The sequence below is a fragment of the Pleurodeles waltl genome, chromosome 4_2 (assembly GCF_031143425.1).
Source record: "Pleurodeles waltl isolate 20211129_DDA chromosome 4_2, aPleWal1.hap1.20221129, whole genome shotgun sequence".
NCBI lineage: Eukaryota > Metazoa > Chordata > Amphibia > Caudata > Salamandridae > Pleurodeles > Pleurodeles waltl.
This window is the reverse complement of record NC_090443.1, coordinates 8,535,768-8,607,856: the sequence shown is the minus strand read 5'-3', so window position 1 is coordinate 8,607,856 and position 72,089 is coordinate 8,535,768. Positions and strand designations below refer to the sequence as shown.

Here is a 72,089-nt window from a genome sequence, read left to right as displayed (position 1 = left end):
TCTAGTTTAAATAAATGCACAGGTTTGGTAGGTTTCCCTAGGTGCCGGCTGAGCTAGAGGCCAAAATCTACAGATAGGCACTTTGCAAAAAACACCTCTGTTTTCTTTCAAAAAATGTGATGTGTCCACGTAGCGTTTTGGGGCATTTCCTGTTGCGGGCGCTAGGCCTACCCACACAAGTGAGGTATCATTTTTATCGGGAGACTTGGGGGAACGCTGGGTGGAAGGAAATTAGTGGCTCCTCTCTGATTCCAGAACTTTCTGTCACCAAAATGTGAGGAAAATGTGTTTTTGTAGCCAAATTTTGAGGTTTGCAAAGGATTCTGGGTAACAGAACCTGGTCAGAGCCCCACAAGTCACCCCGTCTTGGATTCCACTACGTCTCTAGTTTTCAAAAATGCACAGGTCTGGTAGGTTTCCCTAGGTGCCGGCTGAGGTAGAGGCCAAAATCTACAGGTAGGCACTTTGCAAAAAACACCTCTGTTTTCTTTACTAAAATGTGATGTGTCCACGTTGCGTTTTGGGGCATTTCCTGTCGCGGGCGCTAGGCCTACCCACACAAGTGAGGTATCATTTTTATCGGGAGACTTGGTAGAACGCTGGGTGGAAGGAAATTTGTGGCTCCTCTCTGATTCCAGAACTTTCTGTCAACAAAATGTGAGGAAAACGTGTTTTTTTAGCCAAATTTTGAGGTTTGCAAAGGATTCTGGGTAACAGAACCTGGTCAGAGCCCCACAAGTCACCCCATCTTGGATTCCACTACTTCTCTAGTTTAAATAAATGCACAGGTTTGGTAGGTTTCCCTAGGTGCCGGCTGAGCTAGAGGCCAAAATCTACAGGTAGGCACTTTGCAAAAAACACCTCTGTTTTCTTTCAAAAAATGTGATGTGTCCACGTTGCGTTTTGGGGCATTTCCTGTTGCGGGCGCTAGGCCTACCCACACAAGTGAGATATCATTTCTATCGGGAGACTTGTGGAAACGCTGGGTGGAAGGAAATTTGTGGCCCCTCTCTGATTCCAGAACTTTCTGTCACCAAAATGTGAGGAAAATGTGTTTTTTTAGACAAAGTTTGAGGTTTGCAAAGGATTCTGGGTAACAGAACCTGGTCAGAGCCCCACAAGTCACCCCATCTTGGATTCCCCTAGGTCTCTAGTTTAAAAAAATGCACAGGTTTGGTAGGTTTCCCTAGGTGCCGGCTGAGCTAGAGGCCAAAATCTACAGGTAGGCACTTTGCAAAAAACACCTCTGTTTTCTTTAAAAAAATGTGATGTGTCCACGTTGCGTTTTGGGGCGTTTCCTGTCGCGGGCGCTAGGCCTACCCACACAAGTGAAGTATCATTTTTATCGGGAGACTTGGTAGAACGCTGGGTGGAAGGAAATTTGTGGCTCCTCTCTGATTCCAGAACTTTCTGTCAACAAAATGTGAGGAAAACATGTTTCTTTAGCCAAATTTTGAGGTTTGCAAAGGATTCTGGGTAATAGAACCTGGTCAGAGCCCCACAAGTCACCCCATCTTGGATTCCACTACGTCTCTAGTTTTCAAAAATGCACAGGTCTGGTAGGTTTCCCTAGGTGCCGGCTGAGCTAGAGGCCAAAATCTACAGGTAGGCACTTTGCAAAAAACACCTCTGTTTTCTTTCAAAAAATGTGTTGTGTCCATGTTGCGTTTTGGGGCATTTCCTGTCGCGGGCGCTAGGCCTACCCACACAAGTGAGGTATCATTTTTATCGGGAGACTTGGGGGAACGCTGGGTGGAAGGAAATTTGTGGCCCCTCTCTGATTCCAGAACTTTCTGTCACCAAAATGTGAGGAAAATGTGTTTTTTTAGCCAAAGTTTGAGGTTTGCAAAGGATTCTGGGGAACAGAACCTGGTCAGAGCCCCACAAGTCACCCCATCTTGGATTCCCCTAGGTCTCTAGTTTAAAAAAATGCACAGGTTTGGTAGGTTTCCCTAGGTGCCGGCTGAGCTAGAGGCCAAAATCTACAGGTAGGCACTTTGCTAAAAACACCTCTGTTTTCGTTAAAAAAATGTGATGTGTCCACGTTGCGTTTTGGGGCGTTTCTGTCGCGGGCGCTAGGCCTACCCACACAAGTGAGGTATCATTTTTATCGGGAAACTTGGTAGAACGCTGGGTGGAAGGAAATTTGTGGCTTCTCTCTGATTCCAGAACTTTCTGTCAACAAAATGTGAGGAAAACGTGTTTTTTTAGCCAAATTTTGAGGTTTGCAAAGGATTCTGGGTAACAGAACCTGGTCAGAGCCCCACAAGTCACCCCATCTTGGATTCCACTACGTCTCTAGTTTTAAAAAATGCACAGGTCTGGTAGGTTTCCCTAGGTGCCGGCTGAGCTAGAGGCCAAAATCTACAGGTAGGCACTTTGCAAAAAACACCTCTGTTTTCTTTCAAAAAATGTGTTGTGTCCATGTTGCGTTTTGGGGCATTTCCTGTCGCGGGCGCTAGGCCTACCCACACAAGTGAGGTATCATTTTTATCGGGAGACTTGGGGGAACGCTGGGTGGAAGGAAATTAGTGGCTCCTCTCTGATTGCAGAACTTTCTGTCACCAAAATGTGAGGAAAATGTGTTTTTGTAGCCAAATTTTGAGGTTTGCAAAGGATTCTGGGTAACAGAACCTGGTCAGAGCCGCACAAGTCACTCCATCTTGGATTCCCCTAGGTCTCTACTTTTCAAAAATGCATAGGTTTGGTAGGTTTCCCTAGGTGCCGGCTGAGCTAGAGGCCAAATTCTACAGGTAGGCACTTTGCAAAAAACACCTCTGTTTTCTTTAAAAAAATGTGATGTGTCCACGTTGCGTTTTGGGGCATTTCCTGTTGCGGGCGCTAGGCCTACCCACACAAGTGAGGTATCATTTCTATCGGGAGACTTGGGGAAACGCTGGGTGGAAGGAAATTTGTGGCCCCTCTCTGATTCCAGAACTTTCTGTCACCAAAATGTGAGGAAAATGTGTTTTTTAGCCAAGTTTTGAGGTTTGCAAAGGATTCTGGGTAACAGAACCTGGTCAGAGCCCCACAAGTCACCCCATCTTGGATTCCCCTAGGTCTCTAGTTTTCAAAAATGCACAGGTTTGGTAGGTTTCCCTAGTTGCCGGCTGAGCTAGAGTTCAAAATCTACAGGTAGGCACTTTGCAAAAAACACCTCTGTTTTCTTTCAAAAAATGTGTTGTGTCCATGTTGCGTTTTGGGGCATTTCCTGTCGCGGGCGCTAGGCCTGCCCACACGAGTGAGGTATCATTTGTATCAGGAGACTTAGAGGAACGCTGGGTGGTAGGAAATTGGTGGCTCCTCTATGATTCCAGAACTTTCTGTCACCAAAATGTGAGGAAAATTTGTTTTTTTAGCCAAATTTTGAGGTTTGTAAAAGATTCTGGGTAACAGAACCTGGTCAGAGCCCCACAAGTCACCGCATCTTGGATTCCCCAAGGTCTCTAGTTTTAAAAAATGCACAGGTTTGGTAGGTTTCCCTAGGTGCTGGCTGAGCTAGAGGCCAAAATCTACAGATAGGCACTTTGCAAAAAACACCTCTGTTTTCTTTCAAAAAATGTGATGTTGCGTTTTGGGGCATTTCCTGTCACGGGCGCTAGGCCTACCCACACAAGTGAGGTATCATTTTTATCGGGAGACTTGGGGGAACGCTGGGTGGAAGGAAATTTGTGGCTCCTTTCTGACTCCAGAACTTTCTGTCACCAAAATTTGAGGAAAATGTGGTTTATTTAGCCAAATTTTGAGGTTTGCAAAGGATTCTGGGTAACAGAACCTGGTCAGAGCCCAACAAGTCACCCCATCATGGATTCCCCTAGGTCTCTAGTTTGCAAAAATGCACAGGTTTGGTAGGTTTCCCTAGGTGCCGGCTGAGCTAGAGGCCAAAATCTACAGGTAGGCACTTTGCTAAAAACACATCTGTTTTCTTTACAAAAATGTGTTGTGTCCATGTTGCGTTTTGGGGCATTTCCTGTCGCGGGCGCTAGGCCTACCCACACAAGTGAGGTATCATTTTTATCAGGAGACTTGGGGGAACGCTGGGTGGAAGGAAATTAGTGGCTCCTCTCTGATTGCAGAACTTTCTGTCACCAAAATGTGAGGAAAATGTGTTTTTGTAGCCAAATTTTGAGGTTTGCAAAGGATTCTGGGTAACAGAACCTGGTCAGAGCCCCACAAGTCACTCCATCTTGGATTCCCCTAGGTCTCTACTTTTCAAAAATGCATAGGTTTGGTAGGTTTCCCTAGGTGCCGGCTGAGCTAGAGGCCAAATTCTACAGGTAGGCACTTTGCAAAAAACACCTCTGTTTTCTTTAAAAAAATGTGATGTGTCCACGTTGCGTTTTGGGGCATTTCCTGTTGCGGGCGCTAGGCCTACCCACACAAGTGAGGTATCATTTCTATCGGGAGACTTGGGGAAACGCTGGGTGGAAGGAAATTTGTGGCCCCTCTCTGATTCCAGAACTTTCTGTCACCAAAATGTGAGGAAAATGTGTTTTTTAGCCAAGTTTTGAGGTTTGCAAAGGATTCTGGGTAACAGAACCTGGTCAGAGCCCCACAAGTCACCCCATCTTGGATTCCCCTAGGTCTCTAGTTTTCAAAAATGCACAGGTTTGGTAGGTTTCCATAGGTGCTGGCTGAGCTAGAGGCCAAAATCTACAGGTAGGCACTTTGCAAAAAACACCTCTGTTTTCTTTCAAAAAATGTGATGTTGCGTTTTGGGGCATTTCCTGTCACGGGCGCTAGGCCTACCCACACAAGTGAGGTATCATTTTTATCGGGAGACTTGGGGGAACGCTGGGTGGAAGGAAATTTGTGGCTCCTTTCTGACTCCAGAACTTTCTGTCACCAAAATTTGAGGAAAATGTGGTTTATTTAGCCAAATTTTGAGGTTTGCAAAGGATTCTGGGTAACAGAACCTGGTCAGAGCCCAACAAGTCACCCCATCATGGATTCCCCTAGGTCTCTAGTTTGCAAAAATGCACAGGTTTGGTAGGTTTCCCTAGGTGCCGGCTGAGCTAGAGGCCAAAATCTACAGGTAGGCACTTTGCTAAAAACACATCTGTTTTCTTTACAAAAATGTGTTGTGTCCATGTTGCGTTTTGGGGCATTTCCTGTCGCGGGCGCTAGGCCTACCCACACAAGTGAGGTATCATTTTTATCAGGAGACTTGGGGGAACGCTGGGTGGAAGGAAATTAGTGGCTCCTCTCTGATTCCAGAACTTTCTGTCACCAAAATGTGAGGAAAATGTGTTTTTGTAGCCAAATTTTGAGGTTTGCAAAGGATTCTGGGTAACAGAACCTGGTCAGAGCCCCACAAGTCACTCCATCTTGGATTTCCCTAGGTCTCTAGTTTTCAAAAATGCACAGGTATGGTAGGTTTCCCTAGGTGCCGGCTGAGCTAGAGGCCAAAATCTACAGGTAGGCACTTTGCAAAAAACACCTCTGTTTTCTTTCAAAAAATGTGTTGTGTCCATGTTGCGTTTTGGGGCATTTCCTGTCGCGGGCGCTAGGCCTACCCACACAAGTGAGGTATCATTTTTATCGGGAGACTTGGGGGAACGCTGGGTGGAAGGAAATTTGTGGCCCCTCTCTGATTCCAGAACTTTCTGTCACCAAAATGTGAGGAAAATGTGTTTTTTTAGCCAAAGTTTGAGGTTTGCAAAGGATTCTGGGGAACAGAACCTGGTCAGAGCCCCACAAGTCACCCCATCTTGGATTCCCCTAGGTCTCTAGTTTAAAAAAATGCACAGGTTTGGTAGGTTTCCCTAGGTGCCGGCTGAGCTAGAGGCCAAAATCTACAGGTAGGCACTTTGCTAAAAACACCTCTGTTTTCTTTAAAAAAATGTGATGTGTCCACGTTGCGTTTTGGGGCGTTTCTGTCGCGGGCGCTAGGCCTACCCACACAAGTGAGGTATCATTTTTATCGGGAAACTTGGTAGAACGCTGGGTGGAAGGAAATTTGTGGCTTCTCTCTGATTCCAGAACTTTCTGTCAACAAAATGTGAGGAAAACGTGTTTTTTTAGCCAAATTTTGAGGTTTGCAAAGGATTCTGGGTAACAGAACCTGGTCAGAGCCCCACAAGTCACCCCATCTTGGATTCCACTATGTCTCTAGTTTTAAAAAATGCACAGGTCTGGTAGGTTTCCCTAGGTGCCGGCTGAGCTAGAGGCCAAAATCTACAGGTAGGCACTTTGCAAAAAACACCTCTGTTTTCTTTCAAAAAATGTGTTGTGTCCATGTTGCGTTTTGGGGCATTTCCTGTCGCGGGCGCTAGGCCTACCCACACAAGTGAGGTATCATTTTTATCGGGAGACTTGGGGGAACGCTGGGTGGAAGGAAATTAGTGGCTCCTCTCTGATTGCAGAACTTTCTGTCACCAAAATGTGAGGAAAATGTGTTTTTGTAGCCAAATTTTGAGGTTTGCAAAGGATTCTGGGTAACAGAACCTGGTCAGAGCCCCACAAGTCACTCCATCTTGGATTCCCCTAGGTCTCTACTTTTCAAAAATGCATAGGTTTGGTAGGTTTCCCTAGGTGCCGGCTGAGCTAGAGGCCAAATTCTACAGGTAGGCACTTTGCAAAAAACACCTCTGTTTTCTTTAAAAAAATGTGATGTGTCCACGTTGCGTTTTGGGGCATTTCCTGTTGCGGGCGCTAGGCCTACCCACACGAGTGAGGTATCATTTGTATCAGGAGACTTAGAGGAACGCTGGGTGGTAGGAAATTGGTGGCTCCTCTATGATTCCAGAACTTTCTGTCACCAAAATGTGAGGAAAATGTGTTTTTTTAGCCAAGTTTTGAGGTTTGTAAAGGATTCTGGGTAACAGAACCTGGTCAGAGCCCCACAAGTCACCGCATCTTGGATTCCCCTAGGTCTCTAGTTTTAAAAAATGCACAGGTTTGGTAGGTTTCCCTAGGTGCTGGCTGAGCTAGAGGCCAAAATCTACAGGTAGGCACTTTGCAAAAAACACCTCTGTTTTCTTTAAAAAAATGTGATGTTGCGTTTTGGGGCATTTCCTGTCACGGGCGCTAGGCCTACCCACACAAGTGAGGTATCATTTTTATCGGGAGACTTGGGGGAACGCTGGGTGGAAGGAAATTTGTGGCTCCTTTCTGACTCCAGAACTTTCTGTCACCAAAATTTGAGGAAAATGTGGTTTATTTAGCCAAATTTTGAGGTTTGCAAAGGATTCTGGGTAACAGAACCTGGTCAGAGCCCAACAAGTCACCCCATCATGGATTGCCCTAGGTCTCTAGTTTGCAAAAATGCACAGGTTTGGTAGGTTTCCCTAGGTGCCGGCTGAGCTAGAGGCCAAAATCTACAGGTAGGCACTTTGCTAAAAACACATCTGTTTTCTTTACAAAAATGTGATGTGTCCACGTTGCGTTTTGGGGCATTTCCTGTCACGGGCGCTAGGCCTACCCACACAAGTGAGGTATCATTTTTATCGGGAGACTTGGTAGAACGCTGGGTGGAAGGAAATTTGTGGCTCCTCTCTGATTCCAGAACTTTCTGTCAACAAAATGTGAGGAAAACGTGTTTTGTTAGCTAAATTTTGAGGTTTGCAAAGGATTCTGGGTAACAGAACCTGGTCAGAGCCCCACAAGTCACCCCATCTTGGATTCCACTACGTCTCTAGTTTTCAAAAATGCACAGGTCTGGTAGGTTTCCCAAGGTGCCGGCTGAGCTAGAGGCCAAAATCTACAGGTAGGCACTTTGCAAAAAACACCTCTGTTTTCTTTCAAAAAATGTGTCGTGTCCATGTTGCGTTTTGGGGCATTTCCTGTCGCGGGCGCTAGGCCTACCCACACAAGTGAGGTATCATTTTTATCAGGAGACTTAGGGGAACGCTGGGTGGTAGGAAATTGGTGGCTCCTCTCTGATTCCAGAACTTTCTGTCACCAAAATTTGAGGAAAATGTGATTTTTTAGCCAAATTTTGAGGTTTGTAAAGGATTCTGGGTAACAGAACCTGGTCAGAGCCCCACAAGTCACCCCATCTTGGATTCCCCTAGGTCTCTAGTTTTAATAAATGCACAGGTTTGGTAGGTTTCCCTAGGTGCTGGCTGAGCTAGAGGCCAAAATCTACAGGTAGGCACTTTGCAAAAAACACCTCTGTTTTCTTTCAAAAAATGTGATGTTGCGTTTTGGGGCATTTCCTGTCACGGGCACTAGGCCTACCCACACAAGTGAGGTATCATTTTTATCGGGAGACTTGGTAGAACGCTGGGTGGAAGGAATTTTGTGGCTCCTCTCTGATTCCAGAACTTTCTGTCAACAAAATGTGAGGAAAACAGGTTTTTTTAGCCAAATTTTGAGGTTTGCAAAGGATTCTGGGTAACAGAACCTGGTCAGAGCCCCACAAGTCACCCCATCTTGGATTCCACTACGTCTCTAGTTTAAATAAATGCACAGGTTTGGTAGGTTTCCCTAGGTGCCGGCTGAGCTAGAGGCCAAAATCTACAGGTAGGCACTTTGCAAAAAACACCTCTGTTTTCTTTCAAAAAATGTGATGTGTCCACGTAGCGTTTTGGGGCATTTCCTGTTGCGGGCGCTAGGCCTACCCACACAAGTGAGGTATCATTTTTATCGGGAGACTTGGGGGAACGCTGGGTGGAAGGAAATTAGTGGCTCCTCTCTGATTCCAGAACTTTCTGTCACCAAAATGTGAGGAAAATGTGTTTTTGTAGCCAAATTTTGAGGTTTGCAAAGGATTCTGGGTAACAGAACCTGGTCAGAGCCCCACAAGTCACCCCATCTTGGATTCCACTACGTCTCTAGTTTTCAAAAATGCACAGGTCTGGTAGGTTTCCCTAGGTGCCGGCTGAGCTAGAGGCTAAAATCTACAGGTAGGCACTTTGCAAAAAACACCTCTGTTTTCTTTACAAAAATGTGATGTGTCCACGTTGCGTTTTGGGGCATTTCCTGTCGCGGGCGCTAGGTCTACCCACACAAGTGAGGTATCATTTTTATCGGGAGACTTGGTAGAACGCTGGGTGGAAGGAAATTTGTGGCTCCTCTCTGATTCCAGAACTTTCTGTCAACAAAATGTGAGGAAAACGTGTTTTTTTAGACACATTTTGAGGTTTGCAAAGGATTCTGGGTAACAGAACCTGGTCAGAGCCCCACAAGTCACACCATCTTGGATTCCACTACGTCTCTAGTTTAAATAAATGCACAGGTTTGGTAGGTTTCCCTAGGTGCCGGCTGAGCTAGAGGCCAAAATCTACAGGTAGGCACTTTGCAAAAAACACCTCTGTTTTCTTTAAAAAAATGTGATGTGTCCACGTTGCGTTTTGGGGCATTTCCTGTTGCGGGTGCTAGGCCTACCCACACAAGTGAGATATCATTTCTATCGGGAGACTTGGGGAAACGCTGGGTGGAAGGAAATTTGTGGCCCCTCTCTGATTCCAGAACTTTCTGTCACCAAAATGTGAGGAAAATGTGTTTTTTTAGCCAAAGTTTGAGGTTTGCAAAGGATTCTGGGTAACAGAACCTGGTCAGAGCCCCACAAGTCACCCCATCTTGGATTCCCCTAGGTCTCTAGTTTAAAAAAATGCACAGGTTTGGTAGGTTTCCCTAGGTGCCGGCTGAGCTAGAGGCCAAAATCTACAGGTAGGCACTTTGCAAAAAACACCTCTGTTTTCTTTACAAAAATGTGATGTGTCCATGTTGCATTTTGGGGCATTTCCTGTCCCGGGCGCTAGGCCTACCCACACAAGTGAGGTATCATTTTTATCGGGAGACTTGGTAGAACGCTGGGTGGAAGGAATTTTGTGGCTCCTCTCTGATTCCAGAACTTTCTGTCAACAAAATGTGAGGAAAACGTGTTTTTTTTGCCAAATTTTGAGGTTTGCAAAGGATTCTGGGTAACAGAACCTGGTCAGAGCCCCACAAGTCACCCTATCTTGGATTCCACTACGTCTCTAGTTTAAATAAATGCACAGGTTTGGTAGGTTTCCCTAGGTGCCGGCTGAGCTAGAGGCCAAAATCTACAGGTAGGCACTTTGCAAAAAACACCTCTGTTTTCTTTCAAAAAATGTGATGTGTCCACGTAGCGTTTTGGGGCATTTCCTGTCGCGGGCGCTAGGCCTACCCACACAAGTGAGGTATCATTTTTATCGGGAGACTTGGTAGAACGCTGGGTGGAAGGAATTTTGTGGCTCCTCTCTGATTCCAGAACTTTCTGTCAACAAAATGTGAGGAAAACGTGTTTTTTTAGACAGATTTTGAGGTTTGCAAAGGATTCTGGGTAACAGAACCTGGTCAGAGCCCCACAAGTCACACCATCTTGGATTCCACTACGTCTCTAGTTTAAATAAATGCACAGGTTTGGTAGGTTTCCCTAGGTGCCGGCTGAGCTAGAGGCCAAAATCTACAGGTAGGCACTTTGCAAAAAACACCTCTGTTTTCTTTAAAAAAAATGTGATGTGTCCACGTTGCGTTTTGGGGCATTTCCTGTTGCGGGCGCTAGGCCTACCCACACAAGTGAGATATCATTTCTATCGGGAGACTTGGGGAAACGCTGGGTGGAAGGATATTTGTGGCCCCTCTCTGATTCCAGAACTTTCTGTCACCAAAATGTGACGAAAATGTGTTTTTTTAGCCAAAGTTTGAGGTTTGCAAAGGATTCTGGGTAACAGAACCTGGTCAGAGCCCCACAAGTCACCCCATCTTGGATTCCCCTAGGTCTCTAGTTTAAAAAAATGCACAGGTTTGGTAGGTTTCCCTAGGTGCCGGCTGAGCTAGAGGCCAAAATCTACAGGTAGGCACTTTGCAAAAAACACCTCTGTTTTCTTTACAAAAATGTGATGTGTCCACGTTGCATTTTGGGGCATTTCCTGTCACGGGCGCTAGGCCTACCCACACAAGTGAGGTATCATTTTTATCGGGAGACTTGGTAGAACGCTGGGTGGAAGGAATTTTGTGGCTCCTCTCTGATTCCAGAACTTTCTGTCAACAAAATGTGAGGAAAACAGGTTTTTTTAGCCAAATTTTGAGGTTTGCAAAGGATTCTGGGTAACAGAACCTGGTCAGAGCCCCACAAGTCACCCCATCTTGGATTCCACTACGTCTCTAGTTTAAATAAATGCACAGGTTTGGTAGGTTTCCCTAGGTGCCGGCTGAGCTAGAGGCCAAAATCTACAGGTAGGCACTTTGCAAAAAACACCTCTGTTTTCTTTCAAAAAATGTGATGTGTCCACGTAGCGTTTTGGGGCATTTCCTGTCGCGGGCGCTAGGCCTACCCACACAAGTGAGGTATCATTTTTATCGGGAGACTTGGGGGAACGCTGGGTGGAAGGAAATTAGTGGCTCCTCTCTGATTCCAGAACTTTCTGTCACCAAAATGTGAGGAAAACGTGTTTTTTTAGACAAATTTTGAGGTTTGCAAAGGATTCTGGGTCACAGAACCTGGTCAGAGCCCCACAAGTCACACCATCTTGGATTCCACTACGTCTCTAGTTTAAATAAATGCACAGGTTTGGTAGGTTTCCCTAGGTGCCGGCTGAGCTAGAGGCCAAAATCTACAGGTAGGCACTTTGCAAAAAACACCTCTGTTTTTAAAAAAAAATGTGATGTGTCCACGTTGCGTTTTGGGGCATTTCCTGTTGCGGGCGCTAGGCCTACCCACACAAGTGAGATATAATTTCTATCGGGAGACTTGGGGAAACGCTGGGTGGAAGGAAATTTGTGGCCCCTCTCTGATTCCAGAACTTTCTGTCACCAAAATGTGAGGAAAATGTGTTTTTTTAGCCAAAGTTTGAGGTTTGCAAAGGATTCTGGGTAACAGAACCTGGTCAGAGCCCCACAAGTCACCCCATCTTGGATTCCCCTAGGTCTCTAGTTTAAAAAAATGCACAGGTTTGGTAGGTTTCCCTAGGTGCCGGCTGAGCTAGAGGCCAAAATCTACAGGTAGGCACTTTGCAAAAAACACCTCTGTTTTCTTTACAAAAATGTGATGTGTCCACGTTGCATTTTGGGGCATTTCCTGTCACGGGCGCTAGGCCTACCCACACAAGTGAGGTATCATTTTTATCGGGAGACTTGGTAGAACGCTGGGTGGAAGGAATTTTGTGGCTCCTCTCTGATTCCAGAACTTTCTGTCAACAAAATGTGAGGAAAACAGGTTTTTTTAGCCAAATTTTGAGGTTTGCAAAGGATTCTGGGTAACAGAACCTGGTCAGAGCCCCACAAGTCACCCCATCTTGGATTCCACTACGTCTCTAGTTTAAATAAATGCACAGGTTTGGTAGGTTTCCCTAGGTGCCGGCTGAGCTAGAGGCCAAAATCTACAGGTAGGCACTTTGCAAAAAACACCTCTGTTTTCTTTAAAAAAATGTGTTGTGTCCATGTTGCGTTTTGGGGCATTTCCTGTCGCGGGCGCTAGGCCTACCCACACAAGTGAGGTATCATTTTTATCGGGAGACTTGGGGGAACGCTGGGTGGAAGAAAATTAGTGGCTCCTCTCTGATTCCAGAACTTTCTGTCACCAAAATGTGAGGAAAATGTGTTTTTGTAGCCAAATTTTGAGGTTTGCAAAGGATTCTGGGTAACAGAACCTGGTCAGAGCCCCACAAGTCACTCCATCTTGGATTCCCCTAGGTCTCTACTTTTCAAAAATGCATAGGTTTGGTAAGTTTCCCTAGGTGCCGGCTGAGCTAGAGGCCAAATTCTACAGGTAGGCACTTTGCAAAAAACACCTCTGTTTTCTTTAAAAAAAATGTGATGTGTCCACGTTGCGTTTTGGGGCATTTCCTGTTGCGGGCGCTAGGCCTACCCACACAAGTGAGGTATCATTTCTATCGGGAGACTTGGGGAAACGCTGGGTGGAAGGAAATTTGTGGCCCCTCTCTGATTCCAGAACTTTCTGTCACCAAAATGTGAGGAAAATGTGTTTTTTAGCCAAGTTTTGAGGTTTGCAAAGGATTCTGGGTAACAGAACCTGGTCAGAGCCCCACAAGTCACCCCATCTTGGATTCCCCTAGGTCTCTAGTTTTCAAAAATGCACAGGTTTGGTAGGTTTCCCTAGGTGCCGGCTGAGCTAGAGGTCAAAATCTACAGGTAGGCACTTTGCAAAAAACACCTCTGTTTTCTTTCAAAAAATGTGTTGTGTCCATGTTGCGTTTTAGGGCATTTCCTGTCGCGGGCGCTAGGCCTACCCACACAAGTGAGGTATCATTTGTATCAGGAGACTTAGAGGAACGCTGGGTGGTAGGAAATTGGTGGCTCCTCTATGATTCCAGAACTTTCTGTCACCAAAATGTGAGGAAAATGTGTTTTTTTAGCCAAATTTTGAGGTTTGTAAAGGATTCTGGGTAACAGAACCTGGTCAGAGCCCCACAAGTCACCCCATCTTGGATTCCCCTAGGTCTCTAGTTTTAAAAAATGCACAGGTTTGGTAGGTTTCCCTAGGTGCTGGCTGAGCTAGAGGCCAAAATCTACAGGTAGGCACTTTGCAAAAAACACCTCTGTTTTCTTTCAAAAAATGTGATGTTGCGTTTTGGGGCATTTCCTGTCACGGGCGCTAGGCCTACCCACACAAGTGAGGTATCATTTTTATCGGGAGACTTGGGGGAATGCTGGGTGGAAGGAAATTTGTGGCTCCTTTCTGACTCCAGAATTTTCTGTCACCAAAATGTGAGGAAAATGTGGTTTATTTAGCCAAATTTTGAGGTTTGCAAAGGATTCTGGGTAACAGAACCTGGTCAGAGCCCAACAAGTCACCCCATCATGGATTCCCCTAGGTCTCTAGTTTGCAGAAATGCACAGGTTTGGTAGGTTTCCCTAGGTGCCGGCTGAGCTAGAGGCCAAAATCTACAGGTAGGCACTTTGCTAAAAACACATCTGTTTTCTTTACAAAAATGTGATGTGTCCACGTTGCGTTTTGGGGCATTTCCTGTCACGGGCGCTAGGCCTACCCACACAAGTGAGGTATCATTTTTATCGGGAGACTTGGTAGAACGCTGGGTGGAAGGAAATTTGTGGCTCCTCTCTGATTCCAGAACTTTCTGTCAACAAAATGTGAGGAAAACGTGTTTTGTTAGCTACATTTTGAGGTTTGCAAAGGATTCTGGGTAACAGAACCTGGTCAGAGCCCCACAAGTCACCCCATCTTGGATTCCACTACGTCTCTAGTTTTCAAAAATGCACAGGTCTGGTAGGTTTCCCAAGGTGCCGGCTGAGCTAGAGGCCAAAATCTACAGGTAGGCACTTTGCAAAAAAACCTCTGTTTTCTTTCAAAAAATGTGTCGTGTCCATGTTGCGTTTTGGGGCATTTCCTGTCGCGGGCGCTAGGCCTACCCACACAAGTGAGGTATCATTTTTATCGGGAGACTTGGGGGAACGCTGGGTGGAAGGAAATTGGTGGCTCCTCTCTGACTCCAGAACTTACTGTCACCAAAATGTGAGGAAAACGTGTTTTGTTAGCTAAATTTTGAGGTTTGCAAAGGATTCAGGGTAACAGAACCTGGTCAGAGCCCCACAAGTCACCCCATCTTGGATTCCACTACGTCTCTAGTTTAAATAAATGCACAGGTTTGGTAGGTTTCCCTAGGTGCTGGCTGAGCTAGAGGCCAAAATCTACAGGTAGGCACTTTGCAAAAAACACCTCTGTTTTATTTACAAAAATGTGATGTGTCCACGTTGCGTTTTGGGGCATTTCCTGTCACGGGCGCTAGGCCTACCCACACAAGTGAGGTATCATTTTTATCGGGAGACTTGGTAGAACGCTGGGTGGAAGGAAATTTGTGGCTCCTCTCTGATTCCAGAACTTTCTGTCAACAAAATGTGAGGAAAACGTGTTTTTTTAGCCAAATTTTGAGGTTTGCAAAGGATTCTGGGTAACAGAACCTGGTCAGAGCCCCACAAGTCACCCCATCTTGGATTCCACTACGTCTCTAGTTTTAAAAAATGCACAGGTCTGGTAGGTTTCCCTAGGTGCCGGCTGAGCTAGAGGACAAAATTCACAGGTAGGCACTTTGCAAAAAAAACCTCTGTTTTCTTTACAAAAATGTGATGTGTCCACGTTGCGTTTTGGGGCATTTCCTGTCGCGGGCGCTAGGCCTACCCACACAAGTGAGGTATCATTTTTATCGGGAGACTTGGTAGAACGCTGAGTGGAAGGAAATTTGTGGCTCCTCTCTGATTCCAGAACTTTCTGTCAACAAAATGTGAGGAAAACGTGTTTTTTTAGCTAAATTTTGAGGTTTGCAAAGGATTCTGGGTAACAGAACCTGGTCAGAGCCCCACAAGTCACCCCATCTTGGATTCCACTACGTCTCTAGTTTAAATAAATGCACAGGTTTGGTAGGTTTCCCTAGGTGCCGGCTGAGCTAGAGGCCAAAATCCACAGGTAGGCACTTTGCAAAAAACACCTCTGCTTTCTTTCAAAAAATGTGATGTGTCCACGTTGCGTTTTGGGGCATTTCCTGTTGCGGGCGCTAGGCCTACCCACACAAGTGAGATATAATTTCTATTGGGAGACTTGGGGAAACGCTGGGTGGAAGGAAATTTGTGGCCCCTCTCTGATTCCAGAACTTTCTGTCACCAAAATGTGAGGAAAATGTGTTTTTTTAGCCAAAGTTTGAGGTTTGCAAAGGATTCTGGGTAACAGAACCTGGTCAGAGCCCCACAAGTCACCCCATCTTGGATTCCCCTAGGTCTCCAGTTTAAAAAAATGCACAGGTTTGGTAGGTTTCCCTAGGTGCCGGCTGAGCTAGAGGCCAAAATCTACAGGTAGGCACTTTGCTAAAAACACCTCTGTTTTCTTTAAAAAAATGTGATGTGTCCACGTTGCGTTTTGGGACGTTTCCTGTCGCGGGCGCTAGGCCTACCCACACAAGTGAGGTATCATTTTTATCGGGAGACTTGGTAGAACGCTGGGTGGAAGGAAATTTGTGGCTCCTCTCTGATTCCAGAACTTTCTGTCAACAAAATGTGAGGAAAACGTGTTTTTTTTTGCCAAATTTTGAGGTTTGCAAAGGATTCTGGGTAACAGAACCTGGTCAGAGCCCCACAAGTCACCCCATCTTGGATTCCACTACGTCTCTAGTTTTAAAAAATGCACAGGTCTGGTAGGTTTCCCTAGGTGCCGGCTGAGCTAGAGGCCAAAATCTACAGGTAGGCACTTTGCAAAAAACACCTCTGTTTTCTTTCAAAAAATGTGTTGTGTCCATGTTGCGTTTTGGGGCATTTCCTGTCGCGGGCGCTAGGCCTACCCACACAAGTGAGGTATCATTTTTATCGGGAGACTTGGGGGAACGCTGGGTGGAAGGAAATTTGTGGCTCCTCTCTGATTCCAGAACTTTCTGTCACCAAAATGTGAGGAAAATGTGCTTTTGTAGCCAAATTTTGAGGTTTGCAAAGGATTCTGGGTAACAGAACCTGGTCAGAGCCCCACAAGTCACTCCATCTTGGATTCCCCTAGGTCTCTACTTTTCAAAAATGCATAGGTTTGGTAGGTTTCCCTAGGTGCCGGCTGAGCTAGAGGCCAAATTCTACAGGTAGGCACTTTGCAAAAAACACCTCTGTTTTCTTTAAAAAAATGTGATGTGTCTACGTTGCGTTTTGGGGCATTTCCTGTTGCGGGCGCTAGGCCTACCCACACAAGTGAGGTATCATTTCTATCGGGAGACTTGGGGAAACGCTGGGTGGAAGGAAATTTGTGGCCCCTCTCTGATTCCAGAACTTTCTGTCACCAAAATGTGAGGAAAATGTGTTTTTTTAGCCAAGTTTTGAGGTTTGCAAAGGATTCTGGGTAACAGAACCTGGTCAGAGCCCCACAAGTCACCCCATCTTGGATTCCCCTAGGTCTCTAGTTTTAAAAAATGCACAGGTTTGGTAGGTTTCCCTAGGTGCCGGCTGAGCTAGAGGCCAAAATCTACAGGTAGGCACTTTGCAAAAAACACCTCTGTTTTCTTTCAAAAAATGTGTTGTGTCCATGTTGCGTTTTGGCGCATTTCCTGTCGCGGGCGCTAGGCCTACCCACACAAGTGAGGTATCATTTGTATCAGGAGACTTAGAGGAACGCTGGGTGGTAGGAAATTGGTGGCTCCTCTATGATTCCAGATCTTTCTGTCACCAAAATTTGAGGAAAATGTGTTTTTGTAGCCAAATTTTGAGGTTTGCAAAGGATTCTGGGTAACAGAACCTGGTCAGAGCCCCACAAGTCACCCCATCTTGGATTCCCCTAGGTCTCCAGTTTAAAAAAATGCACAGGTTTGGTAGGTTTCCCTAGGTGCCGGCTGAGCTAGAGGCCAAAATCTACAGGTAGGCACTTTGCTAAAAACACCTCTGTTTTCTTTAAAAAAATGTGATGTGTCCACGTTGCGTTTTGGGGCGTTTCCTGTCGCGGGCGCTAGGCCTACCCACACAAGTGAGGTATCATTTTTATCGGGAGACTTGGTAGAACGCTGGGTGGAAGGAAATTTGTGGCTCCTCTCTGATTCCAGAACTTTCTGTCAACAAAATGTGAGGAAAACGTGTTTTTTTTGCCAAATTTTGAGGTTTGCAAAGGATTCTGGGTAACAGAACCTGGTCAGAGCCCCACAAGTCACCCCATCTTGGATTCCACTACGTCTCTAGTTTTAAAAAATGCACAGGTCTGGTAGGTTTCCCTAGGTGCCGGCTGAGCTAGAGGCCAAAATCTACAGGTAGGCACTTTGCAAAAAACACCTCTGTTTTCTTTCAAAAAATGTGTTGTGTCCATGTTGCGTTTTGGGGCATTTCCTGTCGCGGGCGCTAGGCCTACCCACACAAGTGAGGTATCATTTTTATCGGGAGACTTGGGGGAACGCTGGGTGGAAGGAAATTTGTGGCTCCTCTCTGATTCCAGAACTTTCTGTCACCAAAATGTGAGGAAAATGTGCTTTTGTAGCCAAATTTTGAGGTTTGCAAAGGATTCTGGGTAACAGAACCTGGTCAGAGCCCCACAAGTCACTCCATCTTGGATTCCCCTAGGTCTCTACTTTTCAAAAATGCATAGGTTTGGTAGGTTTCCCTAGGTGCCGGCTGAGCTAGAGGCCAAATTCTACAGGTAGGCACTTTGCAAAAAACACCTCTGTTTTCTTTAAAAAAATGTGATGTGTCTACGTTGCGTTTTGGGGCATTTCCTGTTGCGGGCGCTAGGCCTACCCACACAAGTGAGGTATCATTTCTATCGGGAGACTTGGGGAAACGCTGGGTGGAAGGAAATTTGTGGCCCCTCTCTGATTCCAGAACTTTCTGTCACCAAAATGTGAGGAAAATGTGTTTTTTTAGCCAAGTTTTGAGGTTTGCAAAGGATTCTGGGTAACAGAACCTGGTCAGAGCCCCACAAGTCACCCCATCTTGGATTCCCCTAGGTCTCTAGTTTTAAAAAATGCACAGGTTTGGTAGGTTTCCCTAGGTGCCGGCTGAGCTAGAGGCCAAAATCTACAGGTAGGCACTTTGCAAAAAACACCTCTGTTTTCTTTCAAAAAATGTGTTGTGTCCATGTTGCGTTTTGGCGCATTTCCTGTCGCGGGCGCTAGGCCTACCCACACAAGTGAGGTATCATTTGTATCAGGAGACTTAGAGGAACGCTGGGTGGTAGGAAATTGGTGGCTCCTCTATGATTCCAGATCTTTCTGTCACCAAAATTTGAGGAAAATGTGTTTTTGTAGCCAAATTTTGAGGTTTGCAAAGGATTCTGGGTAACAGAACCTGGTCAGAGCCCCACAAGTCACCCCATCTTGGATTCCACTACGTCTCTAGTTTTCAAAAATGCACAGGTCTGGTAGGTTTCCCTAGGTGCCGGCTGAGCTAGAGGACAAAATCTACAGGTAGGCACTTTGCAAAAAACACCTCTGTTTTCTTTACAAAAATGTGATGTGTCCACGTTGCGTTTTGGGGCATTTCCTGTCGCGGGCGCTAGGCCTACCCACACAAGTGAGGTATCATTTTTATCGGGAGACTTGGTAGAACGCTGAGTGGAAGGAAATTTGTGGCTCCTCTCTGATTCCAGAACTTTCTGTCAACAAAATGTGAGGAAAACGTGTTTTTTTAGCCAAATTTTGAGGTTTGCAAAGGATTCTGGGTAACAGAACCTGGTCAGAGCCCCACAAGTCACCCCATCTTGGATTCCACTACGTCTCTAGTTTAAATAAATGCACAGGTTTGGTAGGTTTCCCTAGGTGCCGGCTGAGCTAGAGGCCAAAATCCACAGGTAGGCACTTTGCAAAAAACACCTCTGTTTTCTTTCAAAAAATGTGATGTGTCCACGTTGCGTTTTGGGGCATTTCCTGTTGCGGGCGCTAGGCCTACCCACACAAGTGAGATATAATTTCTATTGGGAGACTTGGGGAAACGCTGGGTGGAAGGAAATTTGTGGCCCCTCTCTGATTCCAGAACTTTCTGTCACCAAAATGTGAGGAAAATGTGTTTTTTTAGCCAAAGTTTGAGGTTTGCAAAGGATTCTGGGTAACAGAACCTGGTCAGAGCCCCACAAGTCAACCCATCTTGGATTCCCCTAGGTCTCTAGTTTAAAAAAATGCACAGGTTTGGTAGGTTTCCCTAGGTGCCGGCTGAGCTAGAGGCCAAAATCTACAGGTAGGCACTTTGCTAAAAACACCTCTGTTTTCTTTAAAAAAATGTGATGTGTCCACGTTGCGTTTAGGGGCGTTTCCTGTCGCGGGCGCTAGGCCTACCCACACAAGTGAGGTATCATTTTTATCGGGAGACTTGGTAGAACGCTGGGTGGAAGGAAATTTGTGGCTCCTCTCTGATTCCAGAACTTTCTGTCAACAAAATGTGAGGAAAACATGTTTTTTTAGCCAAATTTTGAGGTTTGCAAAGGATTCTGGGTAACAGAACCTGGTCAGAGCCCCACAAGTCACCCCATCTTGGATTCCACTACGTCTCTAGTTTTAAAAAATGCACAGGTCTGGTAGGTGTCCCTAGGTGCCGGCTGAGCTAGAGGCCAAAATCTACAGGTAGGCACTTTGCAAAAAACACCTCTGTTTTCTTTCAAAAAATGTGTTGTGTCCATGTTGCGTTTTGGGGCATTTCCTGTCGCGGGCGCTAGGCCTACCCACACAAGTGAGGTATCATTTTTATCGGGAGACTTGGGGGAACGCTGGGTGGAAGGAAATTTGTGGCTCCTCTCTGATTCCAGAACTTTCTGTCACCAAAATGTGAGGAAAATGTGTTTTTGTAGCCAAATATTGAGGTTTGCAAAGGATTCTGGGTAACAGAACCTGGTCAGAGCCCCACAAGTCACTCCATCTTGGATTCCCCTAGGTCTCTACTTTTCAAAAATGCATAGGTTTGGTAGGTTTCCCTAGGTGCCGGCTGAGCTAGAGGCCAAATTCTACAGGTAGGCACTTTGCAAAAAACACCTCTGTTTTCTTTAAAAAAATGTGATGTGTCCACGTTGCGTTTTGGGGCATTTCCTGTTGCGGGCGCTAGGCCTACCCACACAAGTGAGGTATCATTTCTATCGGGAGACTTGGGGAAACGCTGGGTGGAAGGAAATTTGTGGCCCCTCTCTGATTCCAGAACTTTCTGTCACCAAAATGTGAGGAAAATGTGTTTTTTTAGCCAAGTTTTGAGGTTTGCAAAGGATTCTGGGTAACAGAACCTGGTCAGAGCCCCACAAGTCACCCCATCTTGGATTCCCCTAGGTCTCTAGTTTTAAAAAATGCACAGGTTTGGTAGGTTTCCCTAGGTGCCGGCTGAGCTAGAGGCCAAAATCTACAGGTAGGCACTTTGCAAAAAACACCTCTGTTTTCTTTCAAAAAATGTGTTGTGTCCATGTTGCGTTTTGGGGCATTTCCTGTCGCGGGCGCTAGGCCTACCCACACAAGTGAGGTATCATTTGTATCAGGAGACTTAGAGGAACGCTGGGTGGTAGGAAATTGGTGGCTCCTCTATGATTCCAGATCTTTCTGTCACCAAAATTTGAGGAAATTGTGTTTTTTAGCCAAAGTTTGAGGTTTGCAAAGGATTCTGGGTAACAGAACTTGGTCAGAGCCCCACAAGTCACCCCATCTTGGATTCCCCTAGGTCTCTATTTTTAAAAAATGCACAGGTTTGGTAGGTTTCCCTAGGTTCCGGCTGAGCTAGAGGCCAAAATCTACAGGTAGGCACTTTGCTAAAAACACATCTGTTTTCTTTAAAAAAATGTGATGTGTCCACGTTGCGTTTTGGGGCGTTTCCTGTGGCGGGCGCTAGGCCTACCCACACAAGTGAGGTATCATTTTTATCGGGAGACTTGGTAGAACGCTGGGTGGAAGGAAATTTGTGGCTCCTCTCTGATTCCAGAACTTTCTGTCAACAAAATGTGAGGAAAATGTGATTTTTTAGCCAAATTTTGAGGTTTGTAAAGGATTCTGGGTAACAGAACCTGGTCAGAGCCCCACAAGTCACCCCATCTTGGATTCCCCTAGGTCTCTAGTTTTAAAAAATGCACAGGTTTGGTAGGTTTCCCTAGGTGCTGGCTGAGCTAGAGGCCAAAATCTACAGGTAGGCACTTTGCAAAAAACACCTCTGTTTTCTTTCAAAAAATGTGATGTGTCCACGTTGCATTTTGGGGCATTTCCTGTCACGGGCGCTAGGCCTACCCACACAAGTGAGGTATCATTTTTATCGGGAGACTTGGTAGAACGCTGGGTGGAAGGAATTTTGTGGCTCCTCTCTGATTCCAGAACTTTCTGTCAACAAAATGTGAGGAAAACAGGTTTTTTTAGCCAAATTTTGAGGTTTGCAAAGGATTCTGGGTAACAGAACCTGGTCAGAGCCCCACAAGTCACCCCATCTTGGATTCCACTACGTCTCTAGTTTAAATAAATGCACAGGTTTGGTAGGTTTCCCTAGGTGCCGGCTGAGCTAGAGGCCAAAATCTACAGGTAGGCACTTTGCAAAAAACACCTCTGTTTTCTTTAAAAAAAATGTGATGTGTCCACGTAGCGTTTTGGGGCATTTCCTGTCGCGGGCGCTAGGCCTACCCACACAAGTGAGGTATCATTTTTATCGGGAGACTTGGGGGAACGCTGGGTGGAAGGAAATTAGTGGCTCCTCTCTGATTCCAGAACTTTCTGTCACCAAAATGTGAGGAAAATGTGTTTTTGTAGCCAAATTTTGAGGTTTGCAAAGGATTCTGGGTAACAGAACCTGGTCAGAGCCCCACAAGTCACCCCATCTTGGATTCCACTACGTCTCTAGTTTTCAAAAATGCACAGGTCTGGTAGGTTTCCCTAGGTGCCGGCTGAGCTAGAGGCCAAAATCTACAGGTAGGCACTTTGCAAAAAACACCTCTGTTTTCTTTACAAAAATGTGATGTGTCCACTTTGCGTTTTGGGGCATTTCCTGTCGCGGGCGCTAGGCCTACCCACACAAGTGAGGTATCATTTTTATCGGGAGACTTGGTAGAACGCTGGGTGGAAGGAAATTTGTGGCTCCTCTCTGATTCCAGAACTTTCTGTCAACAAAATGTGAGGAAAACGTGTTTTTTTAGACAAATTTTGAGGTTTGCAAAGGATTCTGGGTAACAGAACCTGGTCAGAGCCCCACAAGTCACCCCATCTTGGATTCCACTACGTCTCTAGTTTTAAAAAATGCACAGGTCTGGTAGGTTTCCCTAGGTGCCGGCTGAGCTAGAGGCCAAAATCTACAGGTAGGCACTTTGCAAAAAACACCTCTGTTTTCTTTCAAAAAATGTGTTGTGTCCATGTTGCGTTTTGGGGCATTTCCTGTCGCGGGCGCTAGGCCTACCCACACAAGTGAGGTATCATTTTTATCGGGAGACTTGGGGGAACGCTGGGTGGAAGGAAATTTGTGGCTCCTCTCTGATTCCAGAACTTTCTGTCACCAAAATGTGAGGAAAATGTGCTTTTGTAGCCAAATTTTGAGGTTTGCAAAGGATTCTGGGTAACAGAACCTGGTCAGAGCCCCACAAGTCACTCCATCTTGGATTCCCCTAGGTCTCTACTTTTCAAAAATGCATAGGTTTGGTAGGTTTCCCTAGGTGCCGGCTGAGCTAGAGGCCAAATTCTACAGGTAGGCACTTTGCAAAAAACACCTCTGTTTTCTTTAAAAAAATGTGATGTGTCTACGTTGCGTTTTGGGGCATTTCCTGTTGCGGGCGCTAGGCCTACCCACACAAGTGAGGTATCATTTCTATCGGGAGACTTGGGGAAACGCTGGGTGGAAGGAAATTTGTGGCCCCTCTCTGATTCCAGAACTTTCTGTCACCAAAATGTGAGGAAAATGTGTTTTTTTAGCCAAGTTTTGAGGTTTGCAAAGGATTCTGGGTAACAGAACCTGGTCAGAGCCCCACAAGTCACCCCATCTTGGATTCCCCTAGGTCTCTAGTTTTAAAAAATGCACAGGTTTGGTAGGTTTCCCTAGGTGCCGGCTGAGCTAGAGGCCAAAATCTACAGGTAGGCACTTTGCAAAAAACACCTCTGTTTTCTTTCAAAAAATGTGTTGTGTCCATGTTGCGTTTTGGCGCATTTCCTGTCGCGGGCGCTAGGCCTACCCACACAAGTGAGGTATCATTTGTATCAGGAGACTTAGAGGAACGCTGGGTGGTAGGAAATTGGTGGCTCCTCTATGATTCCAGATCTTTCTGTCACCAAAATTTGAGGAAAATGTGTTTTTGTAGCCAAATTTTGAGGTTTGCAAAGGATTCTGGGTAACAGAACCTGGTCAGAGCCCCACAAGTCACCCCATCTTGGATTCCACTACGTCTCTAGTTTTCAAAAATGCACAGGTCTGGTAGGTTTCCCTAGGTGCCGGCTGAGCTAGAGGACAAAATCTACAGGTAGGCACTTTGCAAAAAACACCTCTGTTTTCTTTACAAAAATGTGATGTGTCCACGTTGCGTTTTGGGGCATTTCCTGTCGCGGGCGCTAGGCCTACCCACACAAGTGAGGTATCATTTTTATCGGGAGACTTGGTAGAACGCTGAGTGGAAGGAAATTTGTGGCTCCTCTCTGATTCCAGAACTTTCTGTCAACAAAATGTGAGGAAAACGTGTTTTTTTAGCCAAATTTTGAGGTTTGCAAAGGATTCTGGGTAACAGAACCTGGTCAGAGCCCCACAAGTCACCCCATCTTGGATTCCACTACGTCTCTAGTTTAAATAAATGCACAGGTTTGGTAGGTTTCCCTAGGTGCCGGCTGAGCTAGAGGCCAAAATCCACAGGTAGGCACTTTGCAAAAAACACCTCTGTTTTCTTTCAAAAAATGTGATGTGTCCACGTTGCGTTTTGGGGCATTTCCTGTTGCGGGCGCTAGGCCTACCCACACAAGTGAGATATAATTTCTATTGGGAGACTTGGGGAAACGCTGGGTGGAAGGAAATTTGTGGCCCCTCTCTGATTCCAGAACTTTCTGTCACCAAAATGTGAGGAAAATGTGTTTTTTTAGCCAAAGTTTGAGGTTTGCAAAGGATTCTGGGTAACAGAACCTGGTCAGAGCCCCACAAGTCAACCCATCTTGGATTCCCCTAGGTCTCTAGTTTAAAAAAATGCACAGGTTTGGTAGGTTTCCCTAGGTGCCGGCTGAGCTAGAGGCCAAAATCTACAGGTAGGCACTTTGCTAAAAACACCTCTGTTTTCTTTAAAAAAATGTGATGTGTCCACGTTGCGTTTAGGGGCGTTTCCTGTCGCGGGCGCTAGGCCTACCCACACAAGTGAGGTATCATTTTTATCGGGAGACTTGGTAGAACGCTGGGTGGAAGGAAATTTGTGGCTCCTCTCTGATTCCAGAACTTTCTGTCAACAAAATGTGAGGAAAACATGTTTTTTTAGCCAAATTTTGAGGTTTGCAAAGGATTCTGGGTAACAGAACCTGGTCAGAGCCCCACAAGTCACCCCATCTTGGATTCCACTACGTCTCTAGTTTTAAAAAATGCACAGGTCTGGTAGGTGTCCCTAGGTGCCGGCTGAGCTAGAGGCCAAAATCTACAGGTAGGCACTTTGCAAAAAACACCTCTGTTTTCTTTCAAAAAATGTGTTGTGTCCATGTTGCGTTTTGGGGCATTTCCTGTCGCGGGCGCTAGGCCTACCCACACAAGTGAGGTATCATTTTTATCGGGAGACTTGGGGGAACGCTGGGTGGAAGGAAATTTGTGGCTCCTCTCTGATTCCAGAACTTTCTGTCACCAAAATGTGAGGAAAATGTGTTTTTGTAGCCAAATATTGAGGTTTGCAAAGGATTCTGGGTAACAGAACCTGGTCAGAGCCCCACAAGTCACTCCATCTTGGATTCCCCTAGGTCTCTACTTTTCAAAAATGCATAGGTTTGGTAGGTTTCCCTAGGTGCCGGCTGAGCTAGAGGCCAAATTCTACAGGTAGGCACTTTGCAAAAAACACCTCTGTTTTCTTTAAAAAAATGTGATGTGTCCACGTTGCGTTTTGGGGCATTTCCTGTTGCGGGCGCTAGGCCTACCCACACAAGTGAGGTATCATTTCTATCGGGAGACTTGGGGAAACGCTGGGTGGAAGGAAATTTGTGGCCCCTCTCTGATTCCAGAACTTTCTGTCACCAAAATGTGAGGAAAATGTGTTTTTTTAGCCAAGTTTTGAGGTTTGCAAAGGATTCTGGGTAACAGAACCTGGTCAGAGCCCCACAAGTCACCCCATCTTGGATTCCCCTAGGTCTCTAGTTTTAAAAAATGCACAGGTTTGGTAGGTTTCCCTAGGTGCCGGCTGAGCTAGAGGCCAAAATCTACAGGTAGGCACTTTGCAAAAAACACCTCTGTTTTCTTTCAAAAAATGTGTTGTGTCCATGTTGCGTTTTGGGGCATTTCCTGTCGCGGGCGCTAGGCCTACCCACACAAGTGAGGTATCATTTGTATCAGGAGACTTAGAGGAACGCTGGGTGGTAGGAAATTGGTGGCTCCTCTATGATTCCAGATCTTTCTGTCACCAAAATTTGAGGAAATTGTGTTTTTTAGCCAAAGTTTGAGGTTTGCAAAGGATTCTGGGTAACAGAACTTGGTCAGAGCCCCACAAGTCACCCCATCTTGGATTCCCCTAGGTCTCTATTTTTAAAAAATGCACAGGTTTGGTAGGTTTCCCTAGGTTCCGGCTGAGCTAGAGGCCAAAATCTACAGGTAGGCACTTTGCTAAAAACACATCTGTTTTCTTTAAAAAAATGTGATGTGTCCACGTTGCGTTTTGGGGCGTTTCCTGTGGCGGGCGCTAGGCCTACCCACACAAGTGAGGTATCATTTTTATCGGGAGACTTGGTAGAACGCTGGGTGGAAGGAAATTTGTGGCTCCTCTCTGATTCCAGAACTTTCTGTCAACAAAATGTGAGGAAAATGTGATTTTTTAGCCAAATTTTGAGGTTTGTAAAGGATTCTGGGTAACAGAACCTGGTCAGAGCCCCACAAGTCACCCCATCTTGGATTCCCCTAGGTCTCTAGTTTTAAAAAATGCACAGGTTTGGTAGGTTTCCCTAGGTGCTGGCTGAGCTAGAGGCCAAAATCTACAGGTAGGCACTTTGCAAAAAACACCTCTGTTTTCTTTCAAAAAATGTGATGTGTCCACGTTGCATTTTGGGGCATTTCCTGTCACGGGCGCTAGGCCTACCCACACAAGTGAGGTATCATTTTTATCGGGAGACTTGGTAGAACGCTGGGTGGAAGGAATTTTGTGGCTCCTCTCTGATTCCAGAACTTTCTGTCAACAAAATGTGAGGAAAACAGGTTTTTTTAGCCAAATTTTGAGGTTTGCAAAGGATTCTGGGTAACAGAACCTGGTCAGAGCCCCACAAGTCACCCCATCTTGGATTCCACTACGTCTCTAGTTTAAATAAATGCACAGGTTTGGTAGGTTTCCCTAGGTGCCGGCTGAGCTAGAGGCCAAAATCTACAGGTAGGCACTTTGCAAAAAACACCTCTGTTTTCTTTAAAAAAAATGTGATGTGTCCACGTAGCGTTTTGGGGCATTTCCTGTCGCGGGCGCTAGGCCTACCCACACAAGTGAGGTATCATTTTTATCGGGAGACTTGGGGGAACGCTGGGTGGAAGGAAATTAGTGGCTCCTCTCTGATTCCAGAACTTTCTGTCACCAAAATGTGAGGAAAATGTGTTTTTGTAGCCAAATTTTGAGGTTTGCAAAGGATTCTGGGTAACAGAACCTGGTCAGAGCCCCACAAGTCACCCCATCTTGGATTCCACTACGTCTCTAGTTTTCAAAAATGCACAGGTCTGGTAGGTTTCCCTAGGTGCCGGCTGAGCTAGAGGCCAAAATCTACAGGTAGGCACTTTGCAAAAAACACCTCTGTTTTCTTTACAAAAATGTGATGTGTCCACTTTGCGTTTTGGGGCATTTCCTGTCGCGGGCGCTAGGCCTACCCACACAAGTGAGGTATCATTTTTATCGGGAGACTTGGTAGAACGCTGGGTGGAAGGAAATTTGTGGCTCCTCTCTGATTCCAGAACTTTCTGTCAACAAAATGTGAGGAAAACGTGTTTTTTTAGACAAATTTTGAGGTTTGCAAAGGATTCTGGGTAACAGAACCTGGTCAGAGCCCCACAAGTCACACCATCTTGGATTCCACTACGTCTCTAGTTTAAATAAATGCACAGGTTTGGTAGGTTTCCCTAGGTGCCGGCTGAGCTAGAGGCCAAAATCCACAGGTAGGCACTTTGCAAAAAACACCTCTGTTTTCTTTAAAAAAATGTGATGTGTCCACGTTGCGTTTTGGGGCATTTCCTGTTGCGGGCGCTAGGCCTACCCACACAAGTGAGATATCATTTCTATCGGGAGACTTGGGGAAACGCTGGGTGGAAGGAAATTTGTGGCCCCTCTCTGATTCCAGAACTTTCTGTCACCAAAATGTGAGGAAAATGTGTTTTTTTAGCCAAAGTTTGAGGTTTGCAAAGGATTCTGGGTAACAGAACCTGGTCAGAGCCCCACAAGTCACCCCATCTTGGATTCCCCTAGGTCTCTAGTTTAAAAAAATGCACAGGTTTGGTAGGTTTCCCTAGGTGCCGGCTGAGCTAGAGGCCAAAATCTACAGGTAGGCACTTTGCAAAAAACACCTCTGTTTTCTTTCAAAAAATGTGATGTTGCGTTTTGGGGCATTTCCTGTCACGGGCGCTAGGCCTACCCACACAAGTGAGGTATCATTTTTATCGGGAGACTTGGGGGAACGCTGGGTGGAAGGAAATTTGTGGCTCCTCTCTGACTCCAGAACTTTCTGTCACCAAAATGTGAGGAAAATGTGGTTTTTTTAGCCAAATTTTGAGGTTTGCAAAGGATTCTGGGTAACAGAACCTGGTCAGAGCCCCACAAGTCACCCCATCATGGATTCCCCTAGGTCTCTAGTTTGCAAAAATGCACAGGTTTGGTAGGTTTCCCTAGGTGCCGGCTGAGCTAGAGGCCAAAATCTACAGGTAGGCACTTTGCTAAAAGCACATCTGTTTTCTTTACAAAAATGTGATGTGTCCACGTTGCGTTTTGGGGCATTTCCTGTCACGGGCGCTAGGCCTACCCACACAAGTGAGGTATCATTTTTATCGGGAGACTTGGTAGAACGCTGGGTGGAAGGAAATTTGTGGCTCCTCTCTGATTCCAGAACTTTCTGTCACCAAAATGTGAGGAAAATGTGTTTTTGTAGCCAAATTTTGAGGTTTGCAAAGGATTCTGGGTAACAGAACCTGGTCAGAGCCCCACAAGTCACCCCATCTTGGATTCCCCTACGTCTCTAGTTTTAAAAAATGCACAGGTTTGGTAGGTTTCCCTAGGTGCCGGCTGAGCTAGAGGCCAAATTCTACAGGTAGGCACTTTGCAAAAAACACCTCTGTTTTCTTTAAAAAAATGTGATGTGTCCACGTTGCGTTTTGGGGTATTTCCTGTTGCGGGCGCTAGGCCTACCCACACAAGTGAGGTATCATTTCTATCGGGAGACTTGGGGAAACGCTGGGTGGAAGGAAATTTGTAGCCGCTCTCTGATTCCAGAACTTTCTGTCACCAAAATGTGAGGAAAATGTGTTTTTTTAGCCAAGTTTTGAGGTTTGCTAAGGATTCTGGGTAACAGAACCTGGTCAGAGCCCCACAAGTCACCCCATCTTGGATTCCCCTAGGTCTCTAGTTTTAAAAAATACACAGGTTTGGTAGGTTTCCCCTAGGTGCCGGCTGAGCTAGAGGCCAAAATCTACAGGTAGGCACTTTGCTAAAAACACCTCTGTTTTCTTTAAAAAAATGTGATGTGTCCACGTTGCGTTTTGGGGCGTTTCCTGTCGCGAGCGCTAGGCCTACCCACACAAGTGAGGTATCATTTTTATCGGGAGACTTGGGGGAACATAGATTAGCAAAACAAGTGTTATTGCCCCTTGTCTTTCTCTACATTTTTTCCTTCCAAACATAAGAGAGTGTGTAAAAAAGACATCTATTTGAGAAATGCCCTGTAATTCACATGCTAGTATGGTCACCCCGGAATTCAGAGATGTGCAAATAACCACTGCTCCTCAACACCTTATCTTGTGCCCTTTTTGGAAATACAAAGGCTTTGTTGATAGCAATTTTTCACTCTTTATATTTCAGCAAATGAATTGCTGTATATCCGGTATAGAATGAAAACGCACTGCAGGGTGCAGCTCATTTATTGGCTCTGGGTACCTAGGATTCTTGATGAGCCTACAAGCCCTATATATCCCCGCAACCAGAGGAGTCCAGCAGACGTAACGGTATATTGCTTTCGAAAATCTGACATTGCAGGAAGAAGTTACAGCGTAAAACGTAGAGAAAAATTGATGTTTTTTTACCTCAATTTCAATATTTTTCTTTTTCAGTTGTTATTTTATGTAGGAAACCCTTGTAGGATCTACACAAATTACCCCTTGCTGAATTCAGAATTTTGTCTACTTTTCAGAAATGTTGCGGTTTCTGGGATCCAGCATTGGTTTTATGCCCATTTCTGTCACTGACTGGAAGGAGGATGAAAACACAAAAAATCATAAAAATGGGGTATGTCCCAGTAAAATGCCAAAATTGTGTTAAAAAATTAGGTTTTCTGATTCAAGTCTGCCTGTTCCTGAAAGCTGGGAAGCTGGTGATTTGAGCACCGGAAACCCTTTGTTGATGCCATGTTCAGGGAAAAAACCACAAGCCTTCTTCTGCACCCCCTTTTTCCCATTTTTTTGAAAAAAACGAAATTTTCACTGTATTTTGGCTAATTTCTTGGCCTCCGTCTGGGGAACCCACAAAGTCTGGGTACCTCTAGAATCCCTAGGATGTTGGAAAAAAGGACGCAAATTTGGGGTGGGTAGCTTATGTGAACAAAAAGTTATGAGGGCCTAAGCGCGAACTGCACCAAATAGCCAAAAAAAGGCTCTGCACAGGAGGGGGAAAAGGCATGGCAGCAAAGGGGTTAAAGCCTTGCAACGTTTCCCTACGGAATCTTTATTTATGGTAGAGCTTAAATAGCTCACATTAAAGGTGTAAATCTGGTATCAGTTTCATCAGCCAGAAGGACTGGAGAGTTAGGGACTTGAGGTTAGAGGGTTTTGTAAAGTGGAATATGTTGTAATATTTTCCATGTAGAACCATGGTACCTCAATGTTCTAATTTATGACTAGGTGTACCATGGTGATAGTAGAATGAAAAGAGAGGAGTGGGGCGGCTGACTTTTGAGAGGACTGGATGTTGAGCTGTATGGTGCACTTTATGCTGGTGGAAATAAAGAAGATTTTAATTCAAACTGTGTCCGAATATCATCTTAACAGAATAATTTTGAGAACTGTCTAGGTTTCCTAACAAAGTTTCCCTGTTTGGGCCACAGAGAGCAGGGATTTTGTATTCCTTATTTGTTTCCTAACCTAACCCCTCTTCTCACGATGAAATCCCTCTCAAATCTCTGGCTCAAATGATGTCAGTCTTGATACACTTAGATCATACTAAGAGCTTCAGGAAATCGGCTAAACATTTTTTTTCACCTTTGGAAGTTTCAACTGGGGATCTAAAGCTTCTAGCAGTACTATAAGGAGGTGGATTAGCAAAATTTTTTTAAAAGCTTATGAGACTTCCAATGTTACTACATAATTGAATATCGAGGGCAGATCTACAAGAGATGTAGCAGCCCCAGGGGCTGACTTTAAAGGAGTTTCTTCATCAGAGGTCTGTGGAGAAGGAACCTTGGCAACTCCTCACACCTTCTTGAAACAGTACAAAATTCAGGGAGCGGAATTGGTAGATTTTAATTTCGGTCACTATGTTTTCGGAATCAGTATTATCAGAGTAAGAGTCAGTTTTTCACTAGTTAAAGTTGATTTCATGACAGCAATAGTGACTGGTGTGGTTCTTCATGCAGTTCAGCTTTGGTATTCCTCGTAAGTAACTAGGTTGTAGGGCTAAAGCCCAGCTTATTTACCGGTAGTCTCCAATATCCTTAGTATGTAGTCCCCACCACAGTCATTACGACCCAACCGTCCTTCCTTGAGCTGCTGTCCTCGGAAGGCTTAGGGGTTCAATAACGTGTTGGCCTGGCCATCACTTATACCTTCAGTAAGGTGTGGGATTAGGTAATGTCTACTCCTACTTCCTGGTTTTAGTGCTGTGAATGAGGTGAAATATGGTGGGATCACCTCATAAGTAAATAACTGTGATGAGGACTACAGGCTAAAGATAATGAAGATTACCTGTAAGTAACCAGGGCAATAAAGGTTTAAGTTTCAAGTACTTTGAACATTTTTATCTTTGGAAGAGTCGTCATGAAGAAACAGATTTTAATCTGTTGCAGTAACCACAAGAAAGAGTTAGAGATAGAACAGACATTACATTGACATAGAATCTGCAGGGTGTTTATTTTTAGGAAGTGGCTATTTATCTAACTACTTGCCAATAACACATATTCTTTGGAGTTTACACAGCAACTTGCACAATAGCAGCTCTCTGATATTTAGCAGAAAAATGTCAGAAACCTCACTATTTATCCAGCTGCAGGGCAAATAGCAGAGATTATGTACTAATTGAACAGTGACCCGATAAATAGTGCGAAGGATATCTTTAGCTAGACATGAACAAAAAGAGGTGATTCAAGGTAATGGCAGAGTGGTGGCCATCCTGTAATGAGAGTGAACAAAAGTGTGTGAAGCATCTGAAAATAAGGGCATACACACATGTAGAAAAGTGTGTTCAAAATTAAGTGCTTGAATTAGGCTAAATTGTTGGCAGATAAAAACAGTGAAATCAATGTGGAGTACAGACATTTATTGTGGTGTAAAATTAAAGTATATATAGAAATCAAAGCTGCTTCAGGTGTTTCAGGTTATGGCAAAACGATATTCAGTGCTGTAGCTTGGGAGTGTTTGTAACAATATGAATGAGTATGCTTTTAATGCATGTTATTTCATGAGAATACATTGTTTTTTAATGTTCATGATCCTCCTAATTATTTTTAACATTTCCTGTTTCACGTGGAAGGCCTTGTGTTTGTTTCAGGATTACATGGTGTGGCACACCTAAAAAAATTTTTTTAGTCCGTAGAAAATTCTACAATTTCGAGTATCAACTTTTAATACAAGTTCAAAAAGTCCATTTAATGCTTTACATATTCGCTCCTCATAGGTATAAACATATCTCCAAAATGGTACAATTCAAGCCGGTACAATTCAAGCCAACACGTGTTTCGTCTTGGGAACACTTCAAATCGATCCCAAACGACTTCTTCAGGGCTAAAATTGTAAATGAAATTAATTAAGTTAGAAATCAAAATCCTACAACCTAGTCCTCAGAGTTAACAAAGAAAGTGTTAGTGGACATTCTAACTTGAGTCCCAAACAAATTGACCGAAGTGTTAAACCGTATAGTATCATTATCTCTAATCGTGTCCCTAAATCAAAAGGAAAAAGGAAAAAGAGAAAAGAAGAAAAAAAAAAAAAAAAAAAAGAAAAACGATGTGAAACAAGTGCCCAGATAATCCCCAATGGATTATCAATGTGTAAGAAGTTCGAGAGGCGATTATAAATAGTCTACAAAACAACATCTAACCTGTACTAGAACCAACTTCCAACAATCCATGAAGGAAAACACCACTGTGTAAATTATCGTGCAGTAGCCTACAAAAAATCATACCTCTTAATTTTTCCAAAAGGTTGACCCAACTTCAACCATCATCACGCACCATCCACGAAAAATCACACAAAAAGTAAGTGATAATTATCTGAAACAAGAATATTAATGCCAATTACACTTCCTAAATCAGAAATGCTCAAATAAAATTAAGTCAACAAGGTTCGCAATACAGTTACCTCTCATCACAGGATTTCTATAGTCCAATGTACGATTATGAACCATCCATGTTGATAATTAGTCCAAGAATCAATAAATATCCAATACAGTAACCTTTATTGCGCCTCCAGATCTAGCAAACAGATAAACAAAATCAATAGCAAGTGAATAACAATTTCATGAAAATAGTCTGTATACCATGTTACAGGGGAACGTAGTTCAATTGTTCAATCTAGTGCGATCTCAGGAAGTCCCAAAAACAATTTACTAATACCATTACGTTTAACTAGGGGCACCCTCAACCATCAAATATCAATCAAAATTGAACGCACGTGGACACTATTCAAATGCCGAAAAACACCCCCACATCAGGGTCTTTTAACAAACAACAAAAACATAATCCCGTTCAAGAATCCACAACCCGATACTCACCGTATTAACAATATGAGCAGGAATGAGCTCCAAAAGCTGCTACGTGAAAAACGGAGAGGCGAGTACGCTAGTCTTCGGCTGAGTGATATTGTAAGACCGACAGGAAACGCGAGTACGCGATTATTCCAGCTAGCGTCTGGAACCCGGAAGTCCAAATAAACACAAAATCAGTAACATAGAAAACGGACTACCCGGCAAAAACGAAGGCATCATCATAAAACTAAACAAAAGACTCACATTAATACTAAATGCAAAATATCTTCATAATGCCTCAGAAGAAAACCCCAATTTTAATGATCTAGACTGCTTATTTAAACTCACGACTTGAACAAGATTGATATAAACACTAGCATTCAAATTAGATGATAATCCAAGATGCCCCTACAAATACTGAAAGCAATCGAATCATCCTATTAAATGGATAACCTCACCAACTCTAATATATCAATTCAAGGGGCATAATTACCCAAATTGAATAATCGCAGGTTTAGAATAGAGATTTTTAGAGATAAAAAGATTTTTATATAAAATATGTGTGTTAATTTGGTGATGGAGCCCGATCGAATAGTCCCCGTTAAATAAACAGGAAATGAATTGAACCCCCGACGACTTCGTTGAAAGATTTTGATTAGTAACTGAAACAATGCAAATCTGTTAACAACAGAGAGAATAAAAAACAAAAAACACAAATGTATAACATACAGCACATTCAATTGACACATAGAATAACACATGACAACAATATTGATTAAATGATCAATAACATCAATGCCTAGGTAACCCATTTCTTTGATTATTCTACAAGGAAGAATTCCAACTCCCTATCAGTATTAAGACCAAACTCAACAGCCTTTAATCTCATAATCCAGAGTGCCTCTCTTTGTCGCAGGGCTAGTTCCCTATTTCCACCCCTCGGGTCTTTGGGGATGTGTTCCAACCCAAAGAATTCAAAACTCTTATGATTGGTCTGTGAGTCACAAATCATTATGTGTGTCACTAATGGATATCTCATATCCAAATTCTTTAGCGCTCTCATGTGTTCACCAATTCTAATTTTAAGTGCACGAATTGTGCTGCCTACATAAATTTTCTGGCATTTACAACGTATAATGTAAACAACAAAGGTGGTGTTACAGTTAATCATTGAGCAAATCTTAATTTGTGTTTTGCCATCCGAAAATTCTTTCACCTTGTGACAGGCCCAGCGGCATACTCCGCAACATCCACACCTGAAAAAACCGACCATTTTAGTGGAAAGCCATGTCGTCTTAGGAGAATTAGCAGTAAAACTGGGACTCAATATGCTTTTTAGATTACGACCCCTCCGAAATGTTACTGATAATCTTTCAGGCAAAATATCCTTCAGTGATTCATCCTGGGATAATGACGGCCAATGTTTATTCATACATTTTTGTAAAATTAATGAAACATCATTATAGTCAGTAATAAATCGGGTTATATTAGATTGATTAGTCCTCTTAATGTTGCTGATCTTTTTTAATATGTCATCTCTCTTTAAGCTTTTAGCTCTATGATGGGCCTTCTTAACCAATTTATGCGAGTAACCTCGTGCTAGAAATCTTTCACCCATGTTATCTAACTCATGGAAAAATTCTTCATCTAAGCTGCAATTACGTCTAGCCCTCACAAATTCTGAGTAAGGGATGGATGCTACTTGATGCCTAGGGTGCGCGCTGTCTGCATGAAGTATGGAATTGCAAGCTGTGGTTTTGCGAAATAGTCTGCTCTGAATTTTGCCATCAGCAATGAAAATTTCAATGTCTAGAAATTCAATGCTTGTAAAACTATATTGATGTGTGAATTTCACGTTCATGTTATTAGAATTTAAAAATTCACCAAATTCCAAAAAGTTCTCTTCACCACCCGTCCAGATCAAAAAACAATCATCAATATATCTTCCCCAGAATAATATATAGGTTTGCCATTGGCTTGCATCAGGGCCCCAAATCCATTTGTGCTCGAACCACCCCATAAACAAATTTGCATATGAGGGGGAGAATTTGGAACCCATGGCCACACCTTGCTTTTGTCGGAACCAATCGTTATTAAATAAGAAAAAATTATTGGTCAATATCAGGTTCATCATTTCAATTAACATATCAGTATGCTCCCAATAACTCGCTGATCTTTTGTGTAGAAAGAAACGGACAGCTTCTTGTCCAAGTTCATGATTGATACATGTGTATAATGAAACTACATCCAATGTTACCAACATCATATCATTGTCCCACTCCACATCATTCAGGATGCTCAGAATATGCGTGGTATCTTTAATAAAAGATGGTAGATTACATACTAGTGGTTGCAAAAAGCAATCTACATATTCCGAAAGCTTCTCCGTAGGACCTGAAATACCTGAGACAATAGGTCTGCCTTGTGTTTGTTTCAGGCTAATTTTTAAGGGGGAGTGTGCTTGGTTAGTATTTCATACCTTGCGTTAGAGCAGCATCCGATAAGTAGCAGCAAACGTGGAGTGCAGAGAGCCAGGTGTTATCTGGGGGCACAGAGGGAGTGCACTTACATAAGACAGTTACTTCTGGGGCCTACTTCTATCTTGCCTAGCCCTAGCCTAGGGCTCAGACAAACATATCCAGCTACTTGCCAATGATAGTGCTTCATTACAGGAGTACCGACGAGATGGTTAAAAATTGAGTCAAGGTGCGTTATTGCTCCAGAGCATGCAGGTCGACATGTTTCAACCATAAGAAGGCCCAGAATGGGTCCCGGGCTTTCATCAGGATTTGGACCCTTGACAATTGTGCCCATTCATCCATGCAGCATAGATCCATCATTCGTAGTTGTCATGCCATAAGAGCCGTAGTATTCTCACGTTTTGCGAATCTAAAAGATTTAGCCCAACAAACATAAAAGAACAATAAAAAACGCATGCAGCTAAAATGTTGTTGGTCATCTTTCTACATGTACATGTTCCAGTGCTACTACAAAGCATACGGGAAGGAGTACACAATACACTTGTGGCAAAACTGTATTGTGCGCAGTGTCAGAGGCAATCTCCTGACATTCATCTGAGTCTTACACTGTATTAAGGGAGGAAAATAAAGAGCAGCATTGTGTCGTCTGGAATCTATGCCATGTGCTATAAGAATGGTGCACCGCTGCCTGGTGTTCGGCTTCCACGCAAGAGGAGGCATTTTCACCATTGATGCAGAAGCCCTGATCCATCCAGGAAGGCCTCAACAGCTGAACACCCACTGGAAATCTGGCCAAGGGGCAGCAACAGCTGATATTTATCCCTCATTTGTGTCCAGTCTGGAAGTATGCAACTCCTGAAAAAGAGCTTCCACCAGGCAAGTCTGCCGCGCTAATTTCTGCCTAGCAGCCTGAGGTCTTGCATCATCAAAGTCGACAAAGCTGAGAAATTATTATACAAAGCTCAATTAAAGAGCTATCATAAACACAGTACGTTTACAAAAGTGGAGTACGGGGCAGAAGTGGATTCTCAACTGAATCAAAAACAAGGAGGGAGGTATTCCTGTTATATAGGAACATGACTTGTACTTTAGCTGAAGGCAATAAAAGTAAATATTCCCATGATTTATGTGAAAAATTGGCTTCTTTCACAACAAGATTGCTTACTTGGTCAACAAATTTCCCCAAACATCTGCCAGCATTTCCCCCTTACAAATCATACCTATTGAACATTTTTGTTCTCACTAGTTACAGAATCTCAGGTCCCTAATATATTTATTGCTACAACCTTTTGTCACTTCTGGATATTTGTTCTGTGCAGCAATCAATTGGGTCAGCCCGACTATCCTACCTAGTCTGACTGCTCTGTGCAATTCATTCCTTACGTCGGGGCCTGTACCTAAAAAAATGGAAGAATGCCATAGTCTCACCACTACTAAAGAAACCCTAACTCGACTGCAATATTATGGCTAACTTCATCCCATCTCACTTCTCCCCATTTGCCACGCTGACTGATACAGTGGTTAATAAACAACTAACCGAATATGTAAGGGAATATTGTACAAGGTCCTTGTATCGCTGGTGCATCACTTTTTTGACGCGCCGGTGGCACATAGTGCAGACCCATATCTAGGAAGGCACTCAAAGCCACTTCGCATAGCTTTTCATGACCTTGTAGATATGGTGCAAGGCAATGGAGTGCAAGTCTCTGCATTGCCTTATACTGCATCAGAGGGGCTTTCCATGGTTGTTGCAGTGGGTTTTCCCACACAACACCCATAGGTTTGGACGCATTCCCAGATTTACAAGGCAACGTAAACCTGGGAATATGACAGGGCAGGCACAATGAGGAGAAATACCTTTATTTATCCTTGTTATTTCCTCATTCTATGTGTGATGCATTTTGCAGCACACATAGACAGAGGGAAACACCTCCATGGATGGTTTTTGTGCAGAAAAACAATCTTGCATGCAACACAGGCACCCTTGCATCATGGTGAAAGGGTGCCTTTATTAGGACAAGTCATCAAATTTTGCACCAGCGCAAGCAGAAAGGACAGAAATGCACTGTATCTTGTAAATACGGTGCATGTCTGCCCTTTCAAATTGGCATAGAGCAGTACCACAGAAATACATGCGCCGCTGCCCGACGACAATTCGTTTTAACTAAGTCCCTAAGAGTCCTATCATCTTCAACACATGGCACCATAAGGCTTCCATAAGGTCTCTATTGAGACTGATCTGGGTAAAGTCAGCTGTGTCATAGATGTAGGCAAAGTGGCAGCCCTGTTTTTGTTAGATCTTTCCACAGCCTTTGACAGTACTCCATCCAATTCATGAGGCTGGCGGCAGCCGGGTTATCAGGAAAGACCATGAGTGGTTCTCCTCCCTTGTGCAGGGGACTCAAACGTTTGCCATATCTAACTACAGATTCTTCTCTAAGGCCAGTACTACTCTTTTCACTCTCTACATAATATGTCTGGGTGCCTGCCTGATTGAGTATTTTGGTATGCGTTTTCATACCTACACAGATGACACACACTTAATTGTAAGATTGGATGAAAACCCATTTGCTACAGCTTGAAATCTCAGGAACTGCCTTCATAAAGTGCCACATAGGATGAATGTGAACTCCTTATTCTTGAAGAGCAATAACACTGAAATAGTTGTTTTTTGGTCCAGGAGCCAGCTGAACACAGAACAGGCGGCCCAAGACGTCAGGAGCTTTGCACTCGCTTGCTCGAAATCTAGGAGTTATTGTTAATGCAGACCTGTCTTTTAAGGAGCATATGATTATTTGTTCCATAAGGGGCTGTCTGGTGAGTATTATTAGAAAAATAATCACTTTTCTTCCTTCCTCCTCAAGAAAGATCTGATGCAAGCTCACATTTTATCCAGTAAGAACTATTGCAGTTCTTTATTGGTGTGACTACCTACATACCTATTATAAGGAGCAGAGCTGCTTCAAAGCTCTGCAGCACACTTGATCCTGGACTAAAAAGGACATAATTCATCTCAAATTAACTTACTAAACTCCATTGACTCCTAGTAATAAAAGATGCCACTTCAAAGCAGTGTTTATGTGTCACAAAACAATATATAACTCTGGCTAGGACACCAACATGGCTTCCTTGTTTACATGGTATCGGCTTTCATGTCCAATAACATTTAAGCACACCTTCCTGATAAACATTCCCCAATTCAGAAAAGCAGGATTAGGCAGCCCTTTGTTGCCATGTTTACTGCCAAAACATGGAGTTCTCTGCTGTTTCCCCTATGTTCTCAATCCCGTTTGAGTATTTTTAGAAAACAGCACAAAACCCTTTTTTTTCCGAACACAATCTAGATTTTAGAGACATTATTTGACCAACGTTTTGTGCTATTCCCCCTTCTCCCTCCCTCCTTGTTCATTAGGACACTTTTTTTCTGAGGTAGCTGTTGGACTTTACAAAAAACACCACATGAGCCACATCATCACTGTGCTGGTAAAATGGGGCCTAAACATGAGAAGAATGAACATCCGAATGTGCTGAGGCAAATTTGCCCTGACTTTGCCTGTGAGAACTTAGGGCCAGATGTAGGTAGGTTCCGATTTGCGACTTGCAAATTGCGAGTCAGAGCGACTCGCAATTTGCGTAGGAAGGTGTCCCTGACACCATCTGCGACTCGCAAGTGGGTCGCAAAGGCCCACCTCATGTATATTCATGAGGTGGGACGCAATTTGCGACCCCCTTGAGACTCGCGGCACTCACAGGGATGGTGGCCTACTGGAGACAGCAGACCACCATGTCTGTGACTCCTTTTAATTAAAGCAGGTTTCTTTTTGTAATGCAGCCCGTTTTCCTTAAAGGAAAACGAGATGCATTACAAAACTAAAAAATGAAACATGTTCGTTTCATTTTTTCAGAGAAGGCAATGGTCCCTAGGACCACTGCCTGCCCTGGAAACATGTTTTTATTGCCATTCACAAAGGGGAAGGGGGGCCCATGGGGACCCCTTCCCTTTTGCAAATGGGTTAGCACCCATTTGAAATGGGTGCTAACTGCAATTGTTTTGCGACCACGTTTGCGGTCACAAAACAATACAACATCGAGCTGCGACTCGCAATTAGGAAGGGAACACCCCTTCCTAATTGTGACTCGCAATCCCGTTTTGCGATTCGGTAACCATGCCAAAGTTCTCCTCCAAATATTCAAGCTGAGTCTGCACATATATGGGGTCATTATGACCCCGGCAGTGAGTGTTAATGTGGCGGTATGACCGCCAACAGGCTAGCAGTACATTATGAGATTGGCGGGTTGGCTGCAGCCAACCCGCCACTTCTCCATTCATACTGCCATGGTGGTATGAGCCGCCGGGCTGGAGATATGTATCTCCGGCCCTATGAGCCTGCCTACAGCCATGGTTTTCATGGCATTATCAATGCCACAAAAACCATGGCGGTAAGCCCTACCAGTGACAGGGAATTCCTTCCCTGTCACTGGTAGGCGGCTCCCCCACTCCCCCAGCTCTCGCCTGATACCCCCCACCCCTTCATCTAAACACCCCCCTCCCCTCTGATCCTCACACACATCCCCACCCCCTCTGATCCTCACACACACACACCCTCCGATCCTCAGACACACCCCTCCCCCCCCGTACATGCACACACCCGCAGACACGCACCACACATACACCCTATCACTCACACTGGCATACACGCATTCATACACGCATACATACAGACATGCTCACACACATTCTTACAACGATCACACTGACATACAGACACGTGCTCACTTCACCATTCTTACAAGCATTCACTCACACGCATACAACCACGTAAACACAACACACACAGATGCATTCACACACTCACTCACATATTCATGCACACACTCAGCCACACACACACAACACTGCCCACCCTCCCACCCCCCTGCCCTGTCGGAAGGCCGACTTACCTTTGTCGAGGAGGTCTTCCGTCAGGGAATAGGAAGGGGTGCTGATATTGTCAGCAGCGCCCCGCCAGCAGAACACCTTCAGAGCGTATGAATTGTCATAATACGGCTATCAGCGTTCAACTGGTGTGGCGGTGCTGGTGGTAGCAGCGCCAGCTTACCACCGTCCACCACCATGAATGCAGCCGGATTTTCGCCCTTATTGTGGCGGAAGTCCGGCAGTGCTCATAATATGGCGGATGGATGACAGCCGTGGTGGCAGTATTTTGGCAGCCGTCACTGCGGCGGTAGGCGGTTTTTCCCGCCGATGTCAAAATGAGCACCGTAGTCTAAAACTTGCACAACAGTTATTTTAGTAACCAATACTGTTCATAAACCCCAGACTACAAACCCACAACTACCAAGAAGATGGTGCATGTATGAAAATAAAATTATTTCTCTTAAAACGTTCTGCTTCAATTCATGCTTAAGCTTTACCACAAGTTTGCAGTGAAATTATTGCAGCACATTTCTGACCCTCATGCATGACACCAAATGCTTCTTAGATAGGCCACACAATATTGAGCATACAGAACAAACAGGGCTGTTATTTATCTCACGACCCATAAGTGTTTGGGATCTTTTCAGAGGCAAGAAGCACTATACGAATCTTGGAATACAAAGAAGTACATTCCTGGAGAAGTGTTTCTTCCTTTTGTCATCTAAACTTTATTTGGGATCTGAAGCTAAGAATCACTGGTCTGACTAGTATGAACTGGTCACAGCTGCTTTGTTGATTTCAGGCTAGACATTCCTCTCCATCTGTGGTCACCTCCTTGAAGACCAATAGTGACATAGGATGCTGGGGATAAGTGAGTTTCACTAGAGCAGGAGAAAGTCTAATGTAGAAAAGGGAATATATTGCCAGCTTTCGCTTCATCCACCAACTAAAACTGATCTCTGGGAAGTGGGCTTAGGAAGCTGTATGTGCAGGCTAGCATGGCCACCATGGACGTAGAGAGGCTACTACAAGAAGGCTACCAACTTGTGAAGCACAAACCCGGGCTTAAATGTATCCTAGCATTGATCTAGTACAAGAAAAACACACATAATGAGCTTCTAGCATAACAAAGGCAAGGGACCACAGTATTAGGCCCTGGAAAGCCAATAGCCAATCTTCCCAAAGGGGTTAAAAACCTTCTGCCATGCAATGTTAATCAGCTGCTACGAAGACCTGTCACTGTATAGCCTGGGTTTAAGGGCATGTAGCCAATCTCCCTAAGAATTGTACAGTTTGGTGTCCTCTAGTCATCAGAACCCTGATAAACAGAAAAGCAAAAGGATGATTGCCATGCTGAGAACGTGCATACTTGTTCAGTTCATATGGAGGGGAAGAGAGAATTAGCCAAAATAACTGACACGGTAGGATGGTAAAGAATTTCCAAGCCATGCAGAGGACTTTCCTCCGATTAATTTAGTTAAATGTTTCTGATTTTGTGAGTGCAATGAAGTAATCAATGGTCTAATCACACTCCTTTACTCAGTTTGCCTTAACCTTTCATGATGATGATATACCTGAAAACATTTCAAATGTTTCTATAATATCCATTACATTCTTTGTTAATCTCACAAGTACAACAACACCCGGTGGAAGATTTTTTTTATTGTCGATCGATGGAAACAGAAAGTGACCGGTTGAAAAACTCCATGTCACTTTTTTACATGTAGAAAACATTGGGAGATCCTTAAACTCAATGACTGCCCATCTAAGTGGTTGTACTTATTGACAGTGGCCCAAGTACTGCCTGTTTTGAAATCAGTACTACACTGTTTGTTAAGACTTATAAAGTATTTAACAAGAGAATAATCAATATCCCCAAGTTTGGAACATCAACTGTGTCAACGGGTCTAGAAAGGCAATATATAGAGACTGCCTTTTAGGAATCAATATAAAAAATCAGATTATGTTGGATATATCCTTGATCCACTATCTCTGACACTTCTTTTTAAAGGAATTAGACTCCAATGACAAAATCATTGCTAACCCTCTAGTCAGTTATTTATATTTAAAATGTACTTGCTGAACATAGGTATGAAGGTATCTGAAAAAACACAGAGGGCCTGATTCAAAAAGGTAACTTACACGTTTGAGCAAGTTTACACTTTGGAGTAAGTTCACTTCTTTCACTATTCACAAACTCTGAATGTAAATTTACTACAACAATCTTAAGTTAGCTGTATCCACTTCCAGAGTAATGCAATTGGCTTACTCTTGTGTGAGTGGGTGAAGTTACTCCCTAAACCCCTCTTACAGATCACTGACACAAAATTGTGTTAAACAATATCGTTGACAAAAATATTGTGTCAAAAATATAATTTGCCACAATATCGTGATTCTATACTTATAATGGTGAGTTTAAAAATAACGGAAAAAATATAGTTGACACTAATATCGTCCAAAAATAGAGAAAAATATCATTTTTGTAGTATATATAGAGTTTAAAGTAGTAAACGTTAAATATTTTAATTTATAATTTTAATATAATGTGATCTGAATATATTCCACTAGTAGGTAATACTATTTATAAATATATACTTATCGAAACAAGGCCCTTTCAGGGTTAGAGTGACATATAAATTATGCAGAAAATAAGAGGGAACTCTGGGAGGTTCCCAAATTTAGGTGGAGAGCAGCTCCAGTAAGAAGCATCCTGCACACCAGCGACACTCTAGATTTGCTCATCTCAAATATCTGCTTATCTAGCAAACATTTTAAGCATAGGATCAGCACAGTGCTATCCACGCCGATCTAGATAGGGACAAAGGGCCTCATTATGACATTGGCGGCAAATGCCACCTACCACCACAGCGATGGCTGCCAACATACCGTTGCCGTGGCTTCCCACTGTCCATCGAATTATGACCGTAGCCGGAATTCCTCCAGAAGGCTGGCAGAATTCCAGCTACAGTCATGGGGGTGGACGGCAGTAAGGTGGCGCTGCTGCCAGCAGCAGCGCCACAACAGCAAAACACCGCCTACGGTATCATGTCCCATGATACGGCCTGACGGTGTTTTGCTGGCGGATGGTGCTGCTGGCAGCAATGCCACGTACCGTCTCCTGCCAGAGGATCCCCTGCAAACAGGTAAGCTGGGTTCTCCGACAGGAGAGGGGGTGGGGGTGTTGTGTGTGGGTGTGTGTGTGACTGTGTTTGAATGCGTGTGTAATGCTTGTGTGCATGAGTGTGTGTGTGTGTACGTGCATGTTGTGTCATGCGGTTGCGTGTGTGCCTCGATCTATGTTCGTGAGTGTTGTTGTGATTATGTATGAATGTATGCATGCGTGGGTGAATGTGTGTATGCGTGTGTTTATAGGTGTGCATGTATGCATGTGTATGTGTGTATATGTGGGGGGGTCAGGAGGGGGAGTGGAAGGGTGGGGGAGGTCTCTGGGGAGGGGATGGGGAGACCCCTATCAGTGCCAGGGAAGGAATTCCTTGGCACTGATAGTGCCTACCGCCATGGTTTCTGTGGCTGTACAGAAACCACGGCGGTGGGCGGGTTCAAAATGCCATGGGCGGCCTAGATGACAACAGCCGGCCCAGCCCGGCTGTCGTTACCGCTGTGGCGGTCGGTGTGTTAACTTGGCGGTTTGGCTTTTGCCCAACCACCAATGTCATAATAGTGGAGGTATGTAATGCCAGCCTGTTGGCGGTAATACCTCCACTAATGCACAGACCGCTGGGGTCCTAATGACCCCCAAAATCTTTTGCCATTTGTACAGCAAAATCTTTAAGCATAGGATTGACACAGTGTCATCCTCGCTGAGCTGTAAAATGACAAAAGCCATTTACCACTCCAGTCACAGTATTACAGCTCTGGACTGGTCAACTACCATCCAAGCTAACCTGGAACGAGTAAAGCAACCCCTGACACGTGTTTGCTCTCATTAAAGCTCTTCAGAGGGGTTTAGCTTTGTCCAGACACAATGGAGAACCTAGTATAAGTCAAAACAAGGCCCTTTCAGGGTTAGAGTGACGCCTACATTATGCAAAAAACAAGAGAGAACTCTGGGAAGTTCCCAAATTTAGGTGGAGAGCAGCTCCGGTAAGGAGCATCCTGCAACACCAGCGACACTATAGATTTGCTCACCTCAAATATCTGTTTATCTAGCAAAGTTTTTAAGATTCCCAGAGTTCTCTCTTGTTTTTTGCAAACTATATATTTATATAGACACATACACATGTGTTTATATAAGTATCTATCTATATATATATATATATATATATATATATACACAGAAAGTGTAACATAATGAATACAAATATTGATTTTACATTATATTATTTTTTAATGTATTACTTTGAAAACAAATATAATTAATAAAAATAGTTATTTTACACTATGGGCCTCCTTACGAGTTTGGCGGTCTTTTGGCAAGAGCGTCGCGGGGGCGGCCACCAAAAGACCGCCATGTTGGCGGCAATCTGACAGCTGTATTAAGAGTCACACAGTGAAATCTGCCAAAAAACAGCTACATTTCTGAAACTGCCAGGACACTGGAGGATGGAAAAGAGGCGGTCCCACCACCAGCACTGCCAGCCCGACAAAAATTCTCCCATCAGATTACGATCCACAAATCACAACAGCGGTTCTACCATGGCTAAAAACCATTGGCGGTGCGAACCGCGCGGTCACAACTCTCACTTCAGTCCGAACGCCACATTGGAAAGTTTGAAAACCTAGCAACTGATACACATCCACACATGTGACACACCTACTCACTTACTATATAACACACCCCAACACAACTCACAATCCTTTGCAATCAAAATGCCACACACAACCACAGACAACCAAAATCCCAGAGAGTTAAAAATAGCAAGAATAAGTACCCATTTACACTTCACTAAGCACAAGACACACCTGTACAACATACAAAATACACACATTACTACCAGATACAATCCATAACACCCGTCACCCACTCACATCACAGCACGTATACCTCACCATTTACCTAACTCTACACCCATTCACCTTGAACACACCCACACCATGTCATCACAAAAACACCCATGTTTTACTGATGAGGAGTTGAGGGTCATAGTGGATGAAATTGTAAGGGTTGAGCCACACATGTCTGGAGCACAGGTCCAACAAACATCTATTGCCAGGAAAATGGAGTTGTGGCAAAGGATAGTCGACAGGGTAAATTCTGTAGGTTATCCATGCACAAGGGAGGACATCAGGAAGAGGTGGAACAACCTTAGGGGGAAGTTACGGTCCATGGCATCCAGGCACCAGCTAGCGGTACTGATGATTGGCTGTGGGTCCCCACCTCGTCCCCCTTTGTTCACATCTTGAGAGGAGAAGGTTTTGAACATCCTGCATCCTGAGGGCCTGACAGGAATACCTGGGGGAAAGGAGTCTGGTAGGTACCAACAACATTCATGCCACACAATTGTCTTGTCCTGCATGCTCCCCCGCCACTTATACCCACCCCAATTTACACACCACCCACTACAACTATTTCCAAGTCACCTAATGCCCCTCCCTGGCATGTCACATGTCTACTAAACTCAGCTTGCCCCACAGCCCTTGGAAATGGCATTTTAAGTACTGGCCAATAATAGTACTACAAAAGATATTACTTGTCATGCATGTTAACCCAATATCCTATCTAGCCCATCCTGATTGTTCTAGTGTGGAACAGTACATGGCAATGGCAGGAATGCAATGGCTCACTCACACTAACATCCCAAGCAAAACACAGCTATAGCTGAGTGCCCATCTATAATGGCCATAGAATAAAGATCCCAAGCTAGAAATATACTCACCTGGTTTGGAAAGTCAGATGGCTGAGTGGATGCACATGTAGTACATCCAGATTCAGGTCAATGTCCATTGTAAACTCATATACCTTGTTCGTAGAAGGACATTAAAGTGCATTGCCCAGCTTTTATTTGTGCCATCTATCATGCCAAACAGTTTACTAGGTAACAGAAGTGAACAGCCATGTCAATAATCAGACAATACAGTATAAGATGGCATCAGAGGTACAATTACTACCAACATAGTTTACCAGCATAAAACATGGTGTGTGGAATTGAAGTTACAGAGTTTCATATTGTACTATGTTACATTGTACAGCAGCTGTCATTGTCATTTCTGGGGGTCATGTTAAGGCACTGTCTGCATCTTACACAACTGCTACAATACCCCCATTTTAACCTGAACTCTGTGTTTCACCTCCTCCACAGGTAACCTTAACATTGTCACCATGGAGAGGATACCAGAGACTGTCATTGCCCCTCTGGATGAAGGCCCCAGTGAGAACAGCACCCCTGGATGTCTGGACACTGACAAAGAACCTGGCCCATCTGGGACACCTGGTCAGTCAACAACTGTCAGCCTCACCCTGCCCACATCAACTCCTCCCAGCCCTGTTGCAACTACATGACAGGCAACCATTTGTCCCCCAACTGCAGCCCCAAAGACTGTTTCTGCCATTGTGTGCCCCACAGTACAGGTACCCGAATCTCACCTTGCCACCACTGACAACAATGGACCTGCCACCACTGGGAGTGGGCACATTGTGCCAGGGGCACAGGCATTTGGGGGCAGGGCTTTGGGAAGGGATGCTGTGGGCCAGACGATGGGATCTCAAAAGTACACCACTGACCAGGAAACCATCTCCCAAGTCTTGGGAGCCTACCAAAGTTCCCAAGGCATGATGGGCCAAGTCATCACCATTTTGGGGGAAATCCAAAAGCTGCAGCGGGTCAACCACCAGGAAGTCATGCAGCAGTGGCAGGCACAAAATGGCCACTTGGGTTCCATTGCAGAGGTGCTGCGAGACATGAATACCAAACTGAGTAGGTTTTGTACCCAATACCGGGCCTCTTCCAATAGCAATGATAATCAGACCCTTCTACATATGTGGCTGCTAGTGGAATGGAGGCCCTGCCAGAGGAAGGACATGCCTCAGACACTCCATCCTCTGTAGCTGAAGAACCCCCTGCAAATGTGGACGTCCACTCAGACATCCAGCAGGAGCAGATGCCAAGACCAAACCACTGCCAGGAAGTAAAACTCTCCTGAAGTGGTCCCCCTTGTGTGCCACAGATACACCCTTTTGAGTGCTCTGTAACCAATCTCCATTTTCCTCTTGTGGAAGGACACTGGACTTGTGTTCCCAAATGGTGTAAAAGCTACCCTGATGATTTCATTCAAAATGACTAAACCCATCACTATTGTTTTGTGTGTGTTTTACGTTAATAGTCACATATGTTGTTTGTATTTCCACAATAAATCTCACTTAAACAAGGTCCTGTGGAAGGCTCATTTATCATCCATGTACAATAGTTATGCATGTCAACACTAGTTTGATCATGTCCCTCGGTATTGTACACCCATTGTTATGGATCTCATACGTGGACTCCATCAGCAGGAGACTCATTACAATAAGAATGTAACAGGACAGATTCCAAAAAAGTAGTAAACTACAACTACACACAATCAGTGATAGATATGCTAACATCACAAAGAGCATGACTGAGATTAGCATCAGGATGTCTGCTAAGGTGTAGCACAATTCTAAACTACACAATACAGATGTTAGAGTCATGTAACTCTACCAACATGGCAGGAGGCACACAGATTGGTTCTTTGTATCACCTGCTAAAGCCTTACCACATACCAATACCATAACTTGCAAATATACATATCCCATTGTACAGACAGAGATCAGTACTGATCTACCCAGTCCTGGAACCTTTTACTTACATTGGTCACATACCTCTAACCTTGTCACTCACCTATTTCAGTCCACAGTGCAATGCACATTGGTCTGTAAAGTAGGAACGCACTGAGAGCTAGGTTCAAGGTAAATGACATCATACAGCTGTTACCATGGTGACGGGAGAGGCTATGGTCCCAAATTTACACATAAGCCTGACACATATTCAGACACAAATGACAGCATTTGACAACCTCCTGTACCCTACAGTTGAACTTGATGTGAAAACACTTTTCCACCCCGTGTCCTGACAGTCTAACAATGTTAGTCATACTCAACATAATCAGGACTTATAGTACCTGGTATCAGCCATGTCCATCTCTCATGTCTGTCTGCAATTGCCATCTACTTTTCACACTGTCTGTCGTTTACCAAGGTTGATGAGCCAAACAGGATCTAGGCAAATCTGTGATTATAAAAGAAGAGGGATGGGACATAGAGGAATACACTCCTCAAAACAGAGAAGTAATTTCCACAAGTGTAACTTTACATGTGCTATAATAATACATGATACTGAAGACCACTCTGGTTTGTACACAATACATATTTTCAGTTTGCATACACAACTAACTCATAGGCATTAGCGCTATCTACAACCCCACAGATGATGCAAGAAATGAGGTGACATGGTACCCATCTACTTCAGGTTGCAAATTTGAACCACAACATTACGTCTACTTCACATACCTTTTAGTCAGTTGAAGTACTGATTAATGAGATCTGCCCTAGAGTCTCTTCATCTTCCTATGGCTTCACTTGGCAAATCTGCATTTCCACCCACAGGTTCTGCTGGCTCCCCTGATCTGGTATAACATGTATTGTCATCTCAGGGCAAGATTGTGGGGCATGCAGCAGGCAATTACTATTTGACATACCTTGTTGGGTAAGTAGAGGAGGGTTCCTCCTGATGTGTCCAAGCACCTAAATCTTGCCTTCAGGAGCCCAAAAGTCCGCTCAACAACACACTTTGTCCTCCCGTGGACCTCATTGTAGTGGACTTCCCGTGGTGTGGTTGGGTACTTCACTGCTGTCAACAACCAAGGACGCTTTGGATAGCCATTGTTACCTGTGAACAAATTGGTAGAATAACAGACACATATATAAGTGGGACATGCAACATTGAGATGGCAGGAGACATACATTGCAAACACACGTTTCAATTGTAACTTACTAACCAGCCAGACCCTCTCTGTGTGGAGTCGTGTCATCAACAGAAGGATACTGCTGTTCTGCATGATGAAGGAATCATGGACTGGTCCTGGATACTTATCACTGACTTGTGAAATGTACTGGTCTGCCAGACACACCCCTTAGCACTTATGGAATGGTGGTTTTTCCTGTTCCTTTATACCTGTTCATTGGCACTGGGGGGAACCAAGGCTACATGGGTGACATCTATGACTCTAACCACATGTAGAATGTGTCCCATAGCATAAAACACTGCCTTCACATAGGCCAAATCCGCACGATGGGGAAACCTGATGTAGCTGTCCAGGTGTTTCAACAATGCACACAGTACATCCCTCAAAACCATCCTGGGGTATAGTTTATGATGCAGATTAATAAACTCTTCCATACATGAAATGTGCTTAAAATGGCAGCCGCCTGACCTACTGTGCTAGACATATGGAAGTGACCTAAGTGTGCCGGCGGAAGTCGTCATGGCGGTAGGCCGTCACAACTGCAGTGGAAATTGCCATTGGAAGATATTGCTACCTTTGGCAGACTTGGGCCAATGGCGATGTCCGCTGGCAGTGGCGATTATGTATGTGGCGGTCATGACCGTCATCCTCTGCAGTATTGCTCACTTGACTCCTGACACTGCTGTCAACAAGACCTCCACTACCTGAGCTGCTGTATACTGCCTCTGGGAGCTATCATGCCACTTCCTGCAGTTGACAGGGCCCCAGCCGTCACCCCTGGGTAAGCTTATGGAGGAGGTTCTACCCCTGTATGAACAGCTATATGGTGCACCAGAGGAGCTGGTGAGTCCAGTGCAATATCAATGTTTGATAGGTGTGGTGTATGATGGTGTACCTGAAATGTTAAGTAGTGTAGCTGTTGATGCATGCAGATGATAACGTGTAAATGAGTGTGAGTTGAGAGGATGGGAATGTTTGTCTTCTTGCTGTCACTGAAGTGTACTGTCCACTACTACTGGCATGGTGCATGTGGACATGACTTTTTCCTTTTGTCTGTTTCATCCATGCAGGTCAATGCCCATCAGAAGAAGGGAATTTGGCGTGTCATCGCCAAGTAAGTGTAGACCCTGGGGTTCAACAGACGGCAGAGCACCCACTGTAGGAAGAGGTGGGACTACCTGAGACACTGGGCCCAGAAGACCGCAGAGACCCAGCTGGGGATGTCCTCCCAACAAGGGAGGGGTGCCTGTCAGACCTTGACCTACCCTACTGGGCCACATTGTGACGGTGGCCTACCCTGAGGTGGATGGGCGTTTGATGGCAGAATAGCAGTCACAAGGGGGGAAGTACTGACAGAACCCATGTACTTGCCCTTGAAGGTTTAGTGTATGATGTCTAACTATTGTCTAACTATTGCAGCTGTGATGATGTGGTAAGTGCTACAGGTATGGTGACTACTAGGAAGACATGGGGGCATATTTATAGTCCCCTAGCGCCACCTTGCGCCACATTAACGTCATAATTTTTTTACTGTAATGTGGCCCAACAAGGTTGAAATCCCTGCGTCCTACTTACAGAGTGGCGCAATGCATGCATTGCGCCACTCTGTAACCCTTTGCGCTACATTATGCCTGCACTAGGCATAATGTTTGCAAAGGGGGTATTCCCCTGTTAAAAAAATAGCGCAAGGAAATTTATGAGATTTCCTTACACCATTTTATATGGCACTTTTAATGCCTGCTCAGAGCAGGCGTTAAAAGGGGGCTTCTATTCTTTAGAATGAGCCCCTATGCTCTGCAGGAGTAGCATCAAGAGTTTGGCGCTACTCCTGCAAAATAAATCAATAGCGTCATGAATCTATTGCCCCCTACTCTGCGCCATGGTGTGTTGTATTTTAAATACGGCACACATATGGTGGCGGTAGGGGGCGATAAGGGTTGGTGCAGAGCCACTTTCCATAAATCTGCCCCTTGGTACTACAGTTGCCAACATACAAATACAGATGTGGTAATTGTATTCTGCATGAGAACATGTTAATCACCTTTGTTAACCAAATAGTATGACTGCATGTGGAGATGCACATGTGACTGTGTCATATGTGTGATTCTACTCAGCCATACATATTTGTACCCTGCTGTGTCATCCTCAGCACCTAGTGTTCCCAAATACATTTATCCAAATGGTAAGTTGTATAGCTCTTTGGTCTCTGACCACTCTTATTCCACTGGATCTAGCTCTATGTGCAACATTGGGTCTGACAGATTAGTAACAGGGCCAAGTAATCCTGTGTCCTGAAATAGTTGGACACTTCATTTGAGGCTATTATCCCAGGATTTTGGTATGGCCAACTTGCTACACTCCCCATGAGGTTTGAGGAGGTGTCCCCATTGTCATGTCAGATTCATACATTTGGAAATGTGAAATTTGATCGGGGTGGACATCCTACATTGTGAAATTCATGGTGACAATAATACATTGACATTTCATGCCATTACATTGACATGTGTACAAATACCTTTTATTATAATGTATTTGGTGTTGAGAAGGTAAGTGGCTAGGCTGCTGATCCCATAGGCCATGTATACTGTCAATACTTCATAGGGCAATACCATACCTATATGAGTGCAAAAATGCTATTTGCTGCCTACATCATGTCTCAATTGATACTTCGTGCCTGATGTAATGTTGAAACCTCTTCTTTGCCAGACTTATATTTGCAAATCTGAGGCGGTTAGCACAGTTGTGGTAATGGCTCTGCTCATTTCAGCCTCATGGTATAGCAGGTGTTCCATTTCACTTACACATGTTGGTGCTGTGGGATATGTTGTCATTCAATTTGCTTGACTGTAGGTGTATGTGTAATGCATGGGTACATTAGTAATCAGTTGTGTTAGTGTTAGTTCTGGACTAAGGTAATAGGAATCACGTCTGGACAGTTGTTAGTGATGTCAGTGTTTAGATGTTGTCATGTACAGGTTTCTAATAAGCATGTATGGTGGAATGCTACAAGCCCTTCAGGCACATTGGGGGTCATTCTGACCTCGGCGGTAAAAGGCCCTTACCGCCGGTCAGAAGTCTGCCATTCTACCGCCACGGCCGCGGTAAACCGCCACGGTCATTCTGACCCACAACTGACAAACCTCCAAAAATCCGACATCCACAGCAGGCCGCCACATCAGCGGCCAGTGGTAAACTGGAGATGACCAAACCTCCACCGCCACGCCAACAGAAACACGCCCATGTCATTCAGACCCACAAATCCACGCGGCGGTCTTTCAACCGCGGTATTCCATTGGCGGTACACACCGCCGCGCTCAAAATAAACACACAGCTCCAAAACACAGCCACATTGGACAATTTGAAATACACACACCTGATACACATACACACACCACTCCCACACACCCAACACAATATAAAACACACACCCACATCACCCACAAACCCCTACGACCAAAGATCAGAGACGAAGGAGAGAGAGACACATCACAGAATAGAGAGCTACATCACACAGAGGCACACTACACCATCACACACACCACATAGAAGCACAAAGCACCACACACCAACACACTCATCACCACATACACCACCCCACACCTCATCCACACCACCCCATGGCACCCCAAAGGCACCCACGCTTTTCGGACCAAGAACTCCGGGTCATGGTGGAGGAAATTATAAGAGTTGAACCCCACAGGTGTCGGCTCACAGGTGCAGCACACCACTATAGCCAGGAAGGCGGAGCTATGGCAGCGGATCGTGGACAGGGTCAACGCGGTGGGACAGCATCCCAGAAATCGGGACGACATCCGCAAACGCTGGAACGACCTACGGGGAAAGGTGCGCTCGATGGTCTCGCGACACAACATCGCAGTGCAGAAGACTGGCAGGGGACCCCCACCCACTCCACCCGAATTCACAGCATGGGAGCAAGAGGTACTAAACATCCTGCATCCTGATGGCCTCGCTGGAGTACACGGAGGAATGGACTCTGGTAAGTACAATCTCAACTACTTCACCCCCCCCAGCATGCTAACCCCCACCACCACCCTCACCCCCAACCCCCATCACACATCCTCCCTGAGAATGTCTCTCCAGCACAACCCACCCAACACCAACCCCTGCATGCCACCACAAACTATGGACACCCATCACCTAAGCATGACCACTGCACATACCCCCCCCCCCCAAAACACCCTCACAACACCTCCCCCAAGGGAATGGCAGCACTGGGGGACAAGGGCACCCATAAATCGCACGCAATAGTACACACAGAAACAATAACCATACTCTCTTACCCCATGCAGGACCCGAACGCCAACACACCGGTCAGGAGGGTCCAGAAATGTCCATCCCACCCCCGGAAGAGGCCCCCAGTGATGACAGCAGCTCTGTCGACCTGGAACCTGATGACCAGCCCGGACCATCGGGGACCTCTGGACAGTGGGTTCCCCACACACAGACACAGGCCACACCAGACCCAACCCCCTCTGGGACCAACAGCACAGCTCCCACCCAGCGGGCCCATGCCTCTGTCTCTAGGACAGGTCAATCAGCGGTGTGTCTGCCACTACAGGGCACCCAGGCTAACCCACCACCCCAACAACAACAGGGACCTGGGGGCAGTGGTAGTGGGCACACCGTCCAGGGGACAGAGGCCGGGGGAAACTGGGCAACTCGGAGGGCTGCTGTGCGACAGGGGGGGAGGAGAGGCCCAGGGAACCCACTCTCCAAGAGGCCCTCACCACCATCATGGCAGCCTACCACAACTCCCAAGAGACAATGGCGACGGTACTGGCCAGGTTCCAGGAGATCCAGGCACAGCAGGAGGAACGCTACATGGGGTTCAGCAATCAACTCACCAACATCTCTACCGCTATGGGGAGCATAGTCCAGGCCCTGAACCGTATAGAAGACACGTTGCGGGACCATGTGGCACCACACAGGGCCCCTGTCACTAGTCCGGACCAGGAACAGCCTACCACCTCCGCCGGCGCTAATGGACAGGAGGCCCCACCACAACGACAGGCCACCAGAACCCCACCTCCTGCTGAAGAACAACCACCCCGCAAGAGGAGCCTGAGATCAAAAAAATAGACAGAGTAGGATGTCAAGACCCCCGCCAGCATGAGATACCCCCTGAAGTCATCCCACTGTCCCACATTGCCACCCTGTCCAACCTTGAACTGCCCCTGCTCCATCCTTCCACAGGCATATGGACAATGCACCTGTGAGACTGAGAACTGGACTCTGCCATGGACATTACTCCACCCCCACCCATCACCGTGTTAATATCATGTACCATTATCTAGCACTACAAATAAATCACTCATTGCACTGAAATCTATCAGGAGTCAGCCTGTATTATTTACAAATGTATAACACATTACAGATCAATTATGTTCGGTTAACTTTGTGTTGAAAACATACCGAGGTCAATAAGCATTAGTCCATGGGCTAACCAACCAGAAGTCACGCAGTGGGTCATACAGCACTGAAAAGGGAAGGGAAAATCAAACATCAGTCTAAAAGAACTGGGGGGAAATAGACAAAGTTGAGATGCAGGAGTCTTCAAGTAAATGTAAAATGGCGTGGGTGATTCTTACCTGTGTGCTACTGAAAATACTGTTGGATAACTCTGTCCCTGTTGTCTGTGTCGTCCTCTGAGTCTTCCTCCTCTTCACTCTCCGCAGGCTCCACAGCTGCTTCAACACCACCATCTGGACCATCCTCCTGCAGGAAAGGCACCTGACGTCGCAATGCCAGATTGTGAAGCATACAGCAGGCCACGATGATCTGGCACACTTTCTTTGGTGAGTACATCAGGGATCCCCCTGTCATATGCAGGCACCTAAACCTGGCCTTCAGGAGGCCAAAGGTCCTTTCTATGATCCTCCTAGTTCGCCCATGGGCCTCATTGTAACGTTCCTCAGCCCTGGTCCGGGGATTCCTCAATGGGGTCAATAGCCAAGGCAGGTTGGGGTAACCAGAGTCACCTATTAGCCACAAACGTTGTCCCTGTAGCTGTTCCATCACATAAGGGATGCTGCTATTACGCATCACCTACGTGTCATGCACTGAACCAGGGAACTTGGCATTTACATGGGAGATGTACTGGTCAGCCAAACAGACCACCTGGACGTTCATAGAATGATAATTTTTCCTGTTTCTGTACACCTGCTCATCGTCTTTTGGGGGTACTAAGGCCACATGGGTCCCATCAATGGCACCAATGATGTTGGGGATATGTCCAAAGACATAAAAATCACCCTTCACAGTGGCCAAATCAACCTCCTCAGGGAATAGAATGTAACTCCGCATGTGTTTCGTCAGGGCAGACAACACTCTAGACAAAACTTTTGAAAACATGGGCTGAGACATTCCAGATGACATGGCCACTGTCGTCTGGAATGAGCCACTTGCAAGAAAATGGAGGACTGACAGAACCTGCACCAGAGGGGGAATTCCTGTGGGTTGGCGGATGGGGGACATCAGGGCTGGCTCCAGCTGGGCACACAGTTCATGTATAGTGGCACGGTCAAGTCGGTATCGTAGTATGATGTGGCGTTCTTCCATTGTCGACAGGTCCACCAGCGGTCGGTACACGCGAGGATTCATCCTTCTCCTCACAAGTCCCAGCGGACGGTTCCTAGGAAGGACAACATGGAGCACAGAGACAAGCAAATCTCAGGTACGTTCACCACAGCTTGCATAGCACACGGTTATCTATGTATTGAAAGGCGTGTATGTGTGGCAATGCAAGGCCTAGGCCTGTGTGACGCAGTACAAATTATGCCATGTGGGCCCTTGAAATGGCGGCTGCCTGACCTGTGAAGTGGGACAATGGGATGTGAGGTCAATGCGCTGGCGTAGCGCACCGTGGCGGTAGGCGGTCGAAGACCGCTATACGAAGCCGCATTGGTTAACATTGAAGACTATGGGTTTCAGGAGCCAATGACGAGGTGCGCCGGCGGTCGCGGTACGCACCGCCGCGGTACGCACCGCCGCGGGCGTGACCGCCATTTTCTATCTGATTAATCACTCGAGACCTGATCATCCACAGGAGAGGACCTATACTGCAAGTGCTGCTGTGACCTGGGTCTGGAAGTGACAATGGCTGCTGCGACTGGGGAAAGGGCCCCTGCCTTCACGTCTGAAGAGTTGGAGAAGCTCGTGGATGGGGTCCTCCCCCAGTATGCGTTACTCTACGGTCCTCCAGACCAACAGGTAAGTACACCGGGTGCACATGGAATGGGCGATGCCTGTGTGGAGTGGGGTGGATGTAAGTTGGTGGGGTGGGGGGCGAATGAGGAGTGCAACACACAACAGATGAGAGCATGTGCCATTTGGCAAAGTTGGTGAGGGGGGGCCAATCACATCTAACATGCAGTTCATTGATGAGTGTTTCCTTCCCACCCTGTACATGTCAAATAGGTCAGCGCCCATCAGAAAGTCGACATTTGGCGTGCCATCGCCAAGGAAGTCCGGACCCTGGGGGTCCACAACAGACGGGGCACCCACTGCCGCAAGAGGTGGGAGGACATCCGCCACGGGACCAGGAAGACCGCTGAGTCACTGCTGGGGATGGCCTCCCAACCTAGGAGGGGTGCCAGTCGTACCATGACCCCCCTGATGTCCCGGATCCTGGCGGTGGCCTACCCTGATTTGGATGGGCGCTTGAGGACATCACAGCAGACACAAGGGGGTGAGTATCAGCACATTCTCCTATCTTTCTGCGCAGTGGAGGCATCTGGGTGGGGGAGGAGGGCTGTGGGTGACATTAGGCCAGGGCGCTTTCTGTAGTGTAGTCCCCTCCCTTAGGCATGGCCCTGTGCTCCCGGCCCCCACCTCTGTAGGGTGACAAGTACAGCTATTGATGGTCCAGCATCACACATGTGCGCGTTTGTCGTCTCTAGACCTGTTGTCCTAGTCAGGAGTACTGAGTAGTGTACCCCGAATGCGCGGCGTAGTGCATGAGGCTCCTCTGTCTGTCCTCTCCGCCAACGGTGTTGACATTGCATGCACTCAACCTGGTCTTCGTTTTTCTCCCCACACCCTTCTTCTTCATCTTCTTGTGCATGTGTGCATTAGCATCATCAGGCGGAGGAGATTTGGCATAGGAGCACGAGGGAGCTGCCAGTCACAAGGCCCCGGTGGGCCCAGGAACAGACACCGAGGGCACCAGTGATCCGGAGGGTGAGGGGAGCACCACAACGGGGACCGGTGGTGAGACCAGCGACACAGACACGTCCTCGGATGGGTGCTCCCTAGCGGTGGCGGCAACATCCGTGCCCCCGCCTCTACAGGTACAGCCGCCACCCAGCGCACCAGCCCCGCCCTCCCAGCAGCCCCTCAGCCTACGCTCTGTGCCCGCTCGCCCAGGAAGGCGGGCGTCTCCTTCGCCCCAGGCACCTCAGCCCCTGCCCCTGTCACCCCTGCTGCCCTCAGTGCGGAGCTCAGTGACCTCCTGAGGACGCTCATTGTTGGGCAGACTACCCTTTTGAATGCCATTCAGGGGGTAGAAAGGGAGGTGCATCGGAGCAATGCCTACCTGGAGGGCATTCATTCGGGTCAGGCTGCCCATCAACGATCGTTCAATGCTCTGGCCTCAGCACTGACGGCAGCCATTGTCCCTGTTTCCAGCCTCCCTCTTCTGACTGCCTCCACCCTGTCTCTGTCTCCTGTTCCTCAGCCTATCCCATCCACACCATCTGACCAGCCTGCACACACCTCAACACCCAAGGGCAGCTCATCCAGACACAAGCACCACAGATCCCACAAACACTCACCCAAGCAACACCCAGATGCAGACATTCCAACAGTCACTACCAACTCTGTGTCCCCCTCCTCCTCGTCTCCCTCCTCCCTCCCTGTGACGTCTACACTCACACCTGCATGCACACCAACATCAGCCAGTGCTTCCATCACCACCACACCCTCCAGTACAGTCCGCACGCGTGCAGTCACCACCCCCATTGCCATTTACACGTCCCCTGTGTCCTCTCCCACTATGTCTGTCACCCCCTCTTCCAAGACACACAAACGCAGGCAGCCACCCACCCAACAGCCATCCACCTCACGACAGCCTACAGCACCAGCACCTTCACCCAATGACAGCACACCTGACTCTCCTACAACCACATCCTCTTCCTCCACTCCCATCACCACTTCTCCTACCCTTTACCTTGGTCCTAAAAAACTTTTCCTCGCTAATCTTAACCTCTTTCCCTCCGATGACCCACCCCATCCATCTGCAAAGAGTCCCAAGAGCACCTCAGCCACCACCAGCCCAGCTACGAGTGTCACTGTTGTGCATGGGTTCTGGAGTCCACCCTTTGCCAGCAGTGACACTTCAATCAGCAGCAAGGAAACATCCAGCCCCCCCCCAGGGAAGAGGACCAGGAAACAAAAGGGCCGCCGTGAGAGGACTGACACGGCTGCCCCCAAGGAGCAAAGTTCCACTTCACCTGCCACAACATCTAGGGGAGGCAAGGGCCCGAGAGCCACATCTAAGGAGCGAAAGGGCAGCAGGGCGGAGAAGTCAGGCAGCAGGAGCGCGGAGCAGGTGGGCCCCACATGCCACGTCCGAGCTGTAAGGGAGGACACCCATGGGCCCAGGACTCCGTCACCGAAGGGTCCAGAAACATCACAGTCGGAGGGGGACTGAGCAGGGAGTCCAGCCCAGGTCTGGCTCCCTTGACTTACTGGATGAGCACCGCTGAACAGGGCCCCGCCGTGTAGATAGGCACCGCTGAACAGGGCCCGCCGTGCAGAAGAGCACCGCTGAACAGGGCCCCGCCGTGAAGATAGGCACCGCTGAACAGGGCCCGCCGTGCAGAAGAGCACCGCTGAACAGGGTCCCGCCATGTAGATAGGCACCGCTGAACAGGGCCCGCCGTGCAGAAGAGCACCGCTGAACAGGGCCCCGCCGTGTAGATAGGCACCGCTGAACAGGGCTCGCCGTGCAGAAGAGCACCGCTGAACAGGGCCCGCCGTGAAGATAGGCACCGCTGAACAGGGCCCGCCGTGCAGAAGAGCACCGCTGAACAGGGCCCCGCCGTGTAGATAGGCACCGCTGAACAGGGCCCGCCGTGCAGAAGAGCACCGCTGAACAGGGCCCCGCCGTGAAGATAGGCACCGCTGAACAGGGCCGCCGTGCAGAAGAGCACCGCTGAACAAGGCCCCGCCGTGTAGATAGGCACCGCTGAACAGGGCCCGCCGTGAAGACAGGCACCGCTGAACAGGGCCCCGCCGTGAAGATAGGCACCGCTGAACAGGGCCCGCCGTGCAGAAGAGCACCGCTGAACATGGCCCCGCCGTGTAGATAGGCACCGCTGAACAGGGCCCGCCGTGAAGATAGGCACCGCTGAACAGGGCCCCGCCGTGAAGATAGGCACCGCTGAACAGGGCCCGCCGTGCAGAAGAGCACCGCTGAACAGGGCCCTCCGTGCAGAAGAGCACCGCTGAACAGGGCCCCACCGTGTAGATAGGCACCGCTGAACAGGGCCCGCCGTGCAGAAGAGCACCGCTGAACAGGGCCCCGCCGTGAAGATAGGCACCGCTGAACAGGGCCCGCCGTGCAGAAGAGCACCGCTGAACAGGGCCGCCGTGCAGAAGAGCACCGCTGAACAGGGCCCCGCCGTGTAGATAGGCACCGCTGAACAGGGCCCGCCGTGCAGAAGAGCACCGCTGAACAGGGCCCCGCCGTGAAGATATGCACCGCTGAACTGGGCCCGCCGTGCAGAAGAGCACCGCTGAACAGGGCCCGCCGTGAAGATAGGCACTGCTGAACAGGGACCCGCCATCTCAAGCACCGCTCCGCTGGGCCCTTCCTGTCAAGCACCGCTCCGCTGGGCCCCGCCGTCTCAAGCACCGCTCCGCTGGGCCCTTCCTGTCAAGCAATGTTAACGGTTCACTGTGCCCACCATGCCTCCTCCTTGACCAGTGGAGACTGTAATCCACCTGATAGACTGTGGCTTTGCACTCCCCAGGATGGCACAGTGGGCAATCCACCCACTGTAGAGACTTGTGAGACTGTGGCTTTGCACTCCCCAGGATGGCACAGTGGGCAATCCACCCACTGTAGAGACTTGTGAGACGGTGGCTTTGCACTTCCCAGGATGGCACAGTGGGCATGGTGGCCCCTTCGTGGATCTGGCGTCGTGGACTCATGTGGCTGTGGTGCCCCCCCTTCCCTTCCCCCTGAGGTGCCTATAGTTTTTTCATCAGATGCTCCTGCAGTGTTCTCTCCAAAGGACTCAGGTCTCCTGTGTGGGCTTTGCCCTTGTGTTGTTACACTTTGGCCCACGGACACTTCGATTTACTTTTGATGTACGGAACTAATTGCCTCGGTTATCCATTGCAGTGTATATAGTATTATTTTGGTATGAATAGTTTGCATAGTTGACCTATATTTGTCAGAGCCTATTTATTACATAAATTTTCTTCACAATTTAATTATGTCTTTGCATTTTTCAGGGGGGTTTGGGTGGTGTCACAGTGACTTCTTGCTCTGCATTGGTGTGTACATAGTTTGGGGGGGTGGGGGTCGCATATGTGTGTGCCCGTAACCTTTCCTCCTCCCCCCTCCCGTGTGTCGTAGGTGCAGTACTCACCGTTGTCGTCTGCGCCGGCGTTCGTACTCGTGGTAGATGAGCAGGTAGACGAGAGCAGGTAGGATGTTTAATTCGGATTCCATGCTGTCCTCCGTACTCGTGGAGTGTGTTTCGGTGAGTGTTTTCCCGTTCGTGGTCTGTTTCCGCCGTGTTTTTATCGGCGGTGCTCCCGCCCCGGAAGAGGTGGCGGATTGGTGAGTTATGATAGTGTGGGCGGTACATTGTCTGCCGCCTGCCTGTTGGCGGTGACTGCCGCGCTGTTTGTCTGTACCGCCGTGGCGGTTGGAGTGTTAATGTGGCGGTCTCTGTTGGCGGTTCCCGCCAGGGTCAGAATTCCATTTTTTGGACCGCCGGCCTGTTGGCGTGTTGGCCGCCGCTTTATCACCGACCGCCAGGGTTAGAATCACCCCCATTGTTTGGTGTCCATTGTATTGTTGGTGTTACTATGTTCCCATTGGTTGTCTGTGTATATAGCCTGTGTGCTAAGTAGTCCCTTATTGCAGTATGTAGCATTGTTGTCTGTGTGACAATGAGTTAGATAAGTGGGTCCAGATACTCCTAATGAATCTTTTCCTTATGTTTAGATAGATGTTTCAAGTATATGCTATGTCATTTTGTGATACACACTGTATGGGTATGCCATATGTTGTGTCGCCATCTGAGGTGTTTTTCAATTGTGTAAGATGTGTACAGAATGATAAGTTAGGCATGTGATTGAAAATCAACATGCTGCGTCGTATTTGAAGTGAGATGAGTTTACTTTCATGGAACATGACTACTGGTGATAGACTGGGCATGTGTGCAGTAGCCGGAGGTATGATATTGTGTTGTCAGTCCACTGCATTTCCTTAGACTGATTTGATGATGGACAGTGATGATCTGTATGGGGATAGATTTTAAATGTAGCCAATATATCTTGTGCATGATGCATTTGAGTTGCAGCTGAATTGATGGGAGGGTGATGTAGTGGTCAGATGCTTGGCTTATGTTGTGGGTGAGACTGTGGTCATATGGGAATGTTGGGAGTATCTTGTTGTGACATGATGTAGGCTCTGAAAGGTTTCTAACTAGGGCTTTATTTGACATAGATGCGTTGTTACTGTTGTGCATGTTGTAATGTATGTGGTTCTGAAGAATGTGATGACCCTCTCTTTCTGTGCATCAGCATCAGCAGCTGAAGGAGACGGGGCACAGCCGAGTGGGGAAGCTGCTGGCCACAGGGCCCGGAGTGCTGAGACCACCGACACTGAGGGACCCAGTGGCCTGAGGGCGATGGGAGTGCCTCAGGGGAGACTGGATCCACATCTTCATCGGAATCCTCCTCCAGTGGACACACCCTGGCGGTGGTGACCCCATCTGGGACCACCCCAGCACCATCTCTGTCTGCCACCCTGTCGCGGGCCGGCCCTCGCTTCGGACCATGACCCGATCTCAGAAACAGGAAGTACCCCGGGGGCACGGAAGAGGACAGCTCCATCCATCCAAGAAGCAGAGCAGTTGCGGGGTCGCGACCTTGTGGCGCAAACCACACTGGAAGAAAAAGAGGAAGAGAGAGATGCAAGCATCTCAGTAGATGAGGAAAGCGGGACCGAGGAGACACACCAAGTAGGAGAAGATGCAGGACCCGACCCAAGGCCGAGACAAGACGTGTGGAAGGAGAGCAGGAAAACTCACCAAGGGAGTAGACAAGCCATCCGGAGAAGCCCCAGGCAGATATTACAGTGGAGCTGCCCAGCCACGTTCCAGGAGGAACGTGGCTTCACAAGGTATGGGCATATTGGACGGAGGGCCGGGCAGCCAGAAAAAGGGGAAAGAGAGGAAAAGGGTAGGGAGAGACAGGAGGGAAACCGCAATAAAAAGGGGAATTATTGGGGAAGTTGGAAAACAAAAGCAAAAAAATACTCCTGATATAATAACTGAATTTTCCTGGTGTCAGGGGACTCTCAGACTCCTTTGCATGATCCACTGAGAGCCTACTTCATTGTTTTATTGGTGTGAACCACTAGGAGCCCCTGGAGAAGTACAATTTACCCTACCCTCACTGGCCCCCCCCTCCCCAAAACCTCCCCGGTGCCCTGGTACAACCCACCTATGATTCCCAAACAGACCACTTACCTGAATCTGTCCTTTCTGTGTTTTGTTTGAGGAACATCTATATGAAGGTCTCCCTGCCCAGGAAACGTCCAGGACAACCAAATGGAACCCCCCATCCGTACCCACTACAAAGGAAATGAGAAGACAGTTTAATCAGAAAGACGTTTAACATACTTTTTTTGTTTGTTTTCAGTGAATAAGACAGTATCATTAAGAAAATAAATTCACCTTCAGTTACAAAGCATCCTAGTGGACTGTATCACTGCTATCCCATCCCCTTACAGTGGTGCCAGAAGTGGGATTTTAGGTGATCCTCATAGTCCACCTGACAGAGTTGTTAGGGGAAAGGGAAGCCAGAGAGAGAGTTGGAGGAGATGATTAGACAGTTGGCAGAAGGACAGAGACATTTACAACTGATATTTGAGGAGCAAACAAGTAATACCCAAAGAGACAGAGAACAGCTACAAGATGCCCTGAAAAAACAGGCATCCCTAAGTGCCCACAATCAATTAATCCATGAAACAGTTATCCAGAAGTTATCAGAAATGGTTGCAGGCGCTAAGGTACACACTAAAGTTCCAAGTTCAGTCCTGCAAAAATATCTGACCAGAGAGGATCCGGAATCGTTCTTCACCAAGTTTGAGTGGGTGGCCCTTTCTGCTTCATGGCCCAAAGAAAGATGGGACCAATATATCACTCCATTATTGACAGGGGAACTACAAATTGCGTATCAAGACGCTAACCTGGGAGGCTTGACCCAGTATGATGAGATAAAGAAAGACATATTGGAGAGATTATGATTTGATTGTGAACATTACAGGGTGATATTTCGTCAAGAGAAAAGGAGCCTCAACGATACTCCTAAGGCATTATACTATAGGATAAAAGACGTAGGGTTAAAGTGGCTGAAACCTGATGAGTCCACCAAAGAAGAGTTAGTACAGAAAATATTGCTGGAGCAATATTTAGAATCTCTGCCTCTTCAAACTCGACAATGGATTAGACAATATCCCAGAGTATCAGTACCTGAGGCTATTGAGCTAGTTAGAGCATATCATTGCACTATTGATGTAAAAGTAAACCCTACTAGAAATTACAGAGCCCTACCCCCTCTGGATACATATTCTGAGAGACATGTCTCTAGAGCTATCCCATATGTTGGTAGGTCCCCCCGTACTTTAGGCAAAGAAATTATATCAAAACCACAAAGTTGTCACTGTGCTGACTGGGTCCACAAAGCCCGTAATTGCCTTTAAAGGGTCCTTAATCACTACCCCATGGAAAAAGGAGTTTCTAGGGGGAGAGCCCTATGTGCCGGGGGAACAAAATACCTAATATGTGATAGAGATGATAGTGAATGGGATAACAACCCCCGTATTAATTGACTCAGGGTGTCGTCAATCAGTAATCCGAGCTGAGCTGGTGAAACCGAGCCAATTGGATGAGGGAAATAAAACGGCAATAACCTGTGTACATGAGGAGACCAGGGCTTACCCCATAGCCAAAATAGACATTGACTGGAAATAAAAATGTGAACGTCTTAAGGTGGGGGTTATACCAGGGTTGACTGAAGACCTTATTGTGGGTAAGGACTATTCAGGATTTTTATCCGTAATGGATAAGGCTGTCCAGCAAGAGAAAAAACACGAGTGGCTATTAAAAGCTCCTTTTCATGATGAAAGAATAAAGGGAGGTAAGGAAAAATACAAAATGATTCAACAAGAAAAACAAGAAAACAAAAAGACCTATACCCAAACTGAACTACCTCACGTGTTTCTTCTTTTTCACAGCACCACCAGCCGATTCTCCGATGGGGCGCTTGAGAGTAAATCAGAGGGAAGACCCTACCCTTAGGAAAGTCTGGGAGCAGGTTGTTCCAGAGACCCAAGATAAGGTAGGAATCACCTTCATCTTAAGAAATGGTCTGTTATATAGATGGGTAATATTCACAGGTAAAAAACAGACTCAGCTGCTTGTACCTCATCCATTCAGACTCCAGGTTATACACTTGGCTCATAGTGAGACAGAGGCAGGGCGCTACGGTCATGAAAAGACTGAGTCCTACTTACTCCAAAGGTTCTATTGGCCGGGGTTGTACTCAGATGTCAGCGAAGTTTGTGCTTCATGTAAAATATGTCAGTTAATCAATCACCCTCAACAATCCAAAGCTCTGTTACTTCCCTTACCCATTATCGATATCCCTTCACCAGGGTAGGAATGGACGTGGTTGGACCCATAGTTACTTCAACCCGGGGTTACAAGTACATATTAGTACTCGTTGACTATGCTACCCGCTATCCCGAAGCGGTACCATTGAGGAATCTGAACACACAAACAGTAGCTCAGGCCATGATCAAATTCCTTACCCGAGTAGGTTGCTCTAAGGAATCAATAACAGACCAGGGCACTCCGTTCGTATCCCGTTTGATGAAACAGATATGTACACTGCTAGGTATAACCCAAACAAGGAACTCAGTCTATCATCCACAAACAGACAGTCTAGTAGAGAGATACAACTATACTATCAAATCCCTACTGAAAAAAAACATATCTGATAATGGGAGGGACTGGGTTACAAAACTTCCCCTAGTTTTATACGCCATTAGGACCCATGTACAATCCTCTACAGGACATTGCCCTTTTGAACTGGAATTCAGAAGAAATCCCAGAAGTTTGTTAGATATAGCCGCAGATAGATGGGAAGAGGATGAAGATTAGGGAAAGAATTCCACTCCCAAACCCACTCCATCTACCCGTCCCAGTGTGTCCAAAAAACTTTTCCTGTCCAACCTTGACCTCTTCCCCTCACATCCCTCACCCCTTCTGTCTTCTAGGGCCCGTCTTTCCAGGTCCCAACCCAGCACCTCAGCCACAACATCTGCGGGAACAGTGGTGCCAGTAGTAACCGGCTTCTGGAGTGCGCCAGGCAGCAGGGCAGCCAGTGTGCCAAGGAGCCAGACCACGGACAGTCACCCACCTCAAAAGCACAAAAAGTTGGCCAGTGCCCGGCGGGAGAGAGGCAAAACATCTACCACCAAAACCTTTCCCAGGGGTACAGTTGGGAGTGTGAAGACAGCTGCGCCACGATCCAAGGTGGGGAAGGGGCACAGAAAAACAGGCAAGCCTGCGAAAACCTGTACGGCGGACAAGACCGCCAGAAGCACCACTGAACAGGACACGGGCGCCACAAGCACCGCTGCCAAGGACACCGCCGCCACAAGCACTGCTGAACAGAACACTGCCGCTACAAGCACCGCTGCAAGGACACTGCCGCCACAGGCACCGCTGAACAGGACACCGCCGCCACAAGCACCGCTGCCAAGGACACCGACATCACCAGCACCGCTGAAAAGGACACCGCCGCCACAAGCACCACTGAACAGGACACTGCCACCACCAGCACCGTTGCCAAGGACACGCCACCACCAGCACCGTTGCCAAGGACACCGCTGCCACCAGCACAGCTGAACAGGACACTGCTGCCACAAGCTCCGCTGAACAGGACACCGCCACCACCAGCACCACAGGCCAAAGATCGCAAAAGCTTCCGACGCTACTGAGGCTGCCAGGAGCAGGATGAATCACTCTGGGCACAAGGCCCCCTCCAGAACCAGTGGAGATTTATATCCACTACCTCTGTCCTTGGTAGGATGAAACACTCTGGGCACAAAGCCCCCTCCAGAACCAGTGGAGTAAGGCATCCACTACCTCTATCCTTGGCAGGATGTAGCACTCTGGGCACAAAGCCCCCTCCAGAACCAGTAGAGTATCACATCCACTACCTCAGTCCTTGGCAGGATGTAGCACTCTGGGCACAAAGCCCCCTAAAGGACCAGTGGAGAAAGGCATCCACTACCTCTGTCCTTGGCAGGATGACGCACTCTGGGCACAAAGCCCCCTCCAGAACCAGTGGAGTATTATATTCACTACCTCAGTCCTTGGCAGGATGAAGCACTCTGGGAACAAAGCCTCCTCCAGAAGCAGTGGAGAAAGGCATCCACTACCTCTGTCCTTGGCAGGATGAAGCACTCTGGGCACAAAGCCCCCTCCAGAACCAGTGGAGTATCACATCCACTACCTCAGTCCTTGGCAGGATGAAGCACACTGGGCACAAAGCTCCCTCCAGAACCAGTGGAGAAAGGCATCCACTACCTCTGTCCTTGGCAGGATGAAGCACTCTGGGCACAAAGCCCCCTCCAGAACCAGTGGAGTATCACATCCACTACCTCAGTCCTTGGCAGGATGAAGCACTCTGGGCACAAAGCCCCCTCCAGAACCAGTGGGGAAAGGCATCCACTACCTCTGTCCTTTCAGGATGAAGCACTCTGGGCACAAAGCCCCCTCCAGAACCAGTGGAGTATTCCATCCACTACCTCAGTCCTTGGCAGGATGAAGCACTCTGGGCAAAAATCCCCCTCAAGAACTAGTGGAGTATCACATCCACTACCTCAGTCCTTGGCAGGATGAAGCACTCTGGGCACGAGGCCCCCTCCAGAACCAGTGGAGACTGTTATCCACTTGAGGGATTGTGGCTTTGCACTCCCCAGGATGCAGCAGTGGGCAAACCACCCACTGGAGAGACTTGAGAGACTGTGGCTTTGCACTCCCCAGGATAAAGCAGTTGGCAAACCACCCACTGGAGAAACTTGAGAGACGGTGGCTTTGCACTCCCCAGGATAAAGCAGTGGGCAACCCACCCACTGGAGAGACTTGAGAGACTGTGGTTTGCACTCCCCAGGATGCAGTAGTGGGCAAACCACCCACTGGAGAGACTTGAGAGACTGTGGCTTTGCACTCCCCAGGATAAAGCAGTGGGCAACACACCCACTGGAGAGACTTGAGAGACTGTTGCTTTGCACTCCCCAGGATGCAGCAGGGGGCAACCCACCCACTGTAAAGACTTGTGAGACTGTGGCTTTGCACTCTCCAGGATGCAGCAGTGGGCATGGAGCCCCCTCGTGGATCTGGCGTCGTGCACTCATCCGGATGAGGTGCCCCCCCCTTCCCTTCCCCCTGAGGTGCCTGTTGTATTTCTATCTGATGCCCCAGCAGTGTTCTCTCCGTTTTGATCAGGTACTGAGTGTGGGCCTCGCCCATGCATTTCGGGCCCAGTGGTCCACGGACTATGATGGTGGAATACCTTGGACTTGTATTCTTGGTGTATATATTTGTTTATAGTGTCAATATATATATATATATATGTATTTTTGATTACTGTATTTGAATAGATTACAAACGTTCGACTCATTTCCTTTTGTCCTTGCATTCTTCCGGGGGGTTGGTGGTTGTTAATGTAATGTATCAACGTGTACTTGTGTGTGTGTTGTAGTGGGTGGGGGTGGGCGTGGGCGTGTTGCGTGTTTGTGTCACTCTTTTTTCTCTCCCCCCTCCCCCTGTGTCGTAGGTGCAGTACTCACTGTGGTCTTTGCCGCCCTCTTTGTTGTTCCTGGTAGAGGAGCAGGAAGATAAAGGCTTGGAGTATCTGGAGCTTGGGTTCCATGGCGTCCTGGTTCCCGCCGTGTTTTTGTTCACGGTGAATCCGCCCCGGAAAAGGTGGCAGATTGGACAGTTGTAATACAGTGGGCCGAACCTTGTCTTCTGCCTGTCTGTTGGCGGTTACCGCCGCGGTGTTTGTTTGTACCGGCGTGGCGGTCTGAGTGTTAAAGTGGCTGTCTATGTTAGCGGTTTCCGCCACGGTCATGATTCAATTTTTTTTTACTGCCAGCCTGTTGGCGGTTTTACCGCCGCTTTAACACCGACCGCCAGGGTTGTAATGACCCCCAAAATGTTAGCAAAATGGCAGGGACCCTATGAAGTAATAGGAAAAGTCTCTCCCGTCACATAAAAAATCGCAGTACCTCATGCCCAGAAGAGCAAACTGATATATCATAGTAACTTATTAAAGGAGGGGAGAGAAGAAGAACTCATGAACCCCCCTCTAGACAAGTAGCTTTAGTCACACATACCCAAGGTCTAGGTATTCAGTTTCCACCCTCAAACCCAGAGGACGACAAAGCCTTCCTAAGTGTAAATGAGCAATTAAACTCCAAGCAAAAAGAACAGACAATCACCTTAATAAAAAATTACCAAGAAGTGTTTTCGGCAAAACCTGGCCGAACCCCTATGGTTCAACATCATATACACACCGAAAGGGGTAAACACGTACCTTTAATACCATATAGTATCCCAGAGGCTAAAAGACAGGCAGTAGAAGATGAGATAAAGAAAATGTTAGAGAGTGATATTATAGAACCATCCTCCAGTCCATGGTGCTCACCTATTGTACTATCTCGAAACAGGATAACACTATCCAGTTTTGCATCGACTTCCGACAATTAAATTCGATATCTACCTTTGATACCTACCCTATGCCTAGGGTAGAATAAATGACTGAACAATTGGGAGTCGCTCTGTATCTTACCACCTTAGATTTAACAAAAGGGCACTGGCAGATACCATAAGCACCAGAAGATAGATGCAAAATGGCCTTTTCCACGCCTTCCGGACTTTATCAGTTCAAAGTAATGCCATTCAGACTCCATGGAGCCCCTGCCACCTTTCAGAGACTTATGGACCAGATACTTTGTACACAAAAAACGTATGCAGCTGCATAATTAGACGACATTATCGTTTTTAGTCCTTCTTGGGAGAGTCACCTGAAGCACTCAGAAGCAGTAATCCTAACCCTTAAAGAAGCAAAATTAAAAGCCAATCCAAAAAAAGCCACCTAGCACAAGAATCACTCCAGTATCTAGGGTATTACATAGAACAGGGCACCATCAAACCTCAGATCAACAAAGTACAAGCCATCCAAGATATTCCCTATCCAACAACTAAAAAACCAATACTTTCCTTTTTAGGCATGGTTGGATATTACCGGAGGTTTATCCCTCACTTTTCCGATAAAGCTGCAGTTTTGACGGATATTCTCAGGCTAAACATCTGACTCGCCACATTTCCTTAACACCCCAACAAAAAGAAAAATTTGATATATTGAGGAAGATCCCTTGTACACACCCCATCCTTTTCTGTCTGGATTTTTCCAGACCTTTTGTTCTTCAGACTGATGCTTCCAATCTGGAATTAGGAGCTGTTCTACCTGATGACCTTGGGGAATTACATCCGGTAGTAAATATTAGCCAAAAGATATTACCACGGGAACAAAGATATCCTACTATTGAAAAGGAATCCTTATGCATTAAGTGGGCCATTGAAACATTACAATACTATCTATTGGACGTTCATTTCACCTTACAGATCACGCTCCCTTAACGTGGTTGGCCCGTCACAAAGACACTAATCCTAGGTGTCTTCGTTTTTTTTTATCACTTCAATCTTTTTCCTTCTAGGTCCTACATATGCCAGGTAGAGATGATTCCGTCTGACTTCCTGTCATGGACTGCAGGCTCTATATGGCCCGATTGGCCATGCTTGGATTGGGGGCTATGTTGCGGGCCGGCCCTAGCTTTGGACCGCGACCCGGTCCTAGAAACACCTAGGAAGTACCCTGGGGGCATGGAAGAGGACTGCTCTGACAAAGACGCGGAGCACTTCCAGGGTCGTGACCTTGTGGTGCGAACCGCACCGGAAGAAAAAAAGGAAAGCGGGACCAAGGAGACGCGCCAAGGAGAAGAAGACACAGGACCCGACCCAAGGCCGAGACGAGACATGTGGAGAGAAGGAGAGCAGAAAAACAGGCCAAGGGAGTAGACAAGCCATCCGGAGAAGCCCCAGGCAGATATTACAGTGGAGCAGCCCAGCCACGTTCCAGGAGGAACATGGCTTCACAAGGTATGGGCATATTGGAAGGAAGGCCGGGTAGCCATAAAAACGGGGAAGGGAGGAAAAGGGGAGGGAGAGACAGGAGGGAAACCGCAATAAAAAGGGAATTATTGGGGAAGTTGGAAAACCTGATATAATAATTGAATTTTCCTGATGTCAGGAGACTCTCAGTCTCCTTTGCATGATTCACTGAGTGCCTATTTCACTGTTTTATTCGTGTGAACCACTGGGAACCCCTGGAGAAGTACAATTTACCCCACCCTCATTGACTCCCCCTACACCTCCCCGGTGCCCTTTTACAACAACCCGCCTATGATTCCCAAAGAGACCACTTACCTGAATCCGTCCTCTCTGTGTTTTGTTTGAGGAACATCTATACAAAGAACTCCCTGCCCAGGAAACGTAATCAGTCCAGGATAGCCCAATGAAACCTCATCCGTACCCACTACAAAGGAAATGAGAAGATAGTTTAATCAGAGAGACATTTGACATATTTTTTTTGTTTGTTTTCAATAAAAAAGACAGTATCATTAAGAAATAAATTCACCTTCAGTGACAAAGCATCCTAGTGGACTGTATCACTGCTATCCCACTCCCTTACATACCCCATCTTACTACTACCACCGCCCTACCTGTAGCTCCCAACCCAG

The 72,089-nt window shown here is 46.4% G+C and overlaps 1 long non-coding RNA gene across 1 annotated transcript; it reads right to left on the bottom strand.

Moving 5' to 3' along the window:
- Nucleotides 1–32,511: 32,511 nt before the first annotated feature.
- Nucleotides 32,512–71,870, bottom strand: LOC138294063 (uncharacterized). The gene is made up of 3 exons (XR_011203163.1): nt 71,776–71,870; nt 63,679–63,782; nt 32,512–32,646 (listed from the first exon to the last, which is right to left on the bottom strand). It is a non-coding gene; the product is annotated as an uncharacterized lncRNA (long non-coding RNA).
- Nucleotides 71,871–72,089: the final 219 nt, after the last annotated feature.